General features: G+C 37.0%; 1 protein-coding gene across 1 annotated transcript; it reads left to right on the forward strand.

Annotated features, from left to right (window-relative positions):
* Window positions 1-11,060: 11,060 nt before the first annotated feature.
* LOC131912410 (arylacetamide deacetylase-like 2) lies at window positions 11,061-37,684 on the forward strand. Its single transcript, XM_059264703.1, has 5 exons — window positions 11,061-11,198; window positions 18,767-18,989; window positions 26,294-26,363; window positions 28,360-28,531; window positions 37,079-37,684. The coding sequence occupies exons 1-5, from the start codon at window positions 11,061-11,063 to the stop codon at window positions 37,682-37,684; spliced, it is 1,209 nt and encodes a 402-aa protein (XP_059120686.1).
* Window positions 37,685-61,269: the final 23,585 nt, after the last annotated feature.

Here is a 61,269-nt window from a genome sequence, read left to right on the forward strand (position 1 = left end):
TTATCAAGTTACTGTATAATTATATAACATGAAGTTGTTTTTGTTGTTATGTCTAATTGTTATTCAGTATGCTTCTTTTATCTTGATAATCATCTCTTTCTTTAGATTTAGGAATTTTTCTTCTATTTCTATATTATACCTATTTTCTGTGCATTTGACATGGATTTCTTGTCCTTATTATATACCTATCATTCATAGATTATTAGGGAGTCTTTAACATAAACTCAAAAGAAATTGATAAGCAAGTTGTTAATTGCTTGAAACTTTTATTTCAAAAATCTGGAAAACCTAAAAAAATGGAAAAATTCCTAAGCTAACATTAACAACAGAAGATATAATGAATTAAACAGATTGAAAGCAAGTAAATATGTGATCTGATAATCAATAGTCTCCTCACAAGCAGAGATATTTTCTGTTGAATTCTACTAAACTATTAACATTAATGACCAATATCTTTCAAAAACTGAAAAGGAACTAACAATGCAAGACTTATTCTGTAAGCTCAGTGGTAGCCTAACACTAAGGCTTTAAGGAAGACCCAGCATCACAAACTTCAAAATATTCTCCACAAGAGAAAAGGAAGCTACATTTCCATACTAACTCCATAAATCCAGCAAATACCCTGATATAAAACAACAGCAACACACACACACACACACACACACACACACACACACACACACACACACAAGTATGCATGTACATACAAGCAGACAAATACAAATAAAATTTTCTGTAGAACATAAATTAAAAATTTTTGAATAAAATAAATGCACACCAAGCTCAAATCTACATTAAGAAGATCAGACATTATTTTCAATTTGGTTTTGTTTTGAGAGTAGAATGCAAGGTTAGTTCAACATATGAAAATTGGTAAGTGTAGCATTTCATATAAACAGACTTAAGAACAGGAATATCATTATTTAAGTAGATGCAGAAAAGGCATTCCAAAACTTGTTGGTAAATGACATGGAAAAATTAGGAAGAAGTGAAACTGGAATGTATCACAAGGCAATAAAGGCTACAGAGAACAAATCTGTGGTCACCTAGTTAAAAAGCGAATGTGCTTCCTATAAAGTCAGGAACAACACAGAGATGCCACTCTTTCTTTCCAATCTTTCGAAAGAGTCAGAAGACTTAGAAAAAGCAATAAGACAAGAGAGTGAAATAAAAGGAGTACAAATAAGAAAGAACTCTGTGGTGCGGACTGCTCTGTGGGGAATGCACTTACCACACAAGCACTGGACAGGAGTTCAAATGTCCAGTAACAATATAAATGTCTGAAGGGTGTGAGAAACAAGTTGTTCTACCAGCACTCAAAAGGTAAAAACAAGTCTCCTCAAAGCAAGCTGGCTATCTAAGACTAGTCAAATCAGGAAACTCTAGATTCAATGAGATATCCTCAAAAAGTAAAGTGAAGAACACTCTAGAAAGACATTTAATGTCAAATTAAGTTTGTTTAGTTTTGTGTTATTTTGATCCTGGGCTCCCCACTCAACAGACTATTTGACATTTTCCTAAAAATCACATAACATATTCCTTTGTGGCTGAATAAAATTCAATTGTGTATATATAGGCATTTTCCATCCATTTCCTGGTGAGCAACTGTGATGAATCTTTTCCCTTGCTGTTATGAATCAAGAGGCAGTAAACATAGATGGGTAGGTATCTCTTTTAAGTATATGAAATCTTTTTGTCACAGACCCTGTGATCCAGCTCTAAAGATGACAATGGGAGAGGATTATTTGGCTCTACAGACAAGGTTAAACAAATCCAAGAGAGCACACTGAATAAATAAATATTTCCAGAACAGCTAATTAAAAGACATCTAAGAAAACATCACCACAATAACAATATGACAGAAATTGATACACTCTACAGTGTATAACTGTAGATAACTCTTAGTATCAATAGTCTCAATTCCCCAATATACTAACAGACTGGTGAAAAGCAGACTAACAGATTGGATTAGAAAACAGGATCCAACTCTTGGCTTCTTCTAAGAAACATACCTTATCAGTGACAATAGATATTCCTTAGGGTGAAAAGATTGAAAATGGTAGTCTAAGCAAATACAACCAAGAAATAAGCAGGCATTCTAATCTCTGAAAAACAGACTTCAGAACAAAACTAGTCTTTCATACTCATTAAAGAAAAACACACTCAAGAGACTATTACATTTCTAAACATGTATGTCACAAACAGAGGCACACAGTTTCATAAAAGAATTAATATTAGATCTAAAAAGCACAGATTGACCCACCCTAACAGAGAAACAGCGAGTGACTTCAGCACCTTACTCTCATTAATATACAGGCAATCCAGACAAAACTAAACAGAGAAATTCTGATTTTACATGATACCATAAACAAAATGGATCTAAAGGACATCTACAGAACATTCTACTTAAATCCTCAAGAATACACTTTGTTTTCAGTACCCCATGGAACTTTCTCCAAAATCCACTGCATATTAGGACACAAAGCAAATTTCACTCATTAAAGGAAAACTGAAATAACACTATATCCTATGTTATCAAAAAGTAATAAAGTAGGATATCAACAATAAAGAAACTTTTGATGTAAATAAATTTCTAAATGAAGGTCCCTATGTATAACTGGATATCATATTCTCTGATTGTACATGTTTTAGGGCAATTCTATAAATAATCGTGAATTGCTTTTGAGTAAGGAACTTCACTGAGGGCCTGGTGAATCTCATAGACATTAATAGGATGAAAACTAATCCTCTCTCACTCATCCTTCCATAGAACCAATACATGAACCCCTTTAAACCAGAATCTACTTCTTGTATTAAATAGAAGTTATTAGTAAGCCCAGGTTTAATTGATGGAATTAAATGTAGGGACAAATTTTTTAAATATATCTGCTGGTAAAATTGAAAGATTTGTGTGTGTGTGTGTGTGTGTGTGTTTAATCATAGTGATTCTTTGGTGTTTGATTTTTCTTTAAAGATACAGGCCTGCTTCTCAGTATCCATTCCCAAATACCTTCAAGGATTGTGTTCTTGTGGTCAAATTCTTTCTCCAGAACACAATTCTTGAAAACTATGGAGTAGATACTGCTTACATTTGTATTTCTAGAGACAGTTCTGGAGGCACACTGGCAGCAACAGCAACTCAAGTTACATGTGTGTGTTGCTACAATTGTTTGACTGTTCTGACCTGGTGCTGACATGCTAAGTTCTTCATTGCTCCTGTCTGCCAGCAGGCTTTCTCCTTGCCTGCTTCTATTCTGTACATCTTACATCATCAGCTGCCCAGGAACCACAAGCAAACTTTGCTTGACTCTTTCCCTACCTGACTCTACATTTCTTTGGAGTAACTATTGAAATTCTATGAGGTGGTCTACAAGACAAATCTAGAAAAATTTGAGCATTTTAAGACACAGTATTTGATAGCTACTTCTTTGCCAGATCAAAGCTTTTCTGGTTAAGGAGACATGACTTAGCCATCCAACAACAGTTGTCTTTTCCTTCAAGGTTCTGGTGGCCAGCAAATTAGACAAGGCATCTATGCATCTGTAGAGTTTAATATTACACATTAACTCCATGGTAATAACTCTAGTTTTCCCACAAAGTGCATGGGTGACCCCACAAAGGGAGGAGAAAACAAACAAAAATAGTACAAAAACAATAAAAGTATATGGCTAGATAGACCACATAGGCCCTGAGAAGATTCTAACGTATTATCCTACTGTGTAAATGTACTAAGAAAATGCCCTCTGAATTCTTATTTTTTATAGCCATAGATCAGTGTATCTTTCAACTATCATCAGAGAAACCTCTTCTGCAGTAGATGGTGACTAATAAGATTGAGAACTGATCAATTTAAATAGAGTCAGAGACTGTGGAGGGCTCAACTTTAAGAAGAAATCTATATCACATACTCCTCCCTCCAAAACTCATGAATCATGATGGAATAGGGATGGTTTAAGTTCCAGATGTCTGGGTTAGCAGCAAAACATACTTTTTGCTGGATATGGCAGCATTATTGCACACATGTTCTCCTAGGGGGCTGTGATTGCATGCATTAGACTTGAATAAGAGCAAATAGTCTAAAATCTCATTACGGATAAGGTAGGGGCTTGTGAAGTATGACCCCTACCTGAGAAGAATTTATAATTGATGGCTGCTGACGGAGACAGAGAAAGTTTTCTTCGGAGATGTGGAACCTGAGACAGTATGCACACTCAGGCATATGGTTCTAAGCCACTGTACGTATAGACAGCACTAAGCAGACTCAGTATATGTAAGAAAAAGAGAACACATGAAAATGGGAGAAATAAAAAGTTCTTGGTGCTGTTGGAAAATGGATTTGAGGAGGTGGAGTTTATATTTACAAATTATGTGCATATATGAAAACATCAATCAATGAATGACACCAAATAATACTAATGTAATCTTGAATAAGGGAGAGAACTGAATACCTAAAGAAACCTTGAACTTGGCATGGTGCATATAGCTAAAAGAACTGCCTGAAAATGATGACATTAACATTGCCAGTATCAATTTTCCTAATCATTTTCTCCTTCTTCCTTTGTTGTGTACATTATGGACATGTTTTGGGACTCAAGTAGATGTAGACTCTTCTATAAATCATAGTGATTCTAATCTTGAGTTAATCCTTCAAATGTTTTCCATGTATTGGATCCCAGAAACGTAGAGGGGTGAGATCAAGGAGCACCAGGATACTAAATATCCCCTAGTGATACTAAATATATGTCTTCCTTTCCATTACATGGGCATGGTTATCAGACACACCTTGCTTATACAATACATGAATTGCCTATAATGAAGAAATGTATAGGCCAAACAAACAAAACAATGGATACTCACAGGTCTATAGCAGTTTAGGACTAGGGCAAAATGGATAATAAGATAAATTAGTGAGATATCTATCAAAGAGTATGTAATATCTAGATCTACAATGAGTTACTAAATATCAGCTTCTTTACAAAGATGTGGATTATGAATTAGGCATACTGGTTAGTTAGTGGTATACTTCCTCCAGAAAATATTCACCTCCCAAAGGTTTCATAATCTCGCCAAATAGCAGCACCAGTTGGGGACAAACCACTCAAATACTTGAGCATATGAGGGATGTTTCTCATTCAAACTACCATAACAAGTCTATGCAATATGGGTGAAAAGTTTAGTAGAGTATATAATAATGGACAAGGTGCATAAACAGACAATCTTAAAATGAAATGAGAAATATACAAATAAAAGGAAATCATTGTGATATTTAATTGTAAGAATGCATCTTTGTGGGTTTATACCCTCACACCAATTCTTTACCTCTCTCTGCTTTGTTTCATGAATAAAAGTATGATCAGCCAGCTTCAAGCTCCTGATGCCATGCTCAACATTATGGACTCTACCCATCTGGAACCTAAAGTAAAAATAACAAAATAACTCCCTTTCCTCCACTAAGGTTTTTTTTTGTCACAGTGATAGCACTTCTTCTCCTTGATATGTTCTCTGTTGTTTGTGAGAATCAATCAGCTGCATATCAGATTTATGAACTTTGAAAATACATCTCTCATGATTTGTTACCTTTAATACTTGCTTTGCTTTTCTCTGAGTCAGTGGAGATAAATGTCACTGGCCTGCCTTTTATGTCTTCACAGTCATATTTTTTTCAATGAAGCCTGTCCAGAAAATCTCTAACTTTTGTGATGTCTTAACATTTTCCTGTTAATAAAATTTTTGAGCTTTTAAAAATCAGACAGTTAAGATATTTTTATTCTTTTCCTTCTGCCAGATGATAGTCTTGAAAAGTAGGGAATTGCCTGACTGGATGTGAGGAAGGGCAGGGGTCATGAAGTCCTGCTGAAGTTCTCTGAAGTTCAGAGGAGAGAGCTGGAAGAATATGCAAGAGTCATCTAGTAATTGAGTTCTCTTTTCCAGTGAGCACATGTGGGATTGTCCCCTCTGCTAGTTTTCAGCCTCTATCTTCAATTTTTAAAAATTCTTTCTTTCATTTTTTTCTTTCCATCCTCCAACCCTCTCATATGCCATGCCTTGCTCTCTTTCAAATTCATGGCCTCTTTTTTCATTAATTGTTGTTACATACATACATACATACATACATATATATATATACATATATATGTTGTGGAATACTAATTTAAGATATGTTACATTCATGTATGCTATGGAATATTTGTTTAATGATGCAAAGACATGTTGTATTCTTTTTTTTTCTTTTTTACTTTTTTCTTTTTCTTTTTTTTTTTTTCGAGACAGGGTTTCTCTGGATAGCTTTGGAGCCTGTCCTGGAACTCACTTGGTTGCTCAGGCTGGCCTCGAACTCACAGAAATCAGCCTGCCTCTGCCTCCCAAGTGCTGGGATTAAAGGTGTGTACCACCACTGCCTGGAAGATATATTGTATTCTTTTATATTGCATTTGTTTAACTCTGTGAGGCTGTGTTACATTACCTGACTAAAACACCTGATTGCTCTAATAAAAAGCTGAATGGCCAATATCTAGGCAGGAGAGGGATAGATGGGGTTGGCAGGCAAAGAGAATAAATAGAAGAAGAAAGAATGAGAAAGCGAAGAAGGAGAGGATGATGCCAGGGGCCAGCCACCCAGCCACACATCCAGACATGGAATAAGAAGGAAAGAAAAGATACACAGAAATACAAAAGGTAAAAGTCCAAAGACAAAAGGTAAATGGTATAATTTAAGTTAAGAAAAGCTGGCTAAAAACAAGCCAAGTTAAGGCTGGGGGGGGGATTCATAAGTAAAAGTCTCCAAGTGATTATTTGGGAGGGGTGGTAGGCCCCCAAGGAGCAAAGGATAAAGAATAAGAAAAACCAACTACATTTTGGTGCCCAGCATGGGTGTGTATTTCCATGAAGTGCCTAAGAAAGCTTAAAAGAAAAAAAAAAAAAACAACCAACAACAGAGCATATGGCTCCTTTAAGAGTTTCTGCCAGAATGAAGCCTTGAACAGCCTGTAGGAGCAAAAACCTGAGTAAAAACACCTACCAGAGTTGAGTTGGAGGGTTGAATGCAGTTCTCAGTTGTGCACCTCCAACCAGGCTTCAAGCTTTAGGCTTGGCTCTCATGACCCATGAAGCAGGCAGAGCCGGCTGCCATAGCCATGTAGAGGTCCTAGCCATGCTGCTTAGCTGTTTAAAGGCTCATGCAGTCAAAACAGACTAAAAGATAGTAATTAAAAGAGGTCCGGATGGAAAAACCTCTAAACAGGTTACAGTGTGTTTAACAATGTGTGTAGACTTAAGAGAAAGGGTATAAAATGTTATAGAAAAAAATGGTTTGAAAAATAAAGTCCTTAAAGAGAGAGAGTAAAAGTAATATAAAAGAAAAAAGCCACGTAAGGTGGGAAATATACAGGAAGTCTGAATCCTGTATGTTGTGTTGGTTTTCAATTTTTGATTGTTGATAAGTAAATGACAGCTGCTGAGGGACATAGGATTGAAAGATAGACAGCTGAAATAAATCAGCCTAGATATTTTAAGAATGTCTTAACTTTAAAATGGAAGTCAAAAACTGCATTGCTTTGGGGAAGAGTTTTTGCTTTTGTTCCAACAGGAGATGAGAGGCTGTGGATTCCTTCAGGATTGATATAGATTAGTTTTGACTGGGGAAGACCTCCTGAATCTTGACAGGTATGTATCAACAAAGGTTATAGCTGGTCTTTCCAGAACTTGGCCATTATCTCAATTTTCTCAGACACCCCTAAAGATGCCTTTGCCCACAAACAACAGAAAGCAGTTTGAACAACATGATGCCCACATTCCCAAGAGATGGATTGAATGGTCTTTGGTTATTTGGTGGCTTATGTTCATTATCATTTAGGAGAATGTAGGAATATAGGATAAAAAGACAACTATTAATCTCAGATATTTTGTATTGGCATGGATTTAAGGTTACTTTTGTTACAACATACTGAATATATGTTTCTACTCTTGTTTAAGATATTGTACCTATCCAGTTCATTTAAAACTGTAAGGTAAATTTCTAGTTTTTGAAAGCTATTATTATAAACTACTTAGGATAATCAAGAAACACGGGGCAGTAGTTAGTCATCTATAAAAATCAAATTTGTAGGTATGTTAGGTATGTTTTCAAGATCATACAGAGATATATTTTATATAGATAAATGGTCTCCAAGCACTTCAAAGACATATAGAATATGACGTTTAAAATGTTTTGTTAACATAGTGCTTTTTATGATGAGACACATCTGCTCCTGGCAGTAACGATTTACTTCATAAAAGGATAATGGGCATCAAAGAAATTCCACATGGAGTTTGCTTTCAATGTGGCAAGGCTAGCCATTTGGGCAAGAAACTACTTTTGCCTTGCTTGCATATGCTGTACAGACTGCTCAGGCAGGACACAGACAAAAGACTGTTGAACTTTGCCAAAGCAAGGAAGGACAGTCCTTTGAGATTCCTGCTTCACTGAAAAGTCTGCGAGATATTCTAGGCCTGTAGGCCAAAGACAGATGCCTCAATGTTGAAGAACAACTTTAGGTAACTGTCCAGGCAGCCAGATGTCTCTCTTGTTAGGTAATATTACATCCTTCTGGGGTCTTTGATGGGTTTAAAGTCTAAATAGTTAGAGTTATAGTTTTCCTTAGTTATAATATAAAGTAAATTAGGTATGAAACTTTGAAATCACTAAGATAAAATAGATAATGGAGTATTTTCTCCAAATTTGCTAAATACAAATAGACGGAATATTATAAATGTAATTTTTACTTATAGCTTTTTTTTGTATATAGTTTTACTATGCTAAAGTTAAAACCTTTCACTTTTATTTAGAAAAAAAGAGAAAAATGTTGTAGAATATTAATTTAAGATGTGTTACATTCTCTTATGCTGTGGAATATTTGTTTAATGATGCAAAAATGTGTTGCATTCTTTCGCATTTGTTTAACTCTGTCAAGCTGTGTTACTTTGCGTAAAGCACAGGATTGGTCTAATAAATAGCTGAATGGCCAATATCTATATCTATATCTATGTATATTCTTAAATGCATCAATATAATCTGCTCTGCTCAGCATATTCTATCCAATTTGTAGCTTGAGTTTTCCTGCCTGGCCCACAGTCAGGGCAAATCTCTCTCACCTGCCAGTCCCACAGCTGCTCAGACCCGACCAAGTAAACACAGAGACTTATATTGGTTACAAACTGTATGGCTGTGGCAGGCTTCTTGCTAACTGTTCTTACAGCTTAAATTATTCCATTTCTATTTATCTATACCTTGCCACATGGCTCGTGGCTTACTGGCATCTTCACATGCTGCTTGTCATGATGGCGGCTGGCAGTGTCTCCCTCACCCAGCTTCCTGTTCTCTCAATTCTCCTTTCTGTTAGTTCCGCCTATACTTCCTGCCTGGCCACTGGCCAATCAGTGATTTATTTATTGACCAATCAGCAACACATTTTACATACAGACCATCCCACAGCAATCCATGATCCATGTAGTTATATTTTCCCAAATGCTTTGGAAGAATAACTTTTTCTGATTTTTTTTTGTGGTGATTCCCTTTCAGGTTTACAGCAGGCAGGGGAAAAAATGATCCACAAAGAGAAAAGAATGAAACTTGGCTCAGCCAGATCTTATTGTAACTGGCACTGGGCAGGACTTCTTGGGTCTGGACCAGACCATTTTATTTTAGCCATATTTAAGCACAGCATAACTTTTGGAAAAAAATGTATTTAGGTAGCAATTAACTCAGTCCAAATTACACAAGAATTTGGGACATGTTTACATTGAGATTCCTTACAAAGTGCATCTGGCTTCTGTCACAAGAATGGGTACTATTGACTCAGAGATAGTGCTCAAAATTTAGGGCATAGGGAATTGGACTGAGATAAACATACCTGTGGGTATCAGAAATGGCATGGCTCTAAGATAACATAAAAGTTACTTAGGATGTTGTAAAGTACAAGTGACATCACTCAGAAAGGTGGGGTTTATGATCTATAAACAATGCTCAAAATTTAGAGAGGAAGGTCGTAAGTAAAACCATAAATTCTGGGAGATACAGACAGAGCCTGTCTCATCTGACAGCAAAGGATCACCAGTCTGTAAAACTACATCATTCCTAGCTTTCCAGGAAGAGCAGCTGTGCACCTCATTCCATTTAAGAGGTAAGTTGTGTGCTTAATTTTCCTGGCTTCTCCAGTGCTGTGTGCACAAGGTCTTTTTGCCTCTACATTTTTTGTTCCATAGATATCAAAGCAGAGTTGGGAGACATTATGGCAAAGACCAACATGGACCAATTAATCATGCCAGTAATAGCTATTGCCTCAAATTTCTTGTAGAAACTTAGAAGTGGCCTCAGCTAAGGAATTTATTCTATGATAACATGGTAGACAGAGCTTAGAACAATACAAAAGAGAGCAAGGACATTTCATAAAAGACTGGACATATGTCAGGTTTATTCAAGTGTTTAATTCTTGCTTCACACAGAACATAGCAGACACAATGTTGCAACAAATGTTTGCTTAATGAATATGTAATATTCTCATGATTATGCAAGTAGCTATATGAATTTCATAAATTTAACTTTAGTGTGTGATTAATGCTGCCTGAAAATTTCTACATTAAGTGAATTAATTATGTAATTCGAACTAGCATTTAGTTTCCTGTCTTCTAGTTTACTGTTCACTTGAGACAGCATATTTTATTTTCTAAAATAATCTGTGCTATAGGCGTTAGCCTTTGTGTTGATTAAATGTTATTCAAAAATTATTTTTAAATCCTTATCACTAAGATGTGTTTCACTGAAGTGAAAGAATGTGGTACTCTCATATTGGTTTCACCCTTGGCACAGATTTTCACTAGGCTGTTCATGATATATTGTGTTCCACAAAGAGGCACAGTTGCATTACCTGTTACAACAGTGGCCTGATCTTAACTCTGAATATTCAGTGAGCTACTATATTGTTATTTTACCTGGAAGATTTGGCCTGCTACCTTTGTCTTACTATTCAGCAATCTATATATGAGGTGACATTTGACTACAGCACAGAGAAGTTTGGAGATTTATCATGGGGTACAAAACTCTGTTCTTTGGGTTATCTTGTATTCTTTTTGCTCATTATATGTATATGCCCATACCAGAAAACTTTGAAGAACGCTGGAAAGTGAGAATGATAGATGCTGTTATGAAAATATCATCACTTCTGGTAATATTTTTTTCATAGTAAATCAGGAAGCCTTGCTACAAATACATATATATACATATATATATATATATATACATATATATATATATATGAAGTTTCCTTTAGTTGGTGTTTTGAAAGAGACTTTGTTTTTCTTTAATGCTATACTTAGCAAATGATATTATAGTTTATGTAGTTAACATGCTTTATTATTGCTTTATTTATCTATTGAGAGACACACAATATTTGTAAGATGCTATTTCAAAAGTTAATTATATATTGACAAAAATAATTAACATTTCTAAAAGAATACTTGAGTAATTGTTCAGATGCTTGCATATATTCGATGCTTTTCAGAAAACCGAGGTTCATACATTTTCTTAAACTCACATGTATAAATAATTCATATTATAAAATTTTGGTATATTTTTAACCTTCTACTGTTTTAATATCTTTTTTTTCCTTTTAGATAGTTCTTAAGCTTCCTATACTCAAAACTGTGTACTCTCATGCAAAAAAAGTTTATATTTGTTTTACATTCATTGATTTTCAGAGTGTTAATAATTAATTTAATGGTGATGATGATTTCATTATAGGTTTATATAAGTGCTAAGTTAATAATAAAATAAAGTATATTTTGATATTCAGAAAAAAGTCATGGTAGTGGCATTTATTTTTACTTTTTCTTATCATTTTACAATTGTTTGTGGAAGATAGCTGGTGTCCCTTCTGCTTTTGTGTTAGTCTGTGGTGAGATCCCATCTGTGCAATTCACTGGAAAGCTGCACTGTGTATTCATAAGCATAGCACACTTTTTTTTTTTTTGGGCAGATAGTGTGCTATATAACACATGCTCCCTGACATGTCTCAGAGACACACGGATGCTCAAGAGTCACATCTTGATACATGCTACTGTTGTTATCTATCTTTAGGTCTGTGTTACTAGAATTCAGATTTTATAGTGACACTTCCCAAATCTGAACTCAAGAATATACGATGTTATCTTTTATCAAAATGTGCTTCTGCCTGGACGCCTTATGGTTATCAGGGCAATAGGAAGGCTTAGGGAGAAGACAGGAGCAAAGAATCAATGATCAGAGAAGATACTGCAAGGTGTGGTAGATGAGGAAGACACAGCCAACTGTGCTGGAGAAGGATAGTGATCTTCCCATGCTAGACAACTGTCCTTTTTCATGTCCTATCCAATGGATTCCTGGGATAATATATACTGGTAAAAAGCTAGGTAAGAATGTGCTTATTTTAGTTCACAACATAGAATACAGTCCATTATTCCAGGAAAATCAAGGAGTTGTGGTCTTGATGTGCCATCACATTCACAATCAAGAGCAGAGAGAAATGAATGAATGCATGATTATATTTAGCCATCTATCAGGGCTCCAATCTGGGGAACAGGGTCACCTACTTTAAGGCTGTGTATTACCACATCAATTAATGTAATCAGGACATTTCCCTATAAACACATTCACCAGCCAACATGATCTAGAGAGTACCTTAAGGAGACTCTCCTAAGGTGACTCTAGGTTGTATGAAGTTGAAAGTTAAACTAACCATTAAAATAGCTGACACATTTTCTTCTGAGTCCAAAGTTAGCTGAGTTTTCCTGGTTTGTATTTCTTAATGCCTCATGATGTTGATTGGACAATAGAGGAAATGAGGGTGAATAAGTGCCATTTTAAAAAGTGTTACACCATCATCCTTGAGTAGTTCATCTATCACTAGTTCATACATCACCAAAGTGACTCAATACTTATCTTCTATCAATATAAATGTATTTTGAAAGTATATATTTTCAAAATTTGACTTTTGTGTCCTCAAATATAAAACAGAATTATGAAACATGTAAATGTATATTTTTTCCTGTATATATACATGGATATATAAGAACAAATTATGACAGTTATTTAAATGATCATTCCAGTGATTGACAAGCTTCCACTGGGAGATCAATTGAGAAGCATTTTGCTTCATATTTTTTACAGCCAATGTGGCTCTCTTTTAATTATTAGTTATGTGTCATAATTTCTCATGTTTGTACTTACAGTTTTTATACATTTCAAAGTTATGTCTTATAGATTGCAGATATGCTATGTACTTCAGTATTTAAAAGACCTATATAGAAATATCTTTCACATTTAGTCTATTTATATTTGATATCATATTTGCTATGATTACAGTTAATGCTACAATGCTATTGGTATTTAGTATTTAAGTATGCTATTTCTTACTCCTTTTTCCTGCCATTCTTTGCATCATTACATTTTTAATTACATTTAGAATTTAAATTTAGAATACATTTTTTTGTCAATAAACTTACTTTTCTATAGCAATTTGGGCTATTTTCAATTTTTTCTTCTATTTCTTTATTTGTTTTGAGATGGGAACTGCTATGTGCTTGATTTCCTTAGATTAACTAATTCTATCTTTCTTGACTTCTCAATACACAATATTGGTTGCGTTACTCTTAACCATGACTTATTATACTAGGGATTACATGTCTGTTCCTTACTTTTTATACATGGTATAGATTTAATAGTGACTCTCTTTGCAGAAGATATTATTTTATCCTTGTAGACTCTTTTACATTTATTCTTTTCTATTAAAGGTGTTTCATATAATATAACTTGATCTCTCCTCAATGTTAATACATTTTATTCTAAATATTATGAGTAGTTCAACTGGTTTCTGAAGAACACACTGGTCTCCTAAGTTGTTTTTCTTTGATTTCTTCAGTGGCAATGTCTATGGTGTCTACCCCTTTTCCCTCAGGAACTCCCTTCACTATTTCCACCAAGAATGAATCTGCTGAAGATAAATTCTTGTAGACTTTTCAGTTGTGTTCTTTATTTTTCTCCTGTATCTCATTTTAAAAACACATTTTCTTTGTACATCCAAACTTATGTTGTTAGGGCTTTCCTTTCATCACACAGTCAACTGTTCTCTGGTGTGCATATTTTCTAATGAAATAAGCCATTTGCATTCCTTCTCAAACATTTTGTGTTTTGTGTTCTGACTACTCTAAATTAAACTAAAAATCCTTGTTGCTCAGCACTCATTGATTTTTCTGAATATATTTTTCTGTAAGGTTTAAGAAGTATTTGTTAAACTTAATTATTCAGTGTGTGTATTTGCATGTGGAGATTTGGGTTTCTGCTGTAGCACACAGACACTTAGAGATCAAAGGACAACTTTGGGGTCAGTTCTTTCTTTTCACTATGTGGATCTCAGGGATAGAACTCAGGTCATCAGCCTTGGTGGCAAGCACTTGTGTCTGCTGAGGCATGCTTTGGTCTGTGACTGTCTTTTCTGAATATTGATAAAGTTCCTGGATATGCAAATATATATCAATTAAAATCTTAGAATTTAGTTCATCAAATATATCTTTTTGGCTCTAATATCTCTAACATTCCATCTCTTTTCTCCAACTATATAAATATCAGATCATTAAGGATTGTCTCATGGATCTTATCTTTGATTCCTTAATTTCAATTACTGTTTTTAATTTCAAATTACATATTTTTGATATATTTTCAAATTCAATGAATCTTTCTTTGTCATCTCACTTTTATTATTGAGGTTTAATTATAAATATTGTATTTTGGATAAATCATTTCCTAGTTCTGTTATAAATTTTTCATTGAGTCATTCTTAGTAAACTTTATTTTTTTTGGTGGGGGGGTGGATTGAGATAGCGTTCTCCATGTAGTTTTGGTGCCTGTCCTGGATCTCGCCCTGTAGACCAGGCTGGCCTCGAACTCACAGAGATCTGCCATGCTCTGCCTCCTGAGTGCTGGGATTAAAGGTGTATGCCACTGCCGCCTGACGTAAACTTCATTTCTTGAGGATGTCTGTTATTTTATTTATTGCCAGAAGATTCATCTTTACCTTATGGAACATAATTATAATAGTTATTCAAAAAACATTGACTTTAGAAGCAGATAATCTCAAATTTACATCTCTGATTTTGTTTCCCTCAGGGAAATAGTCACATTTGTTTTATTCTTCATTATTCTTTTTTCTTTTTTTTTTTTTTTTTTTTGTAACTGTGGTTTGTATCATGGGTATTCTGAGTACTGTAGTGTGGTAATTTGGAAAAGTGGCTCATTTCATATATTAAATACTTAGACCCTAGGTGGTGGAATTGTTTGGGAATGATTTGGAGAAGATGTGTCACTGGGCACCAGTTTCTGCTTTCAAAAGACTTTCTCTCTGTCTCGTGGTTTTGGATCAGGATCTAAGTTCTCAGATGTTTCTTTGCTCTGCTACCATGGACTCTAACCCTCTCAAACCATAAGTCAAATTAAGTGCTTTCTTCTATAAGTTGCCTTGATGATAGTGTTTTATCGCAGCAATAAAAAATAACTAAGATACATGGGCATGGGCTCTTTTAAATTTCTGATAAGAATATAGACTATTTTGTCACTGTTTTGTTTTGGGAGCCTATCAATCAGGTTATCAAGAGGTTAAAAGAGATAATGTATTTATATTTGTTAAAGATATTTAAGATTGGTGGACAAAGATTTTAAAGTTTCAAGATTCTTAAAATTTAAAGATCTTAAGCTGGGCAGTGGTGGCACACGCCTTTAATCTCAGCACTTGGGAAGCAGAGCCAGGCAGATCTCTGTGAGTTCAAGGCCAGCCTGGTCTACAGAGTGAGATTCAGTACAGGCACCAAAACAACACAGAGAAACTCTGTCTTAAAAAAAATTAAAGATCTCTACTTTCTGATGTGATTCAGAGATTAATTATCTTTAACTCTTCTCATTTTTTGACTCTGCTTAATATAAAATGTTCAAGCAGATTAAAGCTAACTGAGGATTGCATCTGACTTAACTAATAAGTTGCTAATACCTCATCAGTTGGTGGCCAATAAAATACTTTAATGAATAGAGCTTGTGACTCTCTAAAATGAATTAAAACACTATTGCAAGTAAACAGTTATTTATATGTACTAAGCTTATCAAGGCAAGAATTTATCTATACTTTTATTTCTAAGACCCAAATATGTAGGTGGTCTGGGAATTAAATATGATTGGCTGCTTTACAAATGATTAAAAGACGTGTTTTTCTATGCCTGTGTTTATTTCTATATATGTATGTGTATTTTAAAGTATAATCTTTACAGTTGTTTTTTAATGTGAAGTGCCAACATGATAACACAACAGTTCTTATTCTTTCTGATATCCATGGAAGCACCAGTTTCTTCTAATACAGTTACTCATATAACTTTCATTTTGATATATACTTCAAAATTATACATTTTGATACATTTCTTCTAAATTATAAAAATATAATTTATCACCTCATCTTATGTAGGCAAGCATTTGTAACATTCACCTAAAACAATCAGTTTACACCCCACTTTACCTATCTAGTATTGTTTGGCAAACTGGTTAGTGCTTCTGGAATCAGTTCTCTCATCATTAAAGCATCTGGAATATTGGCTAGAACTTGATATCCTGAGAAAATTACATAAACACATGCTCCTGAAATATTCTAGTAACATGAAAATTATAGTTTTGTTGTTCTTTTAGTTGAACTAGCAGTTGCATGTTAGGGAAAATGTTAGAAATACTAAAGAGAAATTTATTTCAGATATAGAAATAAAAAGAATTTCATTTAAGGAAAGGGAAGAAATCTGTTTGTAGTTTAACAATGGAAATAGACTATCAGTAATGTAGTAACTAAGTCATATTTCAATTTTGAAATAAATTGAAGGCAAAGAAAATGGCTTGGTGGGTAAAACACTTGGTGCACATGCATGGAAACATGAGATTGGATGTCCAGTACCCACGTAAAACTACATATAGTGGTGTCCATCTGTGACCCCACAGCTCCTATGGTGGCATGGCAAGATGGGATATGAGAATCCCTGGAGGTTCATGGACTATCTGGATGGGCATAAGCAGTGACAAAAGACAGCAGACCCTAACTGAAACAAGATGGAAACAGAATCAACATCTGAATGTATTCTCTAGCTTTCATAGACATTTATGGTACACACATGCTTGCATGTGCGCGTGCGCGCACACACACACACACACACACATGCACACATGCATGCATGAATGCACAGGCACACACACAGAGTTAAACTTTAAATATTGAAACTAAATTTAATGATCAACAAATAAAATAAAATACTGGGAATATACATACAAAGAAAGGAAGCATAAAATTCTATTTCCAGATGGCATTTTTAGATAAAACTAACAGTTAGAAATAACCTAACCCTGTGAAAATCACCTTGACAAAAATTTGTGGTGTCAAATGATATTACCTTGTTTTCAAATACTGTATGCTTGAGATTTTTTTTTACATTTATAATCAGCTTTTATTGTTTGACAGTTTCATAAATTCACATGATGAATTCCCCTTTCCTGCTGAAACTGTTCTCAAAATTTTCTCTTTCTACTTTTATGTCCTATTTCTTTGTGAAACCCAATTAATTGAATTAGTTTCCTGCCTTAACATGGGGGAACATAAGGTACCAAAAGCATTGGTAACTATCTACACCACTGAGGAAAGTGGCACTTCCCCTCTTAACTACTATTAACAATTAGTATTTCCTGAGGTTTGGCTGGGACCTCATGAACAACTTCGTTATCCATCATGAAATGTTTATTGGCCCAATCATATGCAGGTCTTATACAGATGAATTTATTGACATTTCTATAGTATAAATGATAGTACATGTGTTGGGACATGTAATAAGTCTCATTTTTTTCCAGTCTAATAATACTTTTATGTTTTTCTAAAGTAAAGATGATAATCCTTTGACTTATTTGGTGCAAATATTTTCTGATTTTATTTGCCTTTGTGCTTGACTAATAATATTTTATTGTTTAAAAAATATAAATAAAATATATATTTAGTGATCTCTATATCTATCTATCTATCATCTATCTATCTATCTATCTATCTATCTATCTATCTATCTATCTATCTTCTTCAACATCATCATCTATCTACCTGTATATCTATCATCTATCTATCTTTTGATCATATTCATCCCTACTCTCCCCTACAATTTCTTCCAGACCATTGTATAACCCTCTCAATGTTATGTCCTTTTTAAAAATTTTTTTATAACTCATTGAGTCCAGTTAGCACTGCCTATATGTGTATGGATGGACAGCCATGTACTGGAGCCAGGGCCATATCCCTAAAGGCACCTGATTCTCTCATTCCTAGTAGTCATTAATGGTCAGTAGCTCCTGAGTTGAAGTTAGGGCCCTTGTGTTACAACCTCCCAAAATATGCTTACATATTGTTTGATTTGGTCATGTGCACATCTCATGCAGATAACCAGATCTTGTATTAGTTTATAATTGCAATTGCCTTGTCATGTCTGGAAGACACTGTATTTCAGCCATCTTCCCCTACTTCTGTGTTTCTCTGTCTTTCTTCCCCATCTTCTGAGATGTCCATTTCACACATGGTAAGGGATGTGCTATACACACCTCAGCATTATCACACCACCTACTCTTTTTTCTATTGCATCTTTAGGTGCACTTAGTGTTACTAAAATAAAAATAATTAATATCTACATTTGGATGTTGTTTTGATAGGCCACGTTATTTGAAAACATGGGTCTTATGAAATTTGAAGATATTTTCTTCATACTAATGAGTATTCAAAATACAGAGCCAGTTTCAGATGAAAACATTACAGTGATTGACACAGACTTCAGTGACATTCCTGTTCGTCTGTATTTGCCAAAAAGGAAGTCTGAAAGACAGAGACCAGCTGTAATTTACATTCATGGTGGTGCCTTTGTCACAGGCAGCTTCAGTAAGTGTATTTTTTTAATGTGTGCTTTAATTTGATTGCATTTACTATATGAAACGGAACTATATGCATGCTCATGACCTTGTTACACCTTTTCCTGCAATGACTTCATTTTTTTCACTTGAGCATTTGATAGTAGTCATTATGTTTGTGTTTTATGTAATGAATGCCCTTTTTATGCTTTTTAAGTGAGTTGGTTTTTGCTGATAAATTTTGATATTGTTTTCTGTTAAGATTTTAATCATGATAAATTTACAATTTTTGTCCTCACCTCTTTGTATAATAAGTAGATTCAATCCATAGTTAATTTTTGTAAGAAATATTGCAAGCAAGAATATGTTGATTGATTTTAACTACAATTAAAATTTTCACTTATGTTCAGAAAGACAACTTTGAGTTTATTTTAAAGCCTAAACCTCTCACAACAGAAAACACATTAAAAAATTACTCCAAGTAGTATATTTAGCCTTAAATAAACTAAACTTCCTGTTTTAAAAAGTATGAGAATTCTAAAAGATCTTTAAAGATAGATTAATTATGACGACTCTTTGAATTTATTAATATTATAGTGATGGTTGTAATATATCTTCAACTTACTTCTAGAGTTCTCATTTATAGCCAGTTTTACAGATATGGAAGAGGTTACTTTGAGAGTCAAGATGTACACTTTTTCTTCTCCTGAAAAAAACATATAAAAAAATTCAATGAAAGGATCGTTTGTTACTATTAAAGCTTTGGGACCGTGATCTTTACCATTGATCCTGGGCCACTGTCTGTGCAATATTTCCTGGTAGTTTCCTTCATTACTGTACAGCTACAGCCTTTCTCCTGATATAACTGACCCCAGAAAGGAGCAGCCCATATGCAGTCACAGGGAACAGGGCACTATGCCCTGTGACTGGAGTCATGTGAAACTAACAACACAATGAAGCCATAGGAGGTTTTCTGAGAGAACTCAAACAGGTCATCAGGGCACAACAATCTTCTTACATTGTGACATAACAAGATTTTGTCTTCTGGTTTGGCTTAGGAGTCATTTTGTAGAGAGGAGATAAGGAAGGTCTTCTTACTCCCCTGTTTTCTTACATGTGGCAACAGAAGTGTTGATTGCAAGGTTTCCATCAAGTAATCACAATTCAAATTTCTGTTAGGATGTGGGGGCCATCACTCACCCCCACATTTCCCCAGAGTACTCTTGAGTAGAAGCACCAGGAAATATTAGTTAGAAGGATAGAGGGGAGAGAAAAAGATAGAAAATACAGGATAGCTTCAGGAGGGCCTGGATCCTAATCCATCAGGCTCTGACTGTCTGTGCCCTAGGGTATTTAAAGGAATGCCAAAGGGTAGAGCAAAAAACCTCCCCCCAGCACAGCCAAGTGCAGACCATCTCAGACACCTAGTACTCAGGCCCCTGGTCCAATCATCCTCTTTATGCAGACCTGTTGGATAAAGCCTGAATGTGTTCCAACAAGTCCCCCTTTCTTAATATATAAAAAAAACCTTCCCCATTAAGAGTTCACAGCAATCTCCACAGCTGTCACACCTCCTAGTATAGGAGTAAGGGATGTTGAAAATGGCATTTCTTTTTTGGAATGGGTCTAAGGTAACTATATCAGTCTCAGCTTCATTAAGTCCTTTCTAAATCAAAAAATCTTGATGTAACTGCATCAAACTTAAAGATTCCCTTAGCTACATAGTTAACATTAACAGGTTAACACAATTATAATATAAATATTGCTATACATAGTTATAATTCTTTCAATCTTACATCTTAAAGCAAACTGTTAATAGTACCATTTGAATTTCTTGCTAACAAAACATAGAATAAACTTCTGATGTATTCACATCAAACTTAAATACTTCCTTAACTTCACCAAACCATGGTGCATCGATATCAATAGGTTAACATAGTAATTCTAACATGAACATTACTATACACCATTATAATTCCTACAAACATACATTCAAAGGCAATAGTCTCAATATAACCATTAATACTTTCTTATAAACCTACATACAAAAACAATTTCTTAATAGAACTATACAAAACATAATATTAATTCATTCAACTAACACTAAAATATTTTTAAAATTAAATAGACTGAGGATAATTTACACTCCCCCTTTATAAAGTTTTAGGAACCCCGCCCAACTTCTCTACTTAAACAGTTCCATTTTTAAGCAGTTACATTTTTACATAAACAGTTCCATATATCATGAGAGTTGATAGAGTCTATATATGTAAGTCCCTTTGCAATGAAATCACTACTGCTCATTTCATTTCTTAAGTACAAAAAGAGTTCTGGTACCAGACTTCCATTTCCAAATATGAAGAAACATTTCTCACAACCAAAAACGTTTTGCAGTTAACAATTTTAGTTTAAACAAGCATCTATACAACTTTTGTTCTCAGGGACCTCTGTCTCTTTCAGTTACAGCAGCATTTTATGACAGTTTTTTTCCAGGAAAACTTAGCCTCAGGGTGAAATAACTGTCATAGTAACCAAGGTCTTCCAAAAAGCTCTCTCCACAGCCAGCAAACAGAAACTGCAAAGTTTTTGCTGCTAACTCTGTTTTAGGCTTTTATGGCTTTCACAGTCCTGGTCTGTCTGTGCCTCCTATAAGCAGGCCTTTCCTGGACCAGGCTAGAGAGCTTCCTCATCACTGCTCTCTATTCACCTTTCCTGAGGTGACACAAGCCACTGGGCTTTCCATGCCTCTGTCTGCTGTTCACCTTTCTCACAGTATAGTGTATCATCTGGGCTTTCCAAGCTGCTGACTGCCATTAGCCTTTCTTGTAGCTTAGTGTGTTCACATCTCACCATGGCTTCCTTTTAGGTGAAAGCTTGCAGACCCTTTCCATTAGTGCTGGCTCTGCTTTCAGTGGCTCTCAGCATCTGCTGCTTGGGAAGCTATGAAACTCCATGGGTCTCAGCCACAGATACTTGGCTGCTGCTTTCTGAAGCTGTTTTTTGTTGTTATTAGTGGCTTTTGGAAAGTCCAAATTTGCACTCTGCTATGGACACTATTTGGCAAAACCTACATTAAATTACTTTTGTTCACCATATAATCTCTCTATTTAACTTTAACATGTCCCTAAGACCTAAAGCCTATATTCTAATACATAAACCTACATTTCTATGGTTTACTTTATTTAAACTTCTTAATTAAACTTATACTTCTTACAAGCTTATATTCTTAAAGAAATTCTATAGGACAACCTTAGCAAATATACTTCTTATATTCACAAAAGCTTATATTCTTAAAGAAATTCTATTTACAAACTTATATTCATAAGGAAACTCTATAGGACTACCTTAGCAAAGATACTTCTTACTCTTAACCAATTTACACTAGGAAGAATTTCTTAGCAAACTCTCTATAGGGCTACCATTAGCAAATATCTAACTTAGCAAATACCTAAAACATATTTCTTAACACCTACAAGAGATTTACCATCTTCCAACAAGACAGAATAACTTTCTACTTCTTACTCTTAATCGAACTAACTTACACTAAGAAGAATCTCTTAACTATTATCACTTTACACATAGGAAGAATTTTAAAAGCACTATTTTTTTGTAGCTGAAATTCTTTGTGTGTCCTGCCTGGTCCACAGCTGCTCAGACCCAAGTAAACACACACAGGCTTATATTAATTATGAACTGCTCAGCCATTAGCTCAAGCCTACCACTGACTAGCTCTTACATTTAAACTCAGTCCATTTCTGTTAATCTATATGTTGCCACATGTTCCATGGCTTTACCTATGTGTCGTTACATGCTGCTCCCTAGATGGCAGACTGGTGTCTGCTGACTCAGCCTTCATATTCCCAGAATTCTCCTCTCTACTTATCCTGCCTATACTTCCTGCCTGGCTACTGGCCAATCAGTGTTTTATTTATCAACCAAATCAGAGCAACATACATCACAGCATACAGAACGACATTCCCATCATTTCCCCTTTTCTTTCTATTTAAAAGGAAGACTTTTACTTCAACATAGTAAAATTATATGTAACAAAACAATTATCAAGCAAGAATTACAGTTACAATATCTAGTCTATTTATATTTGGCAAAATTAAAGAAAATATCCCATGTATCCTATATTTGTGTGTCTAAAGTTTCATATCTACCTTATCTCTTATCATAACCAAGGAAAACCATAATTATAACTATCTACTCTTCAACTATATCAAGGACCTCAGAAGGAAATAATGTTACCTAAGTAAACAGGAAGAGCATTGTAAGTAACTTTGAAAAATCTAGAATGTCAGAGACAGCTGCCTGCATGGACAGTCATCCAAAGTTCCTCTGCAATGTTGGGGCATCCATCTTCAGCCCACAGGTCTAGAGTCCCTTAGTTGCTTCTTTCTGTGTCCTGTAGAATATCTGGCAGTTTCTTCTGTGAAGCAGAAACCTGAAGGACCATCTTGCCTTGCAAAGTTCAGTGGTCACCTTCCTATGGGTCCTGCATGTCCAGTCAATACAACATTTTGTCAAGCAGTTCAGGCAGGAAAAGTTTCTTGCCCAAATGATTTGGCATTGTTTTCTTATAGAGAACTTTCAAGTGAAGTGACTATTTTATGATATAGTTAGATTTTTTGGAGCCTGATCCCCATCTATAAAGCAGTCATTTCTTTTTGAATATCTGTTTCCTTTTCTCCCCATTAGATTTGCAAAGGAATCATTCATTGCAAGCTTTTTGTTCAAGAGGCAAAGAATTTTTTTTATTTGCCCATAAGTTTCTTCATATCTAAAAACAATGTTCAACATATGAACATTTTTTGTTTTTTGTTTTTGTTTTTTGTTTTTTTGTTTTTGGTTTTTCAAGACAGGGTTTCTTTGTGTAGCTTTGTGCCTCTCCTGGAACTCACTTGGTAGCCCAGGCTGGCCTCGAGCTCACGGAGATCCGCCTGGCTCTGCCTCCCGAGTGCTGGGATTAAAGGCGTGCGCCACCACCGCCCAGCTGTTTTTTTTTTTAAGGATTTTAAAATGTTTTGTTGACAAACAGTATTGGCATTTTAATCATCTCCTGAGAAGCAAGCTGTTTGTGTGACCTTAGTTCTCAAGAAGTAAGGCTAAGCTTTCTAGCATTGCTTTTAAAAGAAACTTCATTCTGAGCTGAAAAAACAGCTGCCCCACTTGGCTCCCTGTGGCTCTTTGCCTTCACTTTCCCATGTCAATGGCTAGGTTCTAGCTGCATGGGGAATTCTGGCTAGGGTCTGAAGTTATTGCTGTTTTTTACTGGCTTGAAGAGACAGAGCTTAGAACAGAGATTTTTGGGAACTCAAGCCCTGCCTCTCTCATTGCAGAGAGTATTTTTAAAGCTTCCATCTTACCAGCAGCCCTTCCCCTCATTTCTTCACCTTTCGAGAAATCTGTCCCTGCTTCAGCTTTCTGCCTGCACATTTTTTTTTCTAGGCTACAACCACAGGGGACTTCCAGCTGCTGATTTTTTTTCTAGCTTAGAGAGACAGAACTTTAGCAGAGAGGTTTTGCCCTGTTCTAAGAAGTTTGTTGTTTTTTCTTAGAGTGAACCACAGGTGAATCCTGCACTAATATCTCCAGATGATTCTTATTCTCAGAGAAACTGAGAAAGAAACTTTTGAAAGCCTTTTTAGCACTTTAGTGAGAGAGATTAAGTTTTTTCTAGGAAAGACTTTAGTTTAAGAGAGAGAGCTCAAAACTCCTGTTCTCTAAACTTTTTGGCTTCATGGCCAGGAGGGAACTAATTCTTTTGGTAAGGTGTTGAACAAGTTTTCTCAGGCACTGCTGACAGAGCAGAGGATTTTTGTTTCATCCATCCACATCCACTGCAGGGGAATCTCATCTGCAGCTTGGACTTAACATTTTGGCTGTCCCCAGGCCAAAAGCTTTCATAGGAATCCTTTTCTGCCCAATAAGCTCGAGGAAGAGCTTTTTTCTGCCCATTAAGCTCAAAGAAAATAGATTTTTTCCAGTTTGCATTCATAGCTCCATATTTAGAAAATTAAAGACATAGTTTCTCTGTCTTGTAGCTTAACATAATCTAAATTTTCTTTATACTATTTTCCTTCATTCCTACTCTATTTACTCTTCTAAGTTTTTTTCTGTACTATATTTCTATTTCCTACTTTCCTTATATTTCATAGATAGAAATTAAGATAAAGACAGAAAGAGAGAAATCTTGATAGAGAAGATTCTATGCTCCAGTCTTGTACTTGGACATTCTTCCAATCCATTTTTTATTTTTCTCCCAAGGATAAAACCTCCTGCCCCATTTAACTTTTTTCATTACAAAACCAGACAGGTCCCACTGCTTTAACTGACAGAGCCTAAACTTCTACTTTGCAAAATACTCTATCTATCTATCTATCTATCTATCTATCTATCTATCTATCTATTATTCTTTCTTTCTTTCTTTCTTTCTTTCTTTCTTTCTTTCTTTCTTTCTTTCTTTCTTTTCTTTATTTCTTTCTATAATTTTATCTTAGTTCCTGTTCAGTGGCACCATCTGTTGGGGGGGGGTCATCCCTCCCCCTCCCCCACATTGTAGTCAGAAGTTTTCCTGTCTCACCTGGCACCAGGGTCCCACAGCCACTTATAAAATTCCTGTGTCCTACCTGGTCCTGCAACCTGCTCAGACCCAAGTAAACACATAGAGGCTTATATTATTTTTAAACTATGGCCATGGCAGGCTTCTTGCTAGATAGCTCTTATATCTTAAATTAACCCATTTCTATTATTCTATGTTTTGTCATGTGTTCTGTGGCTTTACCTGCATCCCATTATGTGTTGCTGGCATCTCCTGACTCATCCTTCCTCTTCCTAGAATTCTCCTCATCTTATTGCCCTGCCTATACTTCCTCCATGGCTACTGGCCAATCAGCATTTTATTTATCAACCAATCAGAGCAACACATATTCACAGAATACAGAACATCCCACAGCACCACATTTCCCCAGAGTACTCTTGAGTAGAAGCACCAGGAAATATTAGTTAGAAGGATAGAGGGGAGAGAAAAAGATAGAAAATACAGGATAGCCTCAGGAGGGCCTGGATCCTAATCCATCAGGCTCTGACTATCTCTGCCCTAGGGTATTTAAAGGAATGCCAAGGGGTAGAGCAAAAAACCTCCCCCCAGCACAGTCAAGTGCAGACCATCTCAGACACCTAGTACTCAGGCCCCTGGTCCAATCATCCTCTATATGCAGACCTGCTGGGTAAAGCCTAACATACTCCAACATTAGGATTCATAGATATGTCTGGCTATCCATTGCTTTGCATTTACACAGCTCTGTGCTGTATTTATTTCTTTCATTTCAGAGATGCTGCCCTATGATTCCATAAACCAATTCACAGCCAACAAACTTGATGCTGTCGTTGTGGCACCAGAGTAAAAGACTGGCAATCTTTATTATATGACCCTTTCCCTCCCTGCATAAGCCTGGTTTACAGTACAAGTTAAACAGTCTTCAGTGGTGGCTGGATTGCTGCTGGGAAATTTGGTTTATAAAATTTTTTTCTTAGCATTATAATATCAGTGTTTCCTCAACAATCCCCAATTTTGCTTTAATCTCTGTATGATAGACACCTGAGAGAGACAAGGAAATGAGCATCTTTGCCAGTAAAGCAGTAGTAGCATCAAAAACATAAAATCTATCCAGGTAATATGCCTGCAGTTCATACTCATCATACCTGAGGAGTGGTGGCTTTATTTGTCAAGGTAATAGAGACAATATATGTATGTATGTCAGAGTTATTCTGGAATCCAGTAATATTAATTAGAACCAATGTTAGGACCACTCAAATATTTTAAGAATGTTTCCAGTGACAGCTCTTAGTATTTCATGACTTTTGCTCAAATGTCCAACAATATACCAGAAAATAGAATACATGCTTATTGTTTTATGACCTGTTGGGTGTATTCTGTACATCTTATACCCCATCATGAGGATGAAGAAAATCAGCTTTTCCCTGCCAGTTTTATAGTATAGGAATGGATTTACAAAATTGTAGATTTATGCTAAAACACTCTAAGAAATTTTATCTGACAGTATAATAGAGTCAAGTAGCACAGACTAGCAGGTTCAGCACTGTTCTGCTCATAGCTACCTCTTTAAAGCAAACAGAATCACTTATGTTTGAGAAATTTCTAACTTATAGTAGTGACACCTTGCCTTTATCATTATAATTTAACAAGCTTTATTATGTTATACTTTAAATAAGTTTTTAAGAGAGCAAAATAAGTTATATCTACTTTAAGAATTCTAAAGTTATTTTAGGAAGTTTCTGTTCTTTACCTTGAAATATAATCATATTTTGATGTTGCACTGTTGATATCATGCTATTTTAAACACTTAGACACAGTTTAAAACTTAAAAATTCACAAAGACTATCTGACTAATATTGTTTATTATAGAACTGCCTCAGCCAGAGGGGTCTTCAACAGGGACCTGAAGGGAGGGCTAGCGAATAAGAGGGACAAGAGACACAAAGAATGAGAGCAAGACAGGATGTCTGATCAAGCTCCAAAATTTTATTTTCCTCTTAAGGCATATATAGGTGGGGCCAAAGCGGGGTACAAGCAGGGAGGGGACTTTAATCATGAGTTGTTCAGCCAGCAGAGAATGTTGCTATGAGGATTATCTATTCTTGCCTAACTGTCTAACTGCAGCACAGTCACCTGATTTCCAAGAAGAGGTCTGGTATTTATGAGAACAGTTCTGGTGCTATGGAGACTTAAGCAAGACCTAGATCTAGGAAAAGAAGAGAGAAGCCCAAATATGGTGGCATGTATGTCAAGGGTCACTTAGGCTTATGGCTCCTGTCATAGAACTACGAATAATTGAAGAATTCTAATGGACATCTTAGTGCCTAATAGTGAGTGGTAAAAATTGAGACAGTTCAATTGAGGGTGATTCTATAACAGAACTGTTTATTTTTAAACCATCATGCTTATGAAATGAAATTCTACAATTCTGTGGAATTTTGACCTAAATAAATTTCTAATTAAAGTCAACTACCAATATTTTGCACTCAGATTTTTCTGATTTTAAATTTCTTGAATAATCTAATCAACGATCATGAATTGCTTTTGACTCTCCAATTCTGTTGAGGGCCTGGTGATATTTACAGACTTTATGAGGGTGAAGACATATGCTATCTTGCTCTTGGTCTCATTGAACCAGTACTAAAATCCACTTAGACCAGAATCTACTTCTTGTTTTAAACAGAAATTATTAGGAAGCCCAAGTTAAGTTGATGGATTTCAAGGTTCAAAGTAGGGCCAAATTTTATTTATGTACCTGTTAGTAAAATTGAGAGATAATTGGATACATAAGCTTAATCATAAGTTCTTTGTTGCTTTTTTGCTTGATTTTTCTCTAAAGCTACAGGCTTGCTCCTAAGTATTCATTCCCAGCTGCCCTTGAAGACTGTGTTCTTGTGATCAAGTTCTTTCTCCAGGACAAAGTTCTTGAAAAATATAGAATGAATCCTTCTCGCATCTGTATTTCAGGAGACAGTTCTGGGGGTAACTTGGTAGCAGCAGTGACTCAACAGGTATGTTGTGTGGGCAATATATGATCGAAACCAGCACAGTTTTGTTCTAACATGGAAGAAGTGCTGTAGTTGTGTTTGAATGATGTTTGTACTGTAATCTATAAAATGTAAAATAACCAAATAACTTAATCTTTTTGCATGATTTACCTTGATATGTGACTTTAATTAAGTAATGTTAAATAAGGATTTTGTAATCCTACTGTGTGTAAGGGTGGCGTTGAATCTAAGGCTGTGTGCTTGCTAGACAAATAATCTACCATAGAACTGTGTAACCACCTCTTTTTAATCTCTTCTCTTAAACTCTTCTCTTCCTTTTAAATTGGTCTCTTGTTAACCATCCCAGGCTGAACTTGAACTTGCTCTGTAATATGGCCATGCCTGAAATTTGCAATCTCTCCACATCAATCCCTAAGTACTTGGAACTTGAGCCACACCATCCAGCCTACCTTATTATACTAATTAAACAATATAGTAATGACTAGGAACTATTATTTAGTATAAGTTTTACTGTTAGGTTTTCAAAGACAAATTATAAAATCTGTGTGATTTTGGTATCACTGTACTTGGTCTGTACTGATTACTTTCTTGTCTCTCTGACTAGAAGACCTGACAAGAAGTAGCTAAAGAAAAATGAGCTATTAGGGCTTATGCTTTGACAAGGTATAGTACATCATGGCAGAAAAGCCATGGCAATGGAAGGTGTTTATTGATGTGAAACAGGAGAGTGAGGCTGTTAACTTACATTTCCCAAGAATATACAGCAAGATTCATGAAGCAGAGGCAATGGAGAAATGGTTCCCAATGACTTATTCCTCCTGTCTCACTCAGCCTACTTCCTTATATCTTCCAGGATTACCTACTCAGGGGTGGAACCTCCTACAATGGACTGGGCACATCAATTATATGTTTAGAAAATACTGTACAGTCTCACTCACAGGCCAATCTTACAGAGACAGTTTCTTTATTGTCCCCTCCTCTCAAATAAATCTAGGCTGTGTCAAGTTGACAAAAGAAAATAAAACAAAAGCCAACCAGGACAATTGAGTTCTAGTCACCTTGACACACACAAATCATTATTCAACTATAATCATTTCTTTTTTGTTTATACCCAATACCTCATGTTAATATAATCATATCAATAGTAACACATTCCAACTTAAAAGTCACACAATCTTTACAAATTCAAAGACTTTGGCAATGAGTCACTCTAAGAATTCCAAAGTCTATTACTGTGAGCTCCTATAAAATAATAAATTAATTAAATAATTTCATAATCTAAGAAGGAAGAATTAGAGCGTAGTCTCAGTCAGAACACAGAACACAAAACAAAAGTCCAGCATAGTGAAACTCAGTTTCAGACACTGCAGAGTTACTATATAGCCTCCAAAGGGCTTATCATAGCACATGTAACATGTCTCATATACGCTCAAGCTGGAGTAACTCCACAGCTGCTGCTAGTCTTGTTGGTAACACCATGGTACTAGCATCTCCAAAATTTCGTAGTCTCTACTGGAACTGGACTGAACACTCACTAAGAGCCTCCCATCTGTTCTCTTCAGGGTCTCTGATCCCACCATATGGTGTCAGACTCAATCTCCTTCCATGATCCCTTCAATCCCAGGACTTATACTTCAACTATGGCTTCACAGTCCTAATTAGCCTTTCTAAGCCCTCATGGTGCCTGCAAAACCTCGGTTGGTCCTCATGACCCCTTCATACTTTCAAATATCAGTACTATATAGGAAACTATGTATTACCAAGTTCAGCTGCCAATACAAGGTACAACCTTGGCCCTCTTTGGACTACAACTTCTATATGCTAACCCCGAGGAAACACTTCCCAGAAGATTTGGAATCAGTGATGCTAGTCTCCTCTTAATCACAGTTGATTCTTCAGCTCAAGAAATCAGTATTGATTGTCCCAGGAAACCAAAAGTTTCACTTTAGTGATTCTTAATTCAAAATATCACATGAATGGCCCTAATAGAGTCTGAGAGATTTTCAAATTTCTGGAGAAATGCCGCTTACTGGCTTGATCCTCATGGCTTTCTCAGACTGCTTTATTATATATCTAGGACCACCAGCCCAGGATTTTTTATCACCCATGTACAATGGGCCCTTCCTCATCAATCGCCAGTTAAAGAAATACCCTACAGGCTGGCCACAGGCCAGTCTTACAGAGACATTTTTCAAATAGCTCTCTCTTCTCAGATAAATCTAGCTTGTACTGAGTTGACAGAAACTAATCAGGACATCCGTCAAGTACAGTTTGCGCTGCCTATACATTCTTGGATGTTTGCCCTTATGCTAGAGCGTGGACAAGCTGCCACAAGCCATCCTTAAAGAAAACAGACTTCCCCTTTTTCAGTAGCCATCAACTGCCAATATCTCCTTAGAGAGGGTAAGACTTTGTGAAGTCAAAAGCTTAATGATGTTTTAGTTCTGAGACACTTTATTTGCTAAGTGAGTTTAATGATATTTATTGACACTAGAAACCTAAGCATGAGTGTACTACAATTCATTTCAACAGGAAGTGCATAACCACTTTTTTAATGAGCTTATTTCTTTTACACAGATAAAAGCAACATCACTTTCTCTTTTTTCTTTTAAAGTTTTACTTAACTTTATCTCTTTCATGTGTATAAGTGTTTTTGCCTGCACGTATGTCTGTGCACCATGTACATGCAATGGCCACAAAGATGGCACTATACTCTGCAGAAAATGGAGCTCCCAACTATTTTGAGCCACTAGGTGCTGGGACTCAAACTTGGGTTTACTACAAAAGCAGCAAGTACCCTTAACTGCTCAGCCATTTCTCCAGCCCTGCAACATGTCTGTCATTAACAGCAAAATCTAATAATTTTTGCTGGAAAAAAATAAAAAGAAGTTATGATATTAGTTCTTCTAAAAGTGATCTATTAATAGCATTTGCTAATTTATTTTGCAGAATCCTTTCCTTTTTCATTGATAATTGTATGGGTTGACCAAAGAACCTGAGCTTCATCTGTGCTAAGTCTTCAGAACACCATTGACTTCTTCACATAATTTTTCCCATTGTCTGTTCTGTTCCATTTCCAAAATTGCTAAGATATTCCAGTGTTATGGTCCTTGATGGTCTTTAGTAGTTTTTAGAACTAAGGATTATAATTCATATTCTTATTTTAATTCAATATTATCATACTTCTTCCTCTCCTAACCTTATGAAACCTTGCTTGTGCCCTTCCTAACAAGAATGAACTTAAGCTGATTGTTTCCCTGCTCAAACTAAAATGTCTTTCAGAAAGGTAATACAATTAAATAAGATGATGTCATGGATTTGAGGCAGTGATAGGGTGTTGGAAGTGGGAAGGTGTGCAAATGAAATACTCAAAAAAGAAAAATTTAAATTAAATAAAACTATACATTGTATTTACTGATCTAATCCCCATTTTAGAGATCAAGAATCCAAGCCTTCACAGGACTGGGTATGTAGCCCAGTGCATAACATTTGTATGCTGTGAAGCCAGAATTTAAACTAACACATGACAGCTCCAAACTTATTCTTTGAAACATCAGCTGATCTGCTCCTCAGTCTCTTACCTCTTGATAGACTAGATATTGAATGTGGATATCACTTTTTTTTTTAAATGTAAGGCAGCTTTGTGTACTGCTTCAGGAACTCAAGGTGTATTGTGAGATTCCTGTGAGAAGCAGAGGTAGGCAAGGTGAGTCCACAAAAGTGAAGGTGAGTCATCAAAACAACACATGAAAATTTTCAGCATCCCAAAGGGCCCTGAACAGACATTATGAAAATGTCAATTTATTCTTATGTTATATATAGTAACTTTTAAAATGTGTGTGTGTGTGTGTGTGTGTAGTCTGTCTGTCTAGGTGTGTGTGGTGTAGTATATATGTATTTATGCATGATTTTGCTGCTGTTGTCACATGTACATGTGGGGGCCTGATTGATGCTAGAAATCAACTTCCATTGCACATTCATCTTATTTGTTGAGGAAGGGTCTCTCAGTCAAACCCAGATCTGGCCGTTCTTGCTAGTCATCTTGCTTTGGTGATACCATTTCTACAATTTCTGCTTTCCCAGGCTGGAGTTGCAGACTGCAGGCATGCCTAGTTGTCATGTAACTGGAGAACCAAACTCTGGTTCTAAAGCTTGTTAAGGCAAGTACTTTAACCACCAATACACATCCCCAACCACACAGTGGACATTTACACATCAATGAAAGTACTTTATCTTACATGCAGAATCACCAGTGTTTGTGACTTGTGCTTGCACATGTATTTTGTTCTCAGCATAGGAGTGGAATGGAGCACAGATTAAGATACTATTCTAAACCATGTGATTGAAAACTAATATAAAATGTTAGAGATTAAAGATGATAAAGAGACCATAAATTTGAAACAGAGCAAGGAGGGGTATAAGGGATGGTTTGGAGGGGGTAAAAGGAAGAAAAAAATGGTATAATTAAGTTATGAACTGAAAACATAAAAGATGAATTAAAAATGGGATGCTGCTCTGAGGAAGAGTATTATTATTCTTTTGTATGAATCTTCAAGCTCACTAATTTCATGTGTCCTAATTGAAATCTTCTGTGAGTTTCAGAACAAGGAGGCATGTTGTTGAATGTGACATAATTTTTGTATGCCAAATTAAGAAGGAAGTATTAATTAAACAATTTAAATTTCATCTACATAACAAGGGTAGGATCATGAGTTATGGTATCTCATCTCTCTTTTGACCTTTGCAAACTAGGTTGAGTCATATTTAAGGAAATAATATTCTCACCTTTAATGAATCATTTCCTCTTAGTCAGTTTTTAGATAGGGAGAGAAATGCATGCCTGTACATGCTGATTTTCCAGGAGGTGCCATCCATTCTGGGTGAGGTTTTCATGTGGCTCAATAACTGCTTTTTTCCTTCCCCAAATGCTTGACTTCCTTTGGTGAGTTTGTGTGGCACTAGGATGAATACACGTCACTTAATCAAACCTTCTATTTTAATCACAGGACATGCTTGTCAAATAGCCACTACTTCTTTTTAGTTACTATTTTTCTGTTTGCAAAGATAACCTCTGTCATATTGTTAAAGCATAAACAGCTCAGAAAAGCATTAGTTGATTCATCCTTGCATGTAGTGCCTACAGAGGCCAGAAGTGTATTGAATTCAAGGGCATTGAATCTCCTGGCTGGAATGATGACAGTCGTGAGATGTCATGTGGGTGCTGGGAATGGAAAATAGGCCCTTTAGAAGAGCAGCCACTGAGGTTGACTGAGCCATCTCTCCTGCTCCAATACTGCATATATTTTTAAGTCATAGTACTACATGTCATCTTTGATATAAGGTGAAATTGAACATTGGGGGGGCATTGGTATTGAGGCATATTGATTGCTCTGTGAGTTTAGAAATGGATTTTGTTGCTTGGGTGTTAGCATGCATAAAAATGCAGGTGCACACTTATAGACAAAATTTTAAAAATGTACCAGAATACCTGCAATAATTGTTACCAGACAGCAACTCTGTTGTTGTGGCTGGTATAGAATCATTGTCATTGGACATTTTATACTCCAGGTAACTGAAGGAGATTAAATTTGACCTAAATCTTGAAATATGATAGGTAAGGACATTGGATTCTAGATTAGCAGACAATATACAGGAGGACGTATGGCTATGAGGATTGAAATATTTGTGACAAAATGTGTTATTAAAATGCACATCAGCAGAGATTAAGGCCAATAATATATTCTAGATTAATCTCTTTTCTCTCTTCCTCCTCCCTGTTCCTTCCATTCCTCTATGTTACCTCAAAAACTGTTCTGTGCTGGCGCTGCATGCTAAGACCTGTACTGATACAGTCTACCTGCAGGCCCTCTCCTTGCATGCTGCCATCATATTTATCCTGCTTTGTCAGCCGCACTGGGAGGCACAAGGAATCTCTGCTCAACTATTGGCCTACCTGATTCTCCATTTCTTTGGTGTGTCTACTGAAGTTTATAAAGGTGACTCCATAAAAATAGTCTAGAAATAGTCAAAGCAATTTATGACACAGTGGTTATTATATACCTCTTTGCATGAGTTGACTGTTCTAGTTGAGGAGGCAGGATAGCCATCCAACCACAGTGGTTTCCCTTCCGAGGTTCTGGTGCAAGGACAATGGGAGAGAGGGTCTCCATTGTTCATATAAAATTTAACACCATACATTGACTCTGGGGAAGAGTGATTATCTTTCCCCAAAGCATGGGTGTGACCTTACAAAAGGCTGTGAGATGTGAAGATTAGAAAAGGCAATAGTTTGGCTAAGATGTCTCACATCTGGACCCCTTTGACCAAGTCAAAGCCCATGATCCCTCTGGCTTGTCAATGGATGAAACTGTTGTTGTTGTTACTGCTCCGGTTTTACATAAGTCTGGGCAGTGAGAAGTCTTCAATTTCTGTCCTCTCATGTAGAAAGGACCCTCAAGTGAAGGTCCTACTCACCAGAGCTTCTGAAGGATTTGGCATATGATAATCTAGGAGTGTTTGAGTACAGGAGCTATTGTTTTGGGGTTTATAATAATAAAGGAAAGTGGTTTTAGGAAGTAATTAGAAATGAGGACAAATATCCTATCTTTGCAGCTTTAGCATAAAGGGCATTTGAAGAAGTAACTGTGGTTCAGGATAGCATTAGAGATACCCATAATTCCCAACTCTCTCTACCTTGGTTCTTTTCTTTATGCTAACTCCTCAACACACTGGTGTTTATTTGTTTCTTTTCATTTAAAATTTGTGGAGTTTGAAATACTACTGAGAAAGCTACTATTCTCTCTTTTTCTTAATGTGTGATAGATTTAATTTAATTCCTTTTTTCTTTTCTTTTTTTGTGTCTTTGTGGATCCATGTTCACATGAGTGTGCATGTATGTTTGCCCTTGCATGTACATACATGTGTGTAAGCATATGGAAGTCAGAAGTTCCCCCATTTCCTTTCCACCTTTGCTTTTTTTTGTTTTGTATTTGTTTGTTTGTTTGTTTGTGAGATAGGGTCTCACTATGTATTGTTTGTGACATGGAACTTGCTAGGTAAATGAACCAGTTTGGCTTTGAAAATCATATTGTTTTTCCTACAAATACTTCTGTTGATCTTGGAGGTCCCCAGAGTCAGCTCTTAGATTAAATGGCCAGTGATCTCAGGAGATGTGTCTTTCTTCACTCTAGTACTGGGGGCTGGGCTGCCACGATGCTAAGGTCTGATTTTGGGTTGAGGTCCCTAGGCTTGTTCTGGCAAAGATTTTTACCAACTGAGCCATCTCCCCAGGCTCAAATTTCACTTAATTCATAAGTTTCCTCTATACCTCAATGAATCATAAAAAAGTTAAACTGCAGTATAATCTACCTGTGCCTCAAGCAAAGCCAGCAGGTGTTAACTCAAGTGGGACCATGGCTGTTTATATGTGGAAGAGCTATTATTTGGTTTGGCCTCAGTTTTCCTGTTGTGTTCACTGCTGTTTATTCTCTGAACTTTCTGAGACACTGCATTTTATTTGTAAAATTACCAGCCTAAAACCACTGGGAAGGATCGAAAGCCAGACATGATTTTTTTTTTTAGGAAAATTTTCCTTCTTCATTTTCCTCCTAAACTTGCAGGACTTTGTATCTATGATGTGTTGTGCATTTTGAAGTTAGTCCGATACTGTTTCTTGCGATGCACTGTTGAGATTCCAGCCAGTCCTTAGATTTTACGTAAATTAATTTCTTGGATGAGGCATGACCTTGAGCTAAACAGATCCTGAACTTCCCTGGGGGAGGGCTGCAGATACAGAGAGTTGTGGATATGGCACGGCTGTGGAAGCAGATGTGCTGCCTAAGTCATGACCTCTTGGGGCCCATTGTAGGTTCTTATCTGCAGTGTGCATAACTAGAAAATGAAAGGAAAGAGTCTTCTTATGGCTGCAAACTCAGGACATTTCCCATTTCTGGTAAAGACAGATTACACAGAAAATGGTCCACTATTTTCTTCTGCTCTTCTGATTCTCACAATTATTCTTTGTGTTTTCTGTCATGTTATAATAGCTAAAGGTAAGACATACGATAGGATTGTTTTCAGCATGTAACAACAAATGGTTATGCTCCATTTGAATGGGTTTTTTGATATGCTGTTTTACCATATTTATTGTTTCTGCTATTTAGATTACTATATGTCAAAAATTGAGATAAGGAAGCTGGGCATGATGACACATGTCTATGTTCAGACCACATGGGAGGCTGATACAGGAGGGCAGTATGCTCTAGATAGATAAAAATAACTTGTCACCACAAACTAAAAGTATTTTTAAACATAGCCATTCTGTCGTCTTTAGTAGGACTCTCCAGCTCATCTTCCTGTTTGGTTGCCAAGTGTGAAGAAGGTGGAATGACATTCTCATTTTTCAAACAATGATTCAACGTTATGAGAGTAATCACCAGATGCTGTTTGAGTTTTATAAATTTATTTACCTCAGGATATTAAAACAAAGTTACCAATCCTCTTTTGGAAACCTATTGACTCATTAGCACCCATTATGTATTTTATTTACAGCTACAGGATGACCCAGAATACAAAAACAAAATTAAGGCACAAATCTTGTTATACACTGGACTACAGGCAATAATTGATACCTTGATGCCATCTTATCGAGAGTATGAACATGGTCCCTTTCTATCAAGGAAGGTAGCAATTAAGGTGACATATCTATATTTAGCAGAAGATGAAGAATCGGCAAACGCAATACTGAGAAATGAACACATGCCTGAAGGATCAAGACATCTGTTCAAGTTTGTTAACTGGAGTGACTTACTTCCTGAGAAGTACAAAAAGAACCATGTTTACACTGAGCCTGTTCTTGGAAAATTGAATGCTCCCTATCCAGCACTTGTAAATAGTAAAACATCACCTTTGCTAGTCAGTGACTCCCAGTTACAGATACTGCCATTAACTTACATCCTCACATGTGAACATGACATCCTAAGAGATGATGGACTTATTTATGTCACCCGACTCAGAAATGCTGGAGTTCCAGTGACACATGACCACATAGAGGATGGAATACATGGAGCCTTGTCATTCGCCACAGCACCATTTTATTTACGTTTAAGTTTGAGAGTAAGAGATAAGTATCTAAGTTGGTTAGAAGAAAATCTATAAAGCAATGGTACACGTTGCTAGATAGTCAGACCTTTTAGTTAGCAATGTTATCTAAAGGGTATAGTTTAAAATATTTTAAAATTGACAAGTTTAAACATCACTTGAACTATGGATAAACCTAATTTTAAGTTAGAATAAATACCATTGAGTATATTTGGGAAGTTACTTAATTTTGCGAAATCTCAATTCAATAAAACGGAGACGTTCATTTTGTTGTCATCTTTAATTCCATGACTAGAGATACTCTCTGAGAATTCAAATCTAGTAGTTCAGTATTGAAATGTGAGTGTAGTTATATTCAAAAGACCACGACAGTTTCCAAGCAGTGATAACATTAGGATGATGAATGAGGAGAAAGTTTAGGGTAGAAACATTGTAGTGGCATTTATATGGAGTGATCATTACACTGTATTTCAGCCACGAGTTTTAATTGTGTGCTGTTCATACAAAAAAAAATCAGTTTTCTCAAGGTAAATTAGATCAGTGTTTTTTCATTGACTGTATATGAAGTCTATTTACTGATTATTACTTACTAATACCCTTTTCTGTGTATTGGGGAGCAAAGTTAACATCTTCACCACAAATTGTCCCAAAGCTTAAATATTTGAACCTTATTTAGGCATGTGTAGCGGACTTTCTTGGACTGCCAGCCCCCAAATCATGACATGCAGACTTATTATTCGTGAATGCTCAGCCTTATCTCATGCTTGTCCCACTGGATCTTATAACTTAATTAACTTGTTTTTCTTCATCTATGTTTTGTTTCAGGGCTTTTTATATGTCCTACTTTCCTGCTTCTTCTGTGTTTGGCTAGCTGGCAGCTGCCTGGCTGGATGGCCCTGGTCATCTCTCTCTCTTTCTCCCTTATTCTCTCTGGAGCCTAGATTCCTCCTTCTACTTATTCTCTCTGCCCACCAGCCCTGCCTATCCCTCTACTACCTAGCTAATGGCCTTTCAGCTTTTTATTAGACCCATCAGGTGCCTTAGGCAGGCAAGGTAAAACAAATGCAACACATTTTACATAGTTAAACAAATGCAGCATAAACAAATGTAACACACATTTACATAATTAAAGTAATAGTCCACAATAAGTATGAACCTCCTAATTGGTATCTGATATCAAGTCCTCAGCCCTAGAATTACATACATGCAGGTAGCACCTAATGACCTTAGGAAGTTATCTTTATATATTTAACCATACATACATTATATATATGTATATATATATATACATATATATATAGTGTGTGTGTGTGTATGTGTGTGTGTGTGTGTGTGTGTGTGTGTGTGTGTGTGTGTGTGTGTGTGTGTACTTTGAGAGAGAATAGGAGAAGTATATAGATTGGGGTCCTGGAAGAAAATGGAAGCTGAAAATTATGCAATTATATGCTAATTTTTTTAAATGCTAAAAATTCATCCATTTTTAGACAATGATTCCCAATAAGATGATACTTAGCCAACTCTATATGGCAGTCAGAATTATTCATAGTATTGTTTTCATATTTTGAATTGAATCATTAGCCTACACGGAAACTGTATGCCTAACCTAGGATACTATCTGAGCTGGTGATATGCAGACCAACTTGCTTCTGTTATCATGGGACCCACACCTCTGTCAGTACCAACACAGCATAAATAACTTCATTTCCATGAGGAGGCACTAAAATCAAATTTTCTGAAGTCTTGGTGTTGCTGCGGTTTCAAATGATTGTTTTTACCTGTTTTGCATTTCTGTTTAAAGCCGAGCAAACTTTGGGAAATTATGTATGTATGTGAGTTCATTTGATAAACAATCCTTATCTTCATTACTTTCATCAATTTTTTTTTCCTGTAGTTTGACATTTTTGCTCATCTTAAAAGTAACCTGATCATTGATCTCTCTGACCTTATCCTATGAGATTCTTCCCTGGCATTTAAACATTAAATTATTATCGGCAATCTAGAAAAGCTTGATTAAAGTGTTTCTTCATTTTATTTGGCTCATGATTAACTGTGAATATATAACATCTAACAGCAATCTTTTTGTTCTTCAATTTATAAAACAAAGGTGTCACTAATAAAATTATTATAAGCCAGAACTGACAAAATTTTATGTTATAGGTTCTGGGTGGTTGCTATTGTATTGGATTTTTGAGGAAGAACTTAAAATTGGGTGGGTAGGGGAAGAGCTTTTGGGAGGGGAAACATATGGTAAAAATACACTTGAATTTAAAAATTGTTTTAAATAATAAAGATAGAATAATAAAAAAGAAAAAACAAAATACAAAGTTAATATAAATTGTTCATGAGGAGCTTTTTTGAGTTGAATAACAAAAGATCACATTTTTTAATTAAGCAGAATTTCTAAAATAAACTATCAAAATATAGTGAAAAAGGAATCCTATAAATAAGAATGAAGAATTCTATATAAGATGTATTCACTGAAAAGAAAACTACAAACTTGAAAATTATGCATGGTACCCAAGCAGGGTGTCTCAAAAAGGAATGTCAGGGTATCTAGAAGTGCCAGGGTGTCTCAATAAGGAATCGTTCAAAATAATTTTAAAAATTAACATATTTGAAGCTATTGTAAAGGATGTTGATTCCCTGATTTCTTCCTCAGGCCATTTATGATTTGTATATAGAAGGGCCACTGAATTTTTTTCTTTATCTTTTTCTTTTTTTTTAAGTTAATCTTGTATCCAGCCACTTGACTAAATGTATTTATCAACTGTAAAAGTTTCTTTGTAGAATTTTTGGGGTCACTTGTGTATACTACCATATCATCTGTGAAAAATGATACTTTAACTTCTTCCTTTCTGATTCATATCCCCTTGATTTCCTTTAGTTGTCTTATTGTTCTAGCTAGAAATTCAAGTACTGTATTGAATGAGTATGGAGATAATGGGCAACCTTGTATAGTTCCTGATTTTAGTGGAATTGCTTTGAGTTTCTCTACATTTATCTTAATGTTGGCAATCAGCTTGCTTTATATTGCAGAAGGTCTCTCTCTCTCTCTCTCTCTCTCTCTCTCTCTCTCTCTCTCTCTCTCACACACACACACACACACACACACACACACACACACACACACACAGAAAAAGACCAACAGACTACAGAGGATATATATTTGTTACTCTGGTTCATTCATTGGCTTATTATGAATAGTTGACTGTCTTTATCTAGATTGTTGGCACACTACACTGATTGCTTTTAAAAAGTTTCTAATGAACTTTGTGTTGCTAGTGGGCTCTCCTTGGTTCTCATCAAGCCTGATGTTTCTCTGCTCCATTCCTATCAGAATGGCTAAATTCAAAAACACAATGACAGCTAATGCTAGAGAGGATGTGAAGGAAGGGGATCACTCTTCCATTACTTGTGAATGCAAACTTGGACAGCCACTTTGGAAATCAATATGTTGGTTTCTCAGAAAATTGGGAATCAATCTACCACAAGACCCAGCTATACCCCTCTTTGGCATATACCCAAAGGGTGCTCAATCATACCATGAGGACACTTGCTCATCTATGTTCATATGTATATGTAATAGAGAGAATCTAGAAACAACATAGATGTCCCTTAACCAATGAATGGATAAAGAAACTGTGATACATTTACACAAGGGAGTATTACTCAACTGTTAATAAAAATGACATCATGAAATTTGCAGGCAAATGGATGGAACTAGAAAAAAATCACCCTGAGTGAGGTAATTCAGACCCAGAAAACAAACATAGTATGTACTCACTCATAAGTGGATATTAGCTTTAAACTAAAGGATAAATATATTATGATCCACAGAACCAGAGAGACTAGGTAACAAGAAAAGGTCAAGGGCAGGGGGAGACACATGGATCTCCCTGAGAAGGGGAAATAGGAAAGATTTCATGAGTGGACTGTGGGCTGATAGGGATGGCAACATGAGCAATCAGGTTGGAGGGATATGGCGGAGAGTACTAAAAGAGACTACTGGAAAGAGAAGGCATTTTGGGGCCAGGTAAAAACCTGGTGCAAGGGAATCTTGCAGGAATCTACAAGAATGATCCCAGATAAGACTGCTAGCAATGATGGATATGTAGTCTGAACTGGCCATCTCCTGTGACCAGTGGAGAGAGCAGAAAACCAACCCAGCCACATATCCTTTGACCTACAATGTGCCCTTTCTGTGGGATGTGCTGTGGTAAGGGTGGCCTAGAGACTGAAAGAGTGGTCAACCAATGACTAATCTAGCCTAAAACCCATGCCAGGAGTGTAAGCCCATCCCTGACACTGCTTTGAATAATAGGACCCATGGGCTGGATGACCCAGAGATCTAGGATAGAACCAAATATGACAGGAGGGGAAAATGTGAATGTAATGATGCCTAACGTTATTCTGCTATACACATAGATTGGTGCCTAGTTCAAGTGTTACCAGAGAGACTTTATTCAGCAACTGATGGAAACAGATACTGAGACCCACAGCTAAACATTAGGTGGGTCTCAGGGAATCTTGAGGAAGAGGGGAAGAAAGAATTGGAGGAGCCAGAGAGGTCAAGAAATCTATAAGAAAACCCACAGAATCAATGAAACTGGGGTCAAAGGGGCTCACAGAGACTAAATTGACAACTAGGGAGCTTGCATGGGACTGACCTAGGCACTCTGCATATATGTTACAATTGTGTAGCTTGGTGGTCTTGTGGGACCTAATAGTGGTAGCAGGGGCTGTCTTTGACTCATTTGCTGGCTTTTGGGACCCTACTCCTCATACTGGGTCACTTTGCCTAGCCTTAATACAAAGGGAGGTCCTTAGCTTAGTTGCAACTTGATATGCCTGTTTTGATGATATCCATGGGAGACCTGCCCTTTCCTGAACAGAAATGGATGAGGACTGGATTGAGGGGCGAGAACACAGTGGGAAAGAAGAGGAAGGACTTGTAGGAGAAAAGAGAGGGGAAACTGTGGCTGAGGTGTAAAATTAATTAATTAATTAATTAAAAACACAATTGGATAAGAATTTAATCTTTAAAATCAATTTCTGAAAACATAACATATAAAAGGAGTATAATTTAATCAGCATATAATGATAGGTACTCATTAAAATTTAAATTACTCAATGTTTAAAGAAAAATAATATAGATTGGAAAAAATGTAAGTATGGAAACAATTTCATCGTAGATATCTGACACTACTTCTAAAATATTGAAATAAATATTAAATACTGAAAACTTTTTAACTGATACCTAAATACAGCAAAGTTGCCTGGTACATTGAGATGATCATGTGGCTTTTTTCTTTTAATTTGTATATATAGTAGATAATATTGAGAGGTTTTTATGTGTTGAACCATCCCTGCATCTCTGAGATAAAGCCTCCTTGATCATGGTGAATGATATTTTTGATATGTTCATGGATTCAGTTTAGGAGTATTTTATTGAGTGTTTTTCATCAATGTTCATGAGGGGAATTGGTTTGTAATTCTCTTTCTTTGTTGAGTCTTTGTGTGGTTTGGGTATCACAGTGACTGTGGCCTCATAAAAAGAATCTGACAATGTTCCTTTTGCTTCTATTTTGTGGAATATTTGAGGAGTATTAGTATTATCTCTTCTTTGAAAGTCTGGTAGAATTCCATGGTGAAACCATCTGTCCTTTGGCTGTTTTTGGTTGGGAGACTTTTAATGACTACTTTTGTTTCCTTGGAGGTTATAGGTCTATTTAAATAGTTTATCTGGTCTTGATTTTGGTATGTGGTGTCTATCAAGAAATTTGCCCATTTCTTTTAGATTTTCCAATTTTGTGGTTTACAGGTTCTTGAAGTATGACCTAATGATTGTCTGGATTTCCTTGGTGTCTGCCTTTTTCATTTCTGCTTTTATTAATTTGGATATTTTCTACTTTTTATTTAGTTTGGATAAGGGTTTGTCTATCTTGTGGATTTTCTTAAAGAACCAACTCTTTGTTTCACTGATTATATGCGTTATTCTCTTTGTTTCTGTTTTTTTTTTTTTTTTAATTTCAGCCCTCAGTTTGATTATTTCCTGTCTTCTACTCCTCTTAGGTGTGTTTGCTTCATTTTGTTCTAGAGCTTTAAGGTGTGCTGTTAAGTCATGAGTATCAGATTTCTCCAAATTCTTTACGTACGCACTTAGTGGTATGTACTTTCCTCTTAGCACTGCTTTCATTGTGTCCCATACATCTGGGTATGTTGTGTACTCATTTTCAATGAATTCTAGGAAGTCTTTAATTTCTTTCTTTTTTTTCTTCCTTGACCCACTGGTAATTCAATTGTAGTTGTTTAGTTTCCATGAGCTTGTAGGCTTTTAATTTCTTTAAGGGAGTTTCTCATTTCCTCTTTAAGGACCTCTATCATCTTCATAAAGTTATTTTTAAGTTTTTTTATGCTTTAGCTGCATTGGAATGTTTAGGTCTTGCTGTCATAGGATCTCTGAGTTCTGGTAATTGCCCTTTCTGTTACTGATTATGTTCTTACACTGACATTTAGACATCTGGATTTGGGATGATTATCGGTCTAAGTGTTCATTCCTGTGTTTGTCTTTGTTGAATGGGTATTTTATTCTTTTATTTTCTATTTCCTCTCTGGTCTTCTGGCCTAAGTGGCCAAGGTTCTGGTGACTGGTGAGTCTTCAGATCCAGTAGAATGTCTCTGCTGGGATTTTGGGGTTTTAGGTCTCTAGATCTAGTTTGGCCTAAGTCTTCTTCTGAAGTTGTAGACCAGAATAGGGAGCCAAGGGGATGGAATACTGTTCTGATGGTGTGGGCCTTAGTAGGCCTATGGAGTCTGCTGGCTTTGTGAGGAAGGGTTGGCTACAGAGAGGATGATGAGGTGGGAGGAGTTGGAAGGCTAGAGGGTCTTAGGGAACAGAGTTTAGGGGGTGGCAGCGATCCAGCTGGCAGGTGGGTCTCTCACCAGCTAGTGTGTTGATGAGGACTGCACCAGAGGAGCTGAATTCCACCAGAGTTGGAGGCAGGGCCCAGCACTGGTACTAGTGCTTGGATAGTAGGGAAGGGCCCAGGGAGATAGGAGGGCAGATCCAAGGGGTATGCCCTGGGACTTAGGGTGTGGAGACTAGGACAGCTGAGTGGGGAGGTCAATCACTCACCTGTTCTTCTAACTGGTGTTGGCTGTACCTGGGCCTATGGAGTCTGCACAAAGGTGGAGAAGGGCTGGCTGCAGGTGAGTGGGGGCTGGAGGTGGGGGTGGGGGTAAGAGGTAGAGGATGATAAGGTGGGAGGGGTTGGGATGCAGAGTGAATCTTGGGGGAACAGAATCTAGGGAGTAGTTGCTGTCTACATGGCAGGCCAGTCCCTCACTTACTTGTTGACTGGCCTAATATTTATTTATTTACTTTATATGACTGTTGTTTCTCCTTCCTCTTCTCCTTCCAGTCCCTTCCCTCTCTCACCCCACACCTCCCACCTCCCTTACACCCTGCCAGGAAGCCTGTTGTTTTTTAAAGAGAGAGTGTAGTTGTATGGGTGAGGAGGTGGGGAGAATCTGGGAGGAATTTGAGGAGAAGAAACCATGATCACAATATATTATATGATTTTTTTTTCTTCAGTAAAAAAAGAAAAAAGTTTTCATTGTCTCTAGTAATTAGGGAGATGAAAATAAAAATTGTGAGACAAGGTTAAAATATTTCTTATTAGCTAATGATAATATTTTTTACCAGGTTTTAAAATTGGATTTTAAGAGAGAACAAAAACTGTTAATAAACTAGTTTGTTACTAGTAAAATATTAAGAGCATTTTTTTTTTTTTTTGGTCTAGGCTGTAACACTTAAATTGACGTTATGAAACAGTCTATCATTAAGGCAAAAGTAAAGCTGACCTAAAGCTTTACTTAGGGTCACTTAGCGGCTGTCAGGAGCCGAGTGGGGCTGTGGCATGGATCTGCTATGTTTTAACACTTCTATTTTCTCTACTGATTTCTCGGTTTCTTTGGGGCACAGACTGTATAGACTCTTCCAGTGTAAACCAATGCAACAAATCCTTGTTTTCATTTGTTTTATTGCCCTAGAAACCTTGATCCTACACATGTACTATTTCAAAATGAAAGTGATAATAATTTCATAACAAGCTATGTTTGGCTAGGGGCATTGGTTACTTCTCTCTTTGCTCTGATACAATACATGGCAAGACAGAGCACAGTAGAACAACATGTCTATTGTGTGTCAGAGTTTCCTTAGACAGTGCGTGGCAGTTGGTCACATTGTGTGTACTGCTGTGAGGCAGACAGAATGGAAAGGTGGGGATCATCACTCTCCTTTTGTCCATTTTTATTCTGTCTCGGTCCCAGCACAATTTATTCTGTTTTGGTCCTCACCCACATTTAGGGTATGCCTTTTTTTTCTCAATTAATGACATCACAGATACTCTTAAAGGTGCATCTCTAGGTATTTTCAATTCCAGTCAACTTGGCCATGACCAAGGACCATTAGTTTTGGTGCTGATATGGTAGTTGAATAATGAATTTTTAAAACTATGTTTGAATTATTTTGTTACACAGTAACACTCAAGTCTATACTGTTTTACCTTTGATAACATTTCTTTATCAAAGAAGTGAGATGGAATGGTGAATCAAAATCTCAGTGTACATGATGATTGTGATAACCTCTTCAAAATGCTGTACTGGATCTATTAAATTTCTATGAGGTAAATACAAGAGTTAAATGCAATTGTATATAAATAATGAAAAATTCATTAGTACCAAAGAGAGAAATAATAAACCAAACAAATACACTGATTGCAGATAATTTTAAGAGTGAATCTTCTTTTTGACTTGCCCTAGGTGAGAAGATTGCCTAATTTTAGGCAATGTAAAAGTTCAATTGTTGATGTTACGGTTGACAACTAAACTTCGTGAGACTTCATCATCTTCAAAGTATCTCATTGGAGTTTCCTTTAGTGTAGAAGGCAATATTTCTTTTGGGACTGTTATGCTCATATCACGGGGACCCCCAAAAGACCACCACAGAGACCAAATCCCGTATGTAAAAGCAGAGAGCCTTTATTTTCAAGTTTGGAGCTTGGGCTCTCTGTCCCAAGCAGCAGTGAGAGCAGAGAGCCCCAAACCCAGGCAGGGTGGAGTTTTTAATCATAGCATAGGTTGGGGTGAGGGTTCAGGACCCTGACTGGCTGACATTTGTCTAGGGGTGTAGAGAATGTTTGGAATGTCAGTTATTTCATGGTCCAGGTGTTGTCTGCCAGAAGCTGTATCTGGGCCTCAGGTACTTCTCCTAAGATGCAGGCCCTCCCTGGGTGGGGTCAGCTTTCCGGCTTTTCCTGGGTCTAGGTGTTGCCTGCCAGAAACTGTGTGGTCAAGCTGCCTTGGGCTCCCCCACAGGGCTGCAGCTTAATTGTACAGAACAGTGGGCATTGTCAGAGAAGGGACACCAATGACACCAACAGCATGAGACTTGTGGTACTTTTAAGCGTCTTTTACTTTGCAAACACGCTCCTTCCACTTCCTTTTTATGTTAAGATCTGGTTCTCTTAGCATTGCTTATAGTTTCTTTTGGCTTAAAGTATGGAGAATGTTGTAGCTGTAACTAGAAACGAAAGTACCTTTGCCTTAAGAAAAGCACTGCAGTGAGTTTAACCCCTTTCCTTAGTGTCTTCTGTATTTCAATGAGTCATAACGTTGAGCCATCTTTGTCAGGCCACTGGGTTTTCCATGGTTTTGAAGAGGTAAGAAGTTTACTGTCTTTTTGTCATCTGGAGCTTGTCACTATGAAACCCAATCCTTGACCTCATATTAGGGACCATCACTGATAAGTATTAGAAATTTGAGTATTAGAAATTATTCCATAACAAGATAAAAATCTCTGCACAAATATTCTAGGGGATGGTGATTAGTAAGGTTTGCTAAATAATTTTAGGAGGTGTCATATTATAATAAGCCCAACATCTGTGGCATGGTGACTTTCTAAGGGAATTTGGTTGAGAGCTTGGGCTGTTTGGGACACACCCTGGGTAATATTTTTGCAAACCAACAAATCCTCACTCTCCTAGCACAGACTGAGGGAGTAAGGAAGACACAGTGAGCTGAATTAGAAATAAGATAACTGTAAGGAGTAATAAAACAAAAAAAGCAGGGAAGAAAACAAAACCAGGTTCTTCACAAACATTTTGAGAATATTGTTGAATAAATGCTCAGAGCCTATCACAATATTAATTTCATGCTATTTTGATTCCTGAGGAATTGCTAAGTTCTCAAAATCAATACTTGGTGAGCTAGGTGACTTAGTGATAAAGATGCTCCTGAGTTCAATCCCAGAAACTCATATAAAGGTAGAAAAAGAAGGAAAACTCCCCAAAACTGTCCTCAGTCCATATGAGTTTTGTTGTTGGGACCCATATGCACATATATGACATACAAAAAATAATAAGAAGAATTAAATAAAAATTTTTAAAACTTAAAAATCAAACAAAGAAATAAAATGTCACTCTTTCTGATCATGTAAGATCCTGCTTTTTCTCCAGGGTTCGGGGTAAACTTTAAAACCATTTTAGAACTTTTACACTTTCTGCCCTTTCAGTCTTAAGTTGGTTTTTGTATATGAAATATGGGGTCAATTCCATCCTTTCATATATGTGGACATAGAGTTTCTTCAGCACTATTAATCAAGGAATATCTCTTCCTCCTGCACATTTTTACCATTTTTGTTGAAGATTACTTGATCATAATATGTAGATATGGTCTCTATTATGTTGTTACATTTCATTCTTTCTGTTTTATCATATTTTCTTTTTACTTAAATTAGATTCTTTTTTCATACAATATATCTTAATTAAAATTTTCCCCTCCCTTCACCCAGTTCATCACCACATACCCTCCCTTCTGGGCCCATTCCATTTCCTTCTCTTATTAGAAAAGAACAATCTTCAGGCTGGAGCTGTGATGTATCTGTGCATATGTGTGTATGTGTGTATGTGTGTGTGTGTGTATATATATATGATTTTTTTTTAATTTTTATTTTGCAATACAATTCAGTTCTACATATCAGCCACAGATTCCCTTGTTCTTCCCCCTCCCGCCCCCCTCACCTTCCCCCCAGTCCGCCCCCCATTCCCATCTCCTCCAGGGCAAAGCCTTCCCCACAGACTGAGATCAACCTGGTGGACTCAGTCCAGGTAGGTCCAGTCCCCTCCTCCCAGGCCCGTGGTTCCCTGGCTTGCTGCTTTGGGGGCTGTAGCAAAGCAGTGTGTCACAGAGGGAATGCATGATAACAGAAGCTATCTACCTCTCGGTAGACAAGAAGCAAAGTCAAGAAGAGAACAGCATCTCCACATCCCCTGTGAAGGCCCAGAGAGACTATACCCCACCAACTCTGACAGCTTCACAGGCTGCTGATCCAAACTCCAGTCCTTACACTCTCAAGGCAAATGCGTTAACCACTGAGCCTCCCCATGAGACTCTTGGCAGGCAGTTCATCAAATCCTAGCACCACCCCCACCCCCACAGAGAGTATCTGAAACACTTCCTACTGGACTTGGTGCTGACAGTGGGGGTGCGTGACCAACGTTTTCACGGCTGCATTGATGCTGGAGTTCTGAGAAGAGAAAGGGCCTCCTCTGGACCATAGTACTAAGAAAGTTCCAGAATCAGGCTGGGGATTTGGCTCAGATGGTAGAATTCTTGAGCATATATAGGAAGCCCTGGGTTCCATCCCCAGTACTGCATGGTAGAGCACGCAGTTACCACAGCACTCAAGGCTAGAGGCAGGAATATCAGAAGTCCCAGGTCAGCCTGGGCTACAAAAGACCACGTCTCACACACACAAGGTCCAGCGGGGGGGGGGGGGGGGAAGAAAAGAACAATCTTCAAAGAGATAAAAAACAAACGTAACAAAAAAAATATATAATAAGATAAAGCAAAACCCATCACATTGAGGCTGGACAGAAGGCAACCCAACAGAAAGCAAAGGGCCCTAAGAGCAGGCAAAAGAATCAGACCAACTCATTTATACACTCAGGAGTCCCATAAAAATACTATGCTGAAACCTAGAATATCTATACAGAAGACCTGGTGCAGACCCCTGTAGGCCCAATGCTTGCAACTTCAGTCTCTATGAGTTCATAGTGGCCTTGCTTAGTTGATTCTGAGAACCTTATTCTCCTGATATCCTCCATTCCCTCCGCCCACTAAACTCTTCTTGCCTCCTCTTCCACAGATCTCTGAGGGAAGGGATTAGATGGAGGCATCTTATTTAGATCTGTGAATAAGTCCTACTGTTTATTCTCTGTATCTGTTCCCATTTGCTGATGGAGGGACCTTCACAGATGACAATTGAATAAGTCACTGATCTATGAGTATAGCAGAATATCATTAGGAGTCATTCTATTGATATCTTTTTTTTTAGACTAGTAGCATTTGGTGTGGTCCTAGCTCTATGGGCTGTCTATTCTCTGGTTTGTTGGTGACCTAAGCAGTGTCAGGTATGGGTTATGTCTTGTGGAATGAGCCTTAAATCAAACCATACATTGGTTGGCCATTCCCACAAGTTCTGTACCACCATTGCTCTAGCATATGTAGCAGGCAGGATAGATTGTAGGTCAAAACTTTTATGGCTAGGTTGGTGTTTATGTTTCTCTTTTGGCAGCTTGAAGAGTACTGTCCCTCACCAGAGACACTAGAACATAGGGGTGAAGGCTCAAAATAGGCATTGGCTCGACTTCTTCTCCATGTTCAATGAATGAGTTGCGTGGGTGTTGTTCTTAAAAATGGGTCACTTTTGTCAGTTTGTGAAGGGCAACCCATTGTCTTAGTTTGGGATTATCCATGGCAAAGAGATGGCCAGTTAAAATTCACTATTTCCCACTATTAGGATGCCTCATTAGGAACACCTTCATATATTTTAGGAAGTTTCTACTGTACTAGGTTTCCATATAATTACAACTATCTCTCCCTGTGTTTTGGATATCGCTCTATATAAATAAAACACTGATTGGCCAGTGACCAGGCAGGAAGTACAGGTGGGACAAGGAGAGAGGAAAATTGGGAGAACAGGAAGAAGGAGGGGGAGACACTGCCAGCCACCGCCAGGACAAACAGCATGTAAAGATGCTGGTAAGCACGAGCCACGTGGCAAAGTATAGATTTATAAAAATGGGTTAATTTAAGATATAAAAACATTTAGCAAGAAGCCTGCCATGGCCATACAGTTTATAAGTAATATAAGTGTCCGAGTGATTATTTTATATGTGGGTTGTGGGACTGCGGGGCTTGGTGGGACCTGGAGAAAAGTTCTCCAACAGCATCCCTGAATTCTCTCTGTCAACCTTATCTCCCTTCCACCTCCCTACCTGATCTACCCACTCAGGTCTCTAACTGCTCCTAGTCTATCCATATCCACAAAACCTTTCTATTTCCCCTTCCCAGGGAGATCCATGTGCCCCCCACCCAGTCTCTTCTTCTATGCCTAACTTCTCTGTGTCTATGAATTGTAGCTTGGTTATCATTTACTTAATGGCTAATATCCACATATAAGCAAACATATATACATATATATGGGTCTAGATTACTTCACTCAAGATGAATTTTGTTTCTAACTCTGCTTTTCGCCTGAAATTTTCTTGATGTCACTTCTGACAGCTGACTAATAATCTAACATTTTCTTTTCTATTCTTCTGTTGAGGGACATCTAGTTTGTTTCCATTTCCTAGCTATATGACTAGGGCACAAACGAAAATGGTTGAGCAAGTGTCCTTGTGGTGAGATGGAGTTTCCTTTGGGTATTTACTCAAGAGTGGTATAGCTAGGTCTTGAGGAAAATTGGTTTCCATCTTTATGAGTAACTGCTATATTGATTTCCATAGAGACTGCACATGATTTCATTCCCACCCCCAATAGAGGAATGTTCTCCTTCTTTCTCATCTGTGCCAAGATGAGCTGTCACATGTGTTATTGATCTTAGCCATGCTGATATGTGTAAGACAAAGTCTCAGAGTCCTTTTTTTTTTTTTTCTTTTTCTTTTTGGTTTTTCGAGACAGGGTTTCTCTGTGTGGCTTTGTGCCTTTCCTGGAACTCACTTGGTAGCCCAGGCTGGCCTCGAACTCACAAAGATCCACCTGCCTCTGCCTCCCGAGTGCTAGGTTTAAAGGCGTGCGCCACCAATGCCTGGCTTTGGTTTTTTTTTTTTTTCTTTTTCAGAGTCCTTTTGATTTGCATTACCCTGATGGCTAAGGATATCGAACATTTCTTTAAGTTTTTCTAAGCCATTTGACTTTCCTTTATTGAAAATTCTCTTTAGACATGTACCCCATTTTAAATTGAATTATTTGGGGGGGTTGGTCTCTAATTTTTTGAGTTCTTTGTATATTTTGGATATTAGTTCTCTATCAGATGTGGATGGGGTGTTGCTGGAGAATTTCTCTCCAGCTCCCGCCACCAAGTCCCGCCAGTCCCAGAGCCCACTTATAAAATAAACACACAGACTCTTACATTATTTAAACTGCTTGGCCATTAGCTCAGGCCTGTTATTGTCTAGCTCTTACTCTTATATTTAGCCCATTTCTATTAATCTTTACTTTGCCACATGGCTCATGGCTTACTGGTACCTTACATCTTCCTTGTCCTGATGGCGGCTGGCAGTGTCTCCCTCTCCGCCTTCCACTTCCCAGAATTCTTTTCCTTGTCCCGCCTATACTTCCTGCCTAGCCAATGGCCAATCAGTGATTTATTTACTGACCAATCAGCAACACACTTGACATACAGACCATCCCACAGCACTTCCCCTTTTCTTTTCTTAAAAAGGAAGGTTTTAACTTTAACATAGTAAGATTACATATAACAAAACAATTATCAAGCAAGAATTACAGTTACAATATTAAAGAAGAGATCCTATCTATCTTCTATTTGTAAGTTTAAGGTTTTATATCTAACTTATCTTTTATTATAACTAAGGAAAATTGTAAGTATCTAGTCTTTAACCACATCAAAGACCTCAGAAGGATATACTACTACCTGAGAAATGGAGAAGGATATAAGCAACTTTTAGGAGTCTTGTAGGGTAGACAGAGACAGCTGGCAGCCTGGACAGTCATTCAAAGTTCTCTTGTAAAGTTGGGGCATCTGTCTTCAGCCCACAGGCCTAGAGTCTCTTATTCACTTTTCTCTGTGTCCTGTAGAATGTCTGGCAGTTTTCTCTGCAAAGCAGGAACCTGAAGGACCATTTTGTCAAGCAAAGTTCAGTGGTCACCTTTGTATGGGTCCTGCATGTCCAGTTGATCAGGCAGTCCAGGCAAGAACAGTTTCTTGCCCAAATGGCTATTTTTGTCAAGGTGAAGATAAACTCCGTATGGAGTGTCTTCGATGCCCATCCTCCTCTCTGAAGTAAATCAGTGCTGTCAGGAGCAGACATGTCTCACTGTCCAAAAAGTCTAAACTTTTAAAACATTTTAAATGCCATATTCTGTAGGTCTTTGAAGTGTTTGAAGACTACCTATCTATCTGAAATATATCTATGTATACCTAGAAGACTTAACTAACATGGCTACAAATATTATCATAGATGACTAACTATTAATCTATTTTTTAATTATCCATTACAATTTTAAATGAGTTACATAAACATAATACCTCAAACAAGAATAGAAATATATATACAGTATAACAAAATTAAGTTTAAATTTGTATCAATAAACTAAAATCTATAGCAATGTAAAACATTTTAAACAAGTTGTTACTCTTTAAAAGTAGGTTCATTAATCTACCCTTTTATCCTATCATATCTAAACTATCCCCCTTTTTGTTTTAGAAAGAGATTGTATTTATAATCAACCTGATTTAAATAAAAATATTGTTTTTTCTCTGTCCCACACCAGAGGGCTCTTCTGATTTGGGACACAAGAATCTCTTAACCATTTTTTTTTTTTGAGCAATATGTCTGGGTTTAGAGGGGGAGTGAGCCAATTCCATCTCTAAAGCCAGCTTGGTATATTTGGGAATTTGGGTGTAGCTTCTCTTACTACTTCCTGCTGGAGGGGGGCGCTGTATCTTCTGGAGACAGAAAGAAAATTTTAGGATCATGGAGTAGTCCGTGAGGCTGTATATCTGAGCCAGTTGACTTGAAACCATTCTGGATGTTGAATCATCTGGGCCATGGTGTCATTGGAGACCTTTCAGGGGGTCTTGGCTGGTCAAACCTGATGTATCTTAATCTGGAACAAATCCATAGTCTCTGGCTTTCTGTGGAAACAAGAGCAGAGACTCTTTTCCAAAGCAACATATCCTTATATCCAAATTTTGAAGTCAAGGTACCTTTAAAATATACATTTTGGCATAACTCAACAGCTTTTACAATCAAATGTTTTTCTGCAGTTACGAATATCAAAGAGAACATAATCCAGATTCTCTGTGTGGTAGTCATCTTTACGTGGCTTATTTTTTTATATTAGCTTGAGCCTATTCCTTTTAAACTGCAGCCTTCTAAGCCTGAAATGGCGCAGTGGCTGCTGGCTCCGCCCACTTCAGCTTCCCAACATGGCGGCGGTCCGCTTTCCACCAGCTCTGGGAGCCATAACTCTCAGAAATAGTGGGTCTACACTTTTACCAAAGTAGCGTGTAGCCCAGAAACCTCTTTTTTTTGTTTTGTACTAGCAAAGGCTAAATCCACCACACAGTTTAATGTGCTACTTGCAGAGGCCTCATTCCCACCATACTGCAGGTCGAGAGCGCACGCTAGGAACCCGCCAGTAGCTCAAAGCGGCAGCTGCCGCTTATTTGAGAGAGACAATTAGGAAGCTGTTTTTAGGTCCGTTTTAGAATCTTTTTTCTAAGTTTTTAGGTGGAAACTCTTGCCACCACGTTGGACGCCATTTGTTGCTGGAGAATTTCTCTCCAGCTCCCGCCACCAAGTCCCGCCAGTCCCAGAGCCCACTTATAAAATAAACACACAGACTCTTACATTATTTAAACTGCTTGGCCATTAGCTCAGGCCTGTTATTGTCTAGCTCTTACTCTTATATTTAGCCCATTTCTATTAATCTTTACTTTGCCACATGGCTCATGGCTTACTGGTACCTTACATCTTCCTTGTCCTGATGGCGGCTGGCAGTGTCTCCCTCTCCGCCTTCCACTTCCCAGAATTCTTTTCCTTGTCCCGCCTATACTTCCTGCCTAGCCAATGGCCAATCAGTGATTTATTTACTGACCAATCAGCAACACACTTGACATACAGACCATCCCACAGCAATGGGGTAAAAATCTTATCCCATTCTGTAGGTTGCCACTTGTCTTAATGACAGTGTCATTTCCTTACAGAAGCTTTTCAGTTTCATGAGGTCTTATTTATTAATTATTCATCTTAGTACATGAACTATTTGTGTTCTGCTCAGAAAATCTTCTTCTGTGTCAATGAGTTCAAGGCTATTCTTCAATTTCTCTTCTATCATGTTCAGTATATCTGGGTTTATGTTGAGGTCTTTGATAAATTTGGACTTGAATTTTTTGTGCAGAGTGGTAAGTATAGCTCTGTTTACATTTCACATGCTGACATCCAGTTTGACCAGCATCATTGGTTGAAGATGCTATCTTTTTTTCCATTGTGTATTTCTGGCTTCTTTATCAAAAATTAGTTGTCCATGGGTATGTGGATTTATTTCTGGGTCTTCAGTTCAGTTCCATTGCTCAATCTGGCTGTTTTTATGCCAATAGTATGTGGGTTTCATTGATATAGCTCTGTAATACAACTTGAAATCAGGGATGGTTATACCTCTAATAGTTCTTTCATTTTTATTCAGAAATGTTTTAGTTATTCTGGGTTTGTTTGCTTATTTGTTTTCCCATATGAAGTAGAGAATTATCTTTTCAAACTCTGTGAAAAATTGTGTTTGAATTTTGATGGGGTCTGCATTGAATTTACAGATTGCTTTTGGTAGAATGGCCAATTTTACTAAGTTAATCCTACCTATCCATGAGCATGGGAGATCTTTATGACCTTTGATATCTTCTTCAGTGACTTGAAGTTATTATTATACAGTCTTCCACTTGCTTGGTTAGAGTGACCCCATGATATTATGTTATTTCAGGTTATTGTGAAAGGAGTTGTTTCCAGTTTCTTTCTCAGGCCAGCTACTTTGTTGAAAGTGTCATCTGTAGGAGTTATCAAGAAGAATTTTTATGTTCACTTAAATAAACTATCATGTCATCTTCAAGTAATGATACTTTGACTTCTTCCTTTCCAATTTGTATTCCCTGGATTACCTTCAGTTGTTTTATTTCTTTCGCTAAGACTTCAAGTACTATATTGAATAAATATGGAGAGAGTGGAAAACCTTGTCTGTTCCTTATTTTAGTGGCCAATACTCCTCAAACTATTCCATTAAAAAAAGAAACAGAAGCAATATTGCACAATTCATTTTATGAGACCACAGTTTCTCTGATACCCAAACCAAATAAACACCAGAAAAAGAGAATTATAGGCCAATTCCCCTATGAACATACATGCAAAAATTATCAATAAAATGCTTGCAAAGTGTATCTAAGAACATATCAAAACTATACTCCACCACAATCAAGTAGGCTTCATCACATAGATCTAAGTTCATTTTAGCATATATACATTGATAAACATAATCTACATTATAAACAAAGTGAAAGACAAAAACCATGTGATTATCTCACTAGGTGCAGAAAAGGCCTTTGTTGATATATATTATTGGACCCTAATAAACTTGCCTGTGTATCAAAGGACAGAGCCAGTAACTAGATTTGACATAGAGGCCAGGCATTGGTGGCACACACCCTTTATCCTATCACTCAGGGGAGGCAGAGGTCCATCTGGATCTTTGTGAGTTCAAGGCCATGCTGGAAACAGAGCCAGGCAGTGGTGGCACACACCTTTAATCCCAGTACTGGGAAGCACACGTGCCTTTAATCCAAGGAAGTGATGTCTGGGCAGAGAAAGGTACACAAGGCATGAGGAAACAGGAACTCACTTTCTTTAGGCTGAGGATTTTGTAGTAGGAAGAACTAGTGGCTGGTTCTTCTGCTTCTCTGATCTTTCAGCTTTCACTCTGATATCTGTCTCTGTGTTTTTTATTAAAAGACCATCTAAGATTTGAACAACGAGGGCCTTTGAGAAAATCCACACATTTTTATGATAAAAATCTTGGCAAGATTAGGGATAAGAAAAGACATACCTGAACATAAAGCAGTTTACAGCAAACCCATAGCCAAGATCAATTTAAATGGATACAAACTCAAAGCAATTCCACTAAAATCAGTATCAAGACAAGATTGGCTACTTCTTCCATACTCACTCACAATAATATTTGAAGTCTTAGCTAGAGCAGTAAGACAACTAAAGGAGATCAAGGGCTACAGATTGGAAAGGAAGAAGTCAAAGTATCATTATTTGCAGAGGATATTATATGATATAACATGATACGATAGTATACATAACTGTCCCTCAAATTTCCACCAGGGAACTCTTAGAGTATATATACTATATCATAGATCATTGCCTTGCTCAGCCATCATCAGTGAAGCTTCTCTCTTCAGCAGACAGGAAGAAATACAGAGATTCATATGCAGACAATAGACAGAATGAGAGACTTTGAAACACTCAGTCCTAACAGTGATGTCTCCATCAAATGCATCTCCCCAGTGATCAGAGAACTCTGCAGAAGATGAGGCAGAAAGAGTGTTTGAGTATGTATAATGGCTTTTGATTTTGAGGGGTTTTTTTTTGGGGGGTGGGGGGATTCCTGAATGTGAAAATGAGTGTGTCTCTGTGTACATATCTGTTTCTTGTGCCTTTTCTTCGGCCTTTTTCCTTCTTGTTGTTTGTTTTTCCTATTCAGTTTTCTTTGTTTTTCATTTTATATAATTTTATTATTATTCCTTAGAAGCCTTTTGGTTTTATTTTAAGGAGAATCATAAGGGATTGGATCCAGAGGGCAAGAGAGGTGGGGAGGAACTGGGAGAATAGAGGGAGGAAAAATCATAATCAGAATATATTGTATAAGGAATCTATTTTTAATGAAATAAAAAACTACTCCTTTTAAATTTCAACATTTTTATCCATGAAGAAAATTCAAAATGAAGCTACCTTGAGATTTCACCTTACCTCACTCATAATGGCTAAGATAGGAAAAACAAATTAAAACAAATAATGTGGGAATGGAGAAAGAAGACCCCACTTATTCACTGTTGGTATAGGTGCAGACTGGCATAGCCACTAGAGAAATAAGTGAAGTTTCTGCAAAAAGTTAAAAATAAATTTGCCGTGTGATCCAGTATGCCACTCCTGGACATATTCCCAAAGGACTCTATATCCTACTGCTGTGTAACAAGACACTTTCTAGGGAGACCCTACACATGTCTACTCACCTCAAACTAGAATTTCACAACAGATCAAAGTATAGATACTATCAAAGTCCAACTCAGTGAACCATGAGTTTTATCGGCATTACTTATGGGAATATGGGAGAGGGGTCACTTACAGGAGCAGAAATGACTCAAAGACAGCTGTGTCACCAAAGCCCTTACTGGTGTGGGTGACAGTTCATAAAAGCTGGGAACCTGTTGCATACTTCACAGCCTGCAGGCAGCTCAACAGGCTGGAGAGTGTCCCTTCCAAGTGACTCAGCTGGTCTAAACATCTTTCAGGCATCCTGGCTAGTTTTTCTTTCTGGCAGATGGTAAGATCTCAGATTCTTCCTTGCTGCTTGTCTCATCTGAGAATCTTTTTTGAAGCTTGGCTTGTCTGAGAGGGAATCTCAACCTGTTAGTGTGTTTACATGTTGGGAAAGAGAGACCTAGATAATGTGGCCAGTCTCAGGGATGTCCTGAAGCTATTTTGAGTTGTTTAAGTTCAAGGGGCTTCCCTGCAGGATGGAATATTCCAATCTCAGTGGAAATGGATACACAATACCTACTCAATAGATATTTACCCATCCATTTTCATTGCTGCTTTATTCATAATGAACAGGAAACAGAAACAGCTAAGATTGCATTAACTAATAAATAGATAATGGAATATGGCACATGTATGTACACAATGGAATATTAGTAGCAAAATATATGGAGTACTTAAATCCACAAGTAATTGGATAGCTCCAGAAATACTGATTCTGAGTGAGGTAACTCAGGCCCAGAAACACAACTCCTGTATGTTCTCTCACACAAGTCATATTATCTCTGAAAATTTAGATAAATGTGTTGTAATTGGTGTTAACATAGAAGTCAGAAAACTAGTAAAGCCAAGGAAGAATTTCAAGAAAACAGATGGTATGGAGGGTGAGAGAAGAATAATGGAATAGGAAGGATTTATGGGGTGAAGGATGGAAGGGTAGAATAAGGAGGGAGTTTGATATCTAAAAAAAAAAAAAAAACACTTTAAAAAGTCTTATAGAAATCTACTATTTTAGATGTCTCCAAAAATATATACATATATGAAAAGAATTTAAATGGAGTTGTTATGTATCAGGGGAACAATGCTCCTTCCAGACACCATCGCCTATTAAAGAAAAGGCTTAGTGCCAGGTAAGGGAGGACTCTTTCCAATTTGTCAGTCAGTGGATCCAATAGTTCACTCCCAAATCTTGGAAGGTATTGCAATTGCTCTTGCATACACTCCAGAACTTGATGGCAAGACTATTGCTGAGACATTTGAGTCATAGGACATGAAGAAATCAAGCTAATACTGATCTGTAAACTTCAGCCCTGCTGGCTAAATTTCCATGGACACTACTGGGAAGAAAGGTAGTCATCAATCCTAAAAAAAAAAAAAAAAAAAAAAAAAAATGTGAACCCTGTGAGCTACAAAAACAAAACAAAACAAAAACATTGGTCTGGCAAAATATGCACCCTAGTACAATACTGGAATGATTGTTGTATGGATAACAAACCACTTTTCGATCCTGGAATTTTCAATATCCTCTGGTCTCCATTGCAACTGTGTGTGTTCTTGTCTCTGCAAGGAGACTCTGAACCTGCCATACAGTGCTGAGTTTCAGCAGCTTTCCATGATGCCTCATGCATTCAAAATGTACTATGGGAGAGACTTGTACACAATATACTATTTGACGAGTTGGCAGTTTGAAGTACTTTCTTTGCTCCTCACTGGACCACAGCTTCTGTTTGTTGACTCCCAGATATCACCACGATGATGCTGGTCTCTTAATAAGCACATCTGATTACTTTTACCCCAGACATCCAGCACCAATTATCCAATAAATGAAAGCTATCACTTCCATAGATTGCTGGTCAATATCACAGAACTGACTCTGATACACTATAATCAAAGTATCACACAACTAATTCTGATATACTATTTGCTTCTCTCTGAAACTTCACAAGGCAGGCCTCCTTCATCTGGACCTCCCAAAGCACTTCTATCTCCCTAGCTGTCATAAAAAAATGATTAATCCTTGAGCAATCAATGGCATAGTTTAGCCCAGAACTTAAAAACTCCCCACCCCAACCCCCAAATAACACTACGGAAATATCCCACTCACAGGTAGAAATTTCTGTGCTAGTTTGCTTTTTGTTGCTCTGGAAAACAACAACAAAAAACAGACCAAAAGAATGTGTGTGTGGTTATTTGAATGTACAAGTTACAGTCATCACTGAAGGCAGCCAAACAAGAGCTCAAGACAGAAATTTGGATGTAGGGACTGAATGAGAGACCGTGAAGGAACACACTGCTCACTGTCTTCCTTTCCATAGTTGGCTCATCTTGCTTTTTCATACAAGCCAAGACTACCTGCTTGGGGATAGCAGGATCCACAGTAGAGTTCTTGCCTCCCCCACCCCCACCCCCTGCATCATTACTCAAGATAATGTCTTATAGACAAGCCTACAGGTCAATGTGATAGAGACATTTCCTCAATTTATGTTTCCTCTTCCCAGATGACTCTAGTTTGTGTCAAATTGGTAGCATGCTGGTATTGTCCTGATCCCCAAACCAGTTAAAGATGCCATGAAAAAAGAAACTGACAAACTAATGTCCACAATGAAATATTAACAAAATATTTGTAAACAAAATTCAAGAACACATCAAGTTCACTCATGATAAATGAGCTCCTTTACAGATGTGTAGGGATGGTTCAATATATATACACCAATAAATGTTGCAAGTAACATAAATGAATTCAAGAAAAGAAATCATGTGATTGCCTTGACAGGCATGGAAAAAGCTTTGGACAAAACAACACTCTTCACAATAATGTTATTCAGATTGGAAGGAATGAATCGCAACATAATAAATGATGTATGTGCTAAAACTTTAGTTAGCATCTTTTGAGTTCAAAGGTCAAGTGTGTAGAATTCCTCCTTTTCATTTAGTACAGTGCTGAAGGTCTTCTCTAGAGCAAAAAGACAAGATAAACAAATAAAAATGTTATGAATCACAATGAGAAGTCAAAGTTCCTTTTTGCAGGTGACATGATTCTACCAGTAAGTCAGTCTAATGCTCTATCAGAAAACACTGAGAACTGATAAGTACATACAATAGAATGACAAGAGGAAAAATTAAATTATAATAATCAGTAGCTTCCCTGTATAAAAATGACAAACATTTTGAGAAATAATTTAAGGAAATAGTCTCATCATCAATAACTTGTAAAGTTACTACTTCATAGTTCATATAAAAGTGTAA

The sequence above is a fragment of the Peromyscus eremicus genome, chromosome 6, assembly GCF_949786415.1.
Source record: "Peromyscus eremicus chromosome 6, PerEre_H2_v1, whole genome shotgun sequence".
NCBI classification, from domain to species: domain Eukaryota; kingdom Metazoa; phylum Chordata; class Mammalia; order Rodentia; family Cricetidae; genus Peromyscus; species Peromyscus eremicus.

What these genes read in the sequence shown, in the direction of transcription:
- LOC131912410 (XM_059264703.1), top strand. Translation starts at nt 11,061, where the DNA reads ATGGGGTACAAAACTCTGTTCTTTGGGTTATCTTGTATTCTTTTTGCT. An exon ending in CTTTGTCACAGGCAGCTTCA is followed by an intron (nt 18,990 to 26,293) that starts GTAAGTGTATTT and finishes CTTTCATTTCAG; the next exon opens with AGATGCTGCCCTATGATTCC. An exon ending in GCTGTCGTTGTGGCACCAGA is followed by an intron (nt 26,364 to 28,359) that starts GTAAAAGACTGG and finishes TTTTCTCTAAAG; the next exon opens with CTACAGGCTTGCTCCTAAGT.